Source organism: Hemiscyllium ocellatum (genome assembly GCF_020745735.1).
Source record: "Hemiscyllium ocellatum isolate sHemOce1 chromosome 27 unlocalized genomic scaffold, sHemOce1.pat.X.cur. SUPER_27_unloc_18, whole genome shotgun sequence".
Classification (NCBI taxonomy): Eukaryota; Metazoa; Chordata; class Chondrichthyes; order Orectolobiformes; family Hemiscylliidae; genus Hemiscyllium; species Hemiscyllium ocellatum.
The window spans coordinates 596,451-668,254 of NW_026867485.1; the positions used below are offsets into that span (position 1 = coordinate 596,451).

At 45.8% G+C, this 71,804-nt stretch overlaps 3 protein-coding genes across 4 annotated transcripts; 2 read left to right on the forward strand and 1 right to left on the reverse strand.

Moving 5' to 3' along the window:
• Nucleotides 1-10,919: 10,919 nt before the first annotated feature.
• LOC132807524 (gastrula zinc finger protein XlCGF8.2DB-like) lies at nt 10,920-21,752 on the forward strand. Its single transcript, XM_060821629.1, has 2 exons — nt 10,920-11,020; nt 20,111-21,752. The coding sequence occupies exon 2, from the start codon at nt 20,510-20,512 to the stop codon at nt 21,431-21,433; it is 924 nt and encodes a 307-aa protein (XP_060677612.1). The 5' UTR covers nt 10,920-11,020; nt 20,111-20,509; the 3' UTR covers nt 21,434-21,752.
• An 18,214-nt stretch (nt 21,753-39,966) lies between these two features.
• Nucleotides 39,967-51,050, forward strand: LOC132807523 (zinc finger protein 239-like). 2 transcript variants are annotated; one of them, XM_060821628.1, is made up of 2 exons: nt 39,967-40,010; nt 45,128-51,050. In XM_060821628.1, exon 2 carries the CDS (start codon nt 45,573-45,575, stop codon nt 46,548-46,550), a length of 978 nt encoding a protein of 325 aa, XP_060677611.1. In that variant the 5' UTR covers nt 39,967-40,010; nt 45,128-45,572; the 3' UTR covers nt 46,551-51,050. The 2 variants fall into 2 exon arrangements, with proteins under 2 accessions (XP_060677611.1, XP_060677610.1); XM_060821627.1 differs by having other exon boundaries at nt 40,005-40,090.
• Nucleotides 51,051-62,481: 11,431 nt separating this feature from the next.
• On the reverse strand, nt 62,482-71,657 carry LOC132807525 (zinc finger protein 239-like). The gene is made up of 3 exons (XM_060821631.1): nt 71,565-71,657; nt 65,969-66,126; nt 62,482-63,772 (listed from the first exon to the last, which is right to left on the reverse strand). Exon 3 carries the CDS (start codon nt 63,428-63,430, stop codon nt 62,534-62,536), a length of 897 nt encoding a protein of 298 aa, XP_060677614.1. The 5' UTR covers nt 63,431-63,772; nt 65,969-66,126; nt 71,565-71,657; the 3' UTR covers nt 62,482-62,533.
• Nucleotides 71,658-71,804: the final 147 nt, after the last annotated feature.

Genomic DNA, 71,804 nt, shown 5'->3' on the forward strand with positions numbered 1-71,804 from the left:
GGTTAATGCGATGGACTTGAAATCCATTGCGCTTTCCCACGCAGGTGTGAACCCCGCCGACTACAAAATGTGAAATGTCGCGAAAAGAAAGGGAGCTTGCTTCCCGGCTTCTTCTTTAAGATTCAAATCAGTGGAGGGGGAAAATATTTCACTCACATTGGGAGTGGTGGGAAACTGTAACCCACTGCCTGTTCGGGTGGAACAAGCAGATACACGCAGAGCTTCTTTTGAGGCTATGAGCCAAGTGTTTGGAAATGAGACTAGAACAGTGAGGGGCTGGAAATCGTGATCGAAATGAAGCAGGCACCTGAGGACAAGGGTGTTTCCTTTGCCAGTGAAAGATACTGCTTCACAAAGTTGTGACTGTGGAAGGGAAGCAGTGACGCTGATTATCTTTGGTTGTTGACCTTGTGACTGTTCCCATTGCTGCGCATGTCCGTGTTAACGTCAGAACTCTGCAGCATGGTGGCGTAAGATACGCAAAGGGCCGGGGCGCAATGGATGACGCATCTGAGTCCACCTAACTGTTTGAAATGCAGCTCACAGCTTCTTCACACACCCAATTAATCTTTTCATTGTCCTGAAGCCGGCAAACGGTTTGAATTCCGATCTGCGGGAATGAGAATCTTCTCATTGTCTCGCGTCAATAAATATCTCTGAGAACATCGGAGTCAAGTCACAGCGTTGTCAGATGAGAGGAAGCTGAAATAACCCCACACGCTGCTGACGGGCACGTTTTACTTTTCCCACCCACCGCCCCAACCACTGCGGCTCTGGGAGTGGAAAGGAAACAATCACCAAAACCCAGTCTTGGCTTTGTGAGTCTTCAGAAAATAAGCAAACGTTCATCCCTTCGGATTTTCTATCCTGGGCTGACAGGGATGGGTTTTGTCACTCTTTTGTAGGACATTACAAGTGGAAGTTTTGCAGAAAAGTACCACAATGCAATCTGATTAATCAGGACCTGGATGTTTTCGGTCTTTGAATGTAAGTATTGTGCTCCAGAACATTGGTGTTCACAGTTTATATACTTATCTTCCCAGTCCCCTGTATCACTTGTCGAAAATGTTTAATTTGCGTCTTGTAATCCTTTCACTGTCTGCTAAAGAGGCAAGTGTTTGCGTGTTTTACCTAAGTTATGTTGACCTTGCATACCTCGAGCCTCAAGCTAATTTCACGAGAAACCTCTCCAGTTCAAAAGCAAACTGTTAGTGATGGCTCTGTTTTTGTCAGATGTGCAGATTTTACGCTGGGAAGGCGAGAGATTGAAACGAATAGAGACACACGTTGACTTAAGTGTAGAACCAGCAGAGCGAAGGTGGGCCGCATGGCCTCGTCTGCGCTGCGACACATGCTGTGATTCAGTGTGAAATCACAGTTCGACCAAGAATGTGGGAATTTAGTAAAAACGTTTCTATTTACACAGCTCCATACGTCTGCGAAACAGCATTTACACGACAGCAGCGGAGGTCTTTGACATCAGTCTCGACGTGCAGGCGCGTGCCAGATGAAAACCTGAAGTGCTCTGTGGCAGCGGTTCACACAAGCAGAGTGGCGCAGCGGGAGCTGGTGTGGATCGAAACCGTCCTTACTATTGTTCAATGCTACTCGAGCTGCTTTCCTTTGGATCGGCGCTCTCTTCTGAATGGCATGTAGCATATCCGTGCACTCGCCAACTCCACTCATTCAAGGGGCATGGTTTTAGAAGTCTCAGTGGCATTCTGTTCTTCAGCAGTTTTCTCTGAACTGATCGCAAAACCCAGTTCTCTGCGATGCCAATCAGCTGGTCAAGTTGAAACAAATGCCTTGCGTTTTCGTCCATTTCCTGCAGTGATTCGCCACCCTGGTTCAGACGTGAATGACAAGCATGTCAAATACCTCATCACGACTCAGACACAGTTCCCCACGATTCGGACGGATCCCACCGATTGTGAGTAACCTCAGAGAGAGAGAGACAGGCAGTCGCGTGGACTCGATGGGCTGAACGGCTTGTGTCTACTCGAGAATGGTGCTACGTGTTTATGCCGTCCCACTGCCTGTCTCTGGGACAGAGAGGCTGAGGGAGCAAAACTGGTTCATTTTTAACTGTCCCTTCCGTGTTGGACTGCCTGCAGTCCCTCAGCTCAGGGCCGTGGGGAGGACTCTCAGTGAGTGAAGGTTTCACTCGATTCTCTTCATCTGGGACACTTGGGGCTCAGATGTTAACTGCTGCGCGGTAGCAACAAAGAAAGCGATGCCCACTTTTGCAATAGACTTTCCGTAAGATTGCTGCGTGAAGACGATTTCTGAAAACACAACAAGGATGCCAACAATGTGATTTACCTGGGCGAAGAGTCCTCGGTGTCCATTTCTTTCTGTCCTGCCAGCACAGCATCTTTCTATCTCTCCGATAACAGACCTTTGGAGAAAGTTCACAATCAAAGTTGTTCATGTTCCCCGCGTTAGTATAACTGACACCTCTCACCCAAGGGTTTCAGGGAGAGAGGGAGAAAGAGAGAGAGAGAGAGCAGAAGAGCGAATGGACTCTACCCTCCACCAACCCTAAATCCGCCCCCCCCCTCCTCCCAGAACAACGTGCAAGTAGAAATAAACTGGTTTAATTATCTACCAGTGGAGATAGTCCAGTTCCTGGGGATGAGACAAACATCAGCGCCTCGGGGACAGAATGGCAAGCAGATTTTCTGGAAACGCTTTGCTGCTTGCAATTCTTGGAGCAATGTGGAATGTACTTCACACTGAGCAAGTTTCAGCTGGCTCAGAGTCTCCAATGTACATTGCTGTGTTTGCCGCCAGCACAGGGAGAGAACAATAGGAAGGACGTAGGAGTGAATAACGATCCGCGTGAGAGGGCGAATAACTGTTCATGGAGACTGTTAGTGGCTAACAATACGTAGTGTGTCATAGCAGACGAGGTGATAACAAGGAGTCGTTTGTGTGGTAGGGGTCAAGGACATGGGGGAGTTCAAGCCCTAAAGTTCTGGAACTCGATATTGAAGACCGGAGGGCTGGAAGGTCTCCAAGTGGAAAATGAGGTGTTGTTCTTTCATCTGGAGCTAGAACACTGCTGCAAGCCTGAGACAGAGATGTTGGCCAGGGAACAGGGTGATGTGTTAAAGTGGCAGACAACCGCCAGGTCAGGGCCTTTTTCCTCCGGGCAGAACCGGGATGTTCTGCGAAGCAGTCACCCTAGTTTATGCTTCATGCTACATTGGGGAAACGACACTGCGAGCAGTGAATGCAGTGGACTAGGTTGTGGCAAAAGTGCTGCTTCACCTGGCAGGTATGTTTGAGCCCTTGGATATTCTGGAGGGGCAGGTAAATGGGCAGGTGTTACACATTCGGCGGTTGCAGGCGAAAGTGACTTGGCACATGGGAGGTGGGTGTGGGGTGTTGCGATTGAAGGAAGAGTGGACCCGAAGTGTACCCCTGGCACAACGGGTGTGTGTTGGGACCATAACCCATTCTCTCCTATTCACTCAATGTCGTCTTTAGCAGCTTTTCCGTATAAAAGCGCTCTGTTCTGCACCTCGCCTTCTCATCTGCTTCCGAAAAAAGCTTGGGCATAAATATTTCACAGTGATATACTGATCCAATGTGCACAGTCGAGTTGATACACTTGTGGAGATCTGCGTGGTCTTCTCCTGTTCTCTGTATCCTATGGTGAGGAGGGTAATGCTTGTCACTGGCCGCTCGGGTGTCAGAGACGAGTTTTAACCTTCCCTTCCGTGTTGGATTGCCTGCAGGCCCTCAGCTCAGGGTCGTGGGGATGACTCTCAGTGAGTGAAGGTTTCACTCGGATTCTCTTCATCTGGGACACTTGGGGCTCTCAAAAAGCACCTTGATGAAACGAGGTTGGGCTGTCTGGAGTACGAACGAGGCTGAAAACACGGAAGTGAAATGGTTGGAGATAGTGTTGAACAGGTTGACGTGAGCTGTGCGGTGTTTGAGGAATGTCAGCAATGAAGGTAGTTTGCAAAATTGGGTCAGCTTTCCTCAGAGAACCGAAGTTTTCCAAGTCATGTGGGACCGAGAAAAAGGAAGATAAAATGACATTATAAAGGACGTTTTCGTGCAGAGAGTGGTTCGGGTCAGATTTCCACTGTTGCGCTGGCTCCCTTGTGGAGCTCTGAGTTGTTTCGTGCTCTTCTGTCGGTGTGTTCTGACCTCATGTGAAACCTCTTCTCTCAGGATGGTAATGAACTGGTGAAGTTGAAACACATGACTTGCTGTTTTTGTCCATTTCCTGCGGTAAAGTAACAGACGCCCGTGTAACAAAATACTTTCTGCAGGATTGCTGTGTCAAGGCAAATTCTGAACACCAAACAGGCTGCGCAAGAAGGCACTCGTATCAATTTACCTGAGGGAAGACTCTCCGGTGTCCATTTCTGTCTGTCCCGATAGCACATCACCTTTCCATTTCTCCCATAACAGACCTTTGGAACAAGTTCAAAGTTGTCATTTGATGCATTCGTGTCAATGACGTCTCCTACCCCATGTGATAGTGAGAGGGAGCAGAAGAGCGAATGGGCTCTGCCTTCCACCAGCACAGCTTGCAAGTAGAAACAAAATGGATCAATTATCCGCTAGTGGAGAGAGCCCGGTCCTGGGGACGGGACAAACAGCAGTGTCTGGGAACAGGGAGACAGATTGAAAAGCAGATGTTCTTGAAACTCGTTGCTGCTTGAAATTCTGGGAGCAATGTACAATGTATTTCATACTGAGCAAGTCTCAGCTGCTTCTGGAGCTGGCTGCGCCATGGCATGTAGCTCGTTGGTCTCAGGGTATGAACAGGTTGACGTGAATGGTGCCGTGCCTGAGGAGTGTCAACAATGAAGGTAGATTGGAAAGTTGGGACAGATCTCCTTGGACCTGTGGTTCTGTGGAGGAGGATCATAAGACACAGAATATAGAATAAAAGATTATAGTGTTATGCAACATAAATGATATATTGAAGAAACCTAGATTGCTGTTGAGTCTTTCATCTTTTAAAACGGGTTGTAGATTTCGATTCATTCATCTGTAAACCCCAGAACTTTTTAAAAGTCACATTCTCCAGGTAACCTAAGGTTCAATAAAAGGTGGTGACACCTCAGGTCAGACAATGCATGAAAGCTGTGAGGGTAGGGTCTGTCTGCATTCTTATCTTGAGTGAGACTGGTTCTATTTCCAAATATGTAATCCTGCAAACGCAGATTCACCCCAAAGACTTCTATATGTGAGTGCATGCATGAGAGAGAGTGGGTGAGTTTGCGTGTGCATGCTGGATATGTGTGTGTGTGTGTGTGTGTGTGTGTGTGTGATGGAATATAAGCATGTGAGATGGTGTGTGCGTGAGTTTGAGTGTGGGGATGTATTACTGTGTATCTGAGAGAGAGCAGGTCTATCAGAGAGGGTCTGCATGAGCGTGTGAGTATGTAAGAGAGTGTGCTTGTGTGTGTGAGTGTATTGTGTAGGTGGGTCTCCTGTAGTGTGACATGAACCCAGGGTCTCGGCTGAGGCCATCCTCATGTGTTCTAAACTTGGCTATCAGCCTCTGCTCGGCCACTAGATCAAAGAGGGCTGAGGCACGAGAAAGGATGGGCGGGGGCACTGGTGGTGGTGGAGAAGGGAGAGAAATGGAGAGGGGCAGAGGTTGGGGAGTAGAGAATGACCGGGGTTCAGAGGGTTGGGGAGAGAATCGGGGTGCAGTGTGAAAAGGGGAGAAAGGGCAGGGGGCAGTGGTTGGGGAGAAAATGGACAAGGGGCAGAATGTGAAGCGAGAGACAGCACAAATCCCACCTTTCCCAGGACTGGTGTCAGTGTCCCACGAACTGGAACCCACTCGTCCCATAGCAGATTTAAGGCAATCCTTTTTCAATATAAGCATGGCTAAGGCATATCATCCCTGCAGGCCATCACATCGACCTTCCCAACAGCATCCCACCCAGACCCACTCGATTAAGCCAGTTCCCCATGGCTATTTTCTGATGAAGGGTTTTGCCCAAAACATCGAATATCCTGCTCCTCAGATGCTGCCTGACCTGCTGTGCTTTTCCAGCACACAGTCTCGACCCTAATCTCCAGCATCTGCAGTCCTCACCTTCGCACTGTAAGGGATGTATGTTATATTCTTAGTCTTTTAAATCTTTTAAAATCTTTTCCCCTCACCCTAAACCTATACCCTGTAGTTTTGGAATACCTCTACCCTGGGGAATGGACAGAAACATTGAGCAGCCAGACAAAATGCAAAAGGAATAACATGTCAAGGCACAGGGGAAAAACATTTCGACAAAAAATTGCTTTGGTATTTTTCTCTCGTATTCGCAGTTGGACACTTAAAATTTGTCATGATGTGGAGGTGCCCGTGATGGACTGGGGTGTACCAAGTTAAAAATCACACAACAGCAGGTTACAGTCCAATCGGCTTGTTTGGAAGCACTAGCTTTCGGAGCGCCGCTCCTTCATCAGGCGGTGGTGGAGTATAAGATCATAAATTCTGTGTCTTACGATCTTACACTCCACAATCACCCGGTGAAGGAGCAGCGCTCTGAAAGCTAGTGCTTCCAAATCAGTCTGTTGGACTCTAACCAGGTGTTTTGTGATTTTTAACTTTAAAATCTGTAACAACTTCCTGCATACTGAGCATGCTCCGCGGTGTCAGCAAAGCACTGCGCACATTCCTTGGTGCCCGCAGAAACTGTGCGTCAGCTCCTTTCCATTCACCAATGAAGAACCTTGGAGGACCGGAAAGAGACTGGTCCTCCTGCCAATCAGAGCCGGCCATTGTCGAAATGTGGAGATTGGACCGTGAGCTCTGAAGCTGCTGCTCCTCCTTCCTCTGTGAACTTTACCCCAGACTGTAACTTCCTTCCTCTGTCTAACTTTTGTAAGTACAACAGTCTGTTTATGACCAATTTTTCCATTTTTTGTTTCATTCTGGGGTTCAATTGTTTACATGCAGCAACTGAAAGGAAAGAGTGAATTGAGGCGTGGGGGAGGGGACAGACTCTGGAAAAGTTGATCCAGGTCTGTGTCTCAATTTGCAAACACATGGCAAATGAATTGACACAATCTAAAGCTTTTGATATTAAAAAACGCAGAGAAGAGGCGCATTGTTTAAATGGTGATTTGTTGAGATGTGGCGAAAGTGAGATGATGGAGATCAGAGTTGAAAAGTGTGGCGCTGGAAAAGCACAGGAGGTCAGTCAGCAACTGAGGAGGAGGAGAGTCAATGTTTTGGGCACGAGCCCTTCATCAGGAATGATGTGTGGATGGACAGAGGGGCCTCAGCGTCCTTCTACACCAGTCACTGTCTGTTGTCAGACAGGAGCAGCAAGCAATCAGCAAGGCCAGTGATATATTAGCAAGAGAAGTTGGGTTCACAAGTGGCGATGTCTTCCTGCAGTTAGATCAGTCATTGAATGTATTCAACGCTGAGTTCATTTGACTTTGAAGAACAAAGTGGATGGGTATTGGGGAAGGTGAGAAACTGGTTTTAAGACCAGTATAGAACAGTTACAGGGTCATACAGGACAGAAACAGACCATTAAGTCCAACTAGTCCATGCTGACTGTGTTCTGAAACTAAACTAGTCCCACCTGCCAGTGTTTGGTCCAGACTCTCTGAACCTTTCCTATTACAATTGCAACATTTAAGAGGCATTTGGATGGGTATATGAATAGGAAGGGTTTGGAGGGATATTGGCCGGGTGCTGGCAGGTGGGACTAGATTGGGTTGGGATATCTGGTCAGCAGGCACGGGTTGGACCGAAGGGTCTGTTTCCATACTGTACATCTCTATGACTCTATGTACTTATCCAAATGTCTTTTAAACACTGTAACTGTACCTGCATCCACCACCTCCTCTGGACATTGATACCACATGAGAACTATTCTCTGTCTTAAAATAAAAAGGTGCCCCTCATGTCTTTTTAAAAACGCCATCCCATACTCCTAATTTCTTCGTCTCCGCCGCATCTGCTCCCAGGAGGACCAGTTCCAATACAGTAAAACCCAAATGGCCACCTTCTTCAAAGACCGCAATTTCCCCCCAGACGTGATCGATGATGCCCTCCACTGCATCTCCTCCACTTCCCGCTCCTCCGCCCTTGAGCCCCGCCCCTCCAATCGCCACCAGGGCAGAACCCCACTGGTCCTCACCTACCACCCACCAACCTACACCCGGACTAACCCAACCCAACCACCCGTGGCTCAACACTTCCACTCCTCCTCCCACTCCACCAAGGACATGCAGGTCCTGGGGCTCCATCGTCAGACCATAGCAACACGACGGCTGGAAGAAGAGCACCTCATCTTTCGCCTAGGAACCCTCCAACCACAACGGATGAACCTAGATTTCTCCAGTTTCCTCATTTCCCCTCCCCTCACCTTGTCTCAGTCAAATCCCTCAAATTCGGCACCGCCTTCCTAACCTGCAATCTTCTTCCTGACATCTCCGTCCCCACCCCCTCTCCGGCCTATCACCCTCACCTTGACCTCCTCCACCTATCGCATTTCCAATGCCCCTCCCGCAAGTCCCTCCTCCCTACCTTTTATCTTAACCTGCTGGACACACTTTCCTCATTCCTGAAGAAGGGCTCATGCCAGAAATGTCGATTCCCCTGCTCTTTGGATGCTGCCTGACCTGCTGCGCTTTTCCAGCAACACATTTTCAGTTCTGCAAGGAAGTGTACAAACAACTGAACAGGAACACGACAGGCAACTACCAGAAGATCTGACCAAAGAGCACAACCGTGAACTGACAGCATTCATCAAGACTTCTGATCCAATCCTTCCAGAAGCTCAGCATCCACAGACGAGTTGAATCCGTGAACATGTCAGTATTCTACACCAGCATTCCTCACGATCATGGCATCACGGTAACAGCCTCAGTACTCAATACCAACAACTGCCAATCTCTGAGCACTGTCCTACAACTCATCCGCTTCATTCTCAACCACAACATTTTCACCTTTAACAACCAGTTCTTCATCCAGACACATGGAACAGCCATGGGGACCAAATTTGCACCCCAGTATGCCAACGCTTCATGCACAGTTTCGAACAAGGCTTTTTTTCTGCACAGGACCTCCAACCAACAATATACACTAGATATATGAATGACATTTCTTCCTCTGGACCCAAGGTGAGGAGTCACTGAAACAACGATCCTGTGGTATTAACAAGTTTCATCCCACCATCACACTCGTCACACTATTTAGTATCTGTCTCATTTTTGAACACATGCAGCTCTATCAAGGATGGATATCTCAGCACTTCTCTACACCGCAAACCCACGGATAACCTGACAGTGCTACACTTCTCTAGTGAAACATATTAAAACAGCCATTCCCTCTGGACAAGCCCTTCACATAAACAGGATCTGTTCAGGTGAGGAGGAACATGACAGACACTTTGAAGTACACAAACGTGCTCTCATTAGAACGGGGTACAATGCTCAACTCATCAACTGCCAGTTCCATGTGTCACAGCAAGAAACTGTAATGACTTCCTTTAGGAGACAGACATGAGCTGCAACCAAAATGGTACCCTTTGTTGTCCAGTACTTCTCAGGAGCCGAAACACTACGCCACATTCTTCGCAGCCTGCAACACATTATTGATGAGGATGAGCACCTCGCCAAGACCTTCCCCATGACTCCACTTCTCGCCTTCAAACAACCACTAAACTTTACACAGATAATTGTTCGCAGAAAATCACCTAGCCTTCAGGACAATACGATACAACTCTGTCACGGCAGATGATGAAAGACGTATCAGAGTGTTGACACGCTTACCACCATTACACATGGGGACACCACCCACCATGAGTGCAGCAGGTACTCATGTGACTCAGCCAGCATTGTTTACCTCATACGTTGCAGGCAACAATGCCCTGAGTCTTGGTATATTGGTGAGACCGAGCAGAGGCTACAGCAACAAATGAACGGACACTGCACAACAATCACCAGCTAGGAGTGTTCCCTCCCAGTTGAACCTTGGACCTTCGGGTGACCATCCTTCAAGGTAGACTTCAGGATAGGCAAAAAAGGAAAGTGGCTGAGCAGAGACTGATAGCCAAGTTCAAAATCCATGGAGGTGGCCTCAACCAGGACTGTAGGTTCATGTCACACTACAGGTGACACCACTACACTCTCTCTCTCTCTCACTCTCACTCACTCACTCACATACACCCTCACACAGACTTATACCCCATTATACTCTCTCACACACACATGATCACTCGGTTTCTCCTGCGCGCACACACACACAAATTTGTGGGTTGAATTTGTACTTGCAGAATCGCATTTTATTTTGCAGAAAAACGCATAAACGTAAGATTCTGTAATACCACGATAGAAATAGAATCCGTCTGACCTAACATTGGGACACAGACAGACTTTAACTTAACACCTTCAATGCATTATCTGATTGAGATGACACCTATTGTTAAAAGCTATCTTGAGAACGTAACTTTTGAAAAGTTCTGGGATTTACAGATGTAGGAATCAAAACTAACATGGTCATTCTAAAAGATGGTAGAGGTCAGCTGAAGTTGTTTAATATTACATCTCATGACACTGCAATCCTGTTGCTATAAAGTCTGTGTGTTATGATTCTGCTCCACAACCAACCGATGAAGAAGCAGCGCTTCGAAAACTAGTGATTCCAAATTAACCTGTTGGACTAAAACCTGGCATTGTGTGAATTTTAACTTTGAAAATCTGTCAGTAATGCCAACATCTCCGTACTGCGCATGCTACTCGGTGTCAGCAACCCAGTGCGCATGTTCCACGGTGTCAGCAAAACATTACGCATACTCACGCAAAAGGCGGAAACACTCCGTGATCTTGTTTTGATGGACCAATGAGAAGCTCTGGAGGACCGGATGGAGACTGGTCCTCCTGCCGATCACAGCAAACCCATTGTCTGGATGCGGAAGTAGGACCATGAACTTCTGAAGTTGCTGCTGCTGTTCCTCTCTCTCTGAATGAAGATTGAGCTTCACCCCAGACTGCAACTTCCTTCCTCTCTCCAACATCTGTGAGTACAGCACGCTCTTTTCTCAACCCCTTTTCCATTCAGGAACTGAAGGGAAACGGAGTGAATCCAGGGAGGGGAGAGACTCTGGGAAAGTTAGTCCAGGTCTTTTTTCAATGGAAAATACAGGAGAATTGACATTTCAGGCTCGAGCCTTGCATCAGAAATGATGTGTGGATGTACAAAGGAGTCTCTGCGTCCTTCTAATCCAGTCAGTGCAAGTTGTCAGACAAGTGCAGCAATAGTGAGCAAGGCAAGTGGGATATTAGCAAGAAGAATTGAGTTGAGAAGTGGGGACGCCTTCCTGCAGTTTGGGAGTAACTGAATATATCCAAGGCTGAGTTCATCTGATTTTCGAACAACAAAGAAGTGATGGTTATGGGGGAGGCAAGACCAGTACAAATCAGTTATAGAAACAGACCCTTCAGTCCAACTAATCCACGCTGACTATGTTCTCAAACTAAACTGGACCCACCTGCCTGTGTTAAACCTATATCCCTCTGAATCTTTTATATTGGAGTCATAGAGATGTACAGCACAGAAACAGACCCTTCGGTTCAATTTGTCCATGCCTACCAGTTATCCTAATGTAGTCTATTTGCCAGCCCCGGGCCCATATCCCTTCTATTATAGACCAATCCAAATGCCTTTTTAAATTCTGTAATTATACCAGTCTCCACCACTTCCTCTGGCTGGTCATTTCATATATGCACTATTGTGTGAAAAGGCTCCCCTTAGAGGTTCACCTACCTCCCAACTCCTTTACTCAGTGCTGTAATCGATGAAGGAAAGCATACCTTCAAGGAACTATGAACCTGCACTCCAAGGTCTCTGTTCAGCAACACACCCCAGGACTTTACCATAAAGTGTATAAGTCCTGCTCTGATTTGCTTTTCCAAAATCCAGTGCTTCACATTTATTTAAAATCAACTTCATCATTCATGTACTAATCCAAATGTCTTTTAAATGTTCTAACTGTATCTGCATCCACCCCTTTGTCTGGAAATTCATTCCACACACAAACCACTCTCTTGGGGACGGAATAAATGGAGACCGTCATGTCCTTTTATAATCTTTCTCCTCTCTTTCTTTCAAAATTTGCTCCGTAGTCTTGAATTCCCAGCCTAGAGAAAGGATTTTGGCCATTCACCTCATCTATACCCCTCACGATTTTATAATCCTCCTCTGCTCCAGTGGAAAAAATTCCAGCCTATTAACCTGAATGTAGGTATATTCATGGCAGGTCAGGCAGCATCCGAGGAGCTGCCTGACCTGCTGTGCTTTTCCAGCACCACTCTAATCTAGACTCTGGTTTCCAGCATCTGCAGTCCTTGTTTATACCCTTTAGATCATATCTACTTATGATCTGTTCAATGCTGGTGCAAACCTGACAGGCTAAATGGCCTATTCCTGCTCCCAATTTGCACACTCCTAGTCCAGGACAGCAAGAGACCATAAAACACAGGAGCAGAAATTAGGCCTCTCAGCCCATCAGGGCTGCTCCACTATTAGGTTCTGGCTGATCAGTTTCTCAATCCCATTCTCCCACTTTCTCTCTGTAACCCTCGATCCCCTTGATACTCAAGAACCATCTATCTACATCTGAAATCTACTCCGTGACCTGGCCTCCACAGCCTTCTGTAGCAATGAATTCCACATATTCACCACTCACCGGCTGAAAATGTTTCACCTTATCTTTGTTCTAAAAGATATTCCTTTTACTCTGATGCTGTGCCCTCAGGTCCTAGACTCTCCTACCAATAGGAACATCTTCCCCTGAACTCTGTCCAGGCCAGTCAGAATTCTGTCTGTTTCAATTTGATCTCCACCTCCCCGAGTGAGAGTCTGTTAATCAGGATGAACCACACCCTTCAGGATGAGTTACAGCAGGAATTAGGTTCAGCAAAGTCAGAATGGAGGAAGTGATTGTAGGATGGAGATTCTCAGCTTTTAGGGGATGAGAGAGGAAACAAAGTTCAATATAAATTAGAATTGATCGGATGGGCTGATGGGCCAAGGAGTGGCAGAATGAGTTTAATTTAGATAAATGTGAGGAGTTTCATTTTGTAAGGCAAATCAGGGCACGACCTACATAGTTAAAGGGGAGTGTTGCTAAACAAAGTGTCCTTGCAGGTTCATAATTCCTTGAAAGTGGAATTGCAGGGAGACAGGATAATGAAGAAGGCATTTGGTACACTTTCCTTTATTGGTCAGAGCATTGAGTACAGGGGTTGGGAGGTCATGTTAGGCCACTTTTAGAAAACTGTGTGCAATTCCAGTTGCCGCCCTCTGGAAGAATGTTGTGAAACTTAAAAGGGTTCAGAAAAGCTTTACAAAGATGTAGGCAGAGTTGGAGGGTTTGAGCGATAGGAAGATGCTGAATACGCCAGGGATAATTTCCCTGGAGCATTGGAGGCTGATGGGTGGCCTTAAAGAAGTTTATAAGGGGTATGGATAGGTTGGACAACCAAACTCTTTTCCCCATGGTAGGCGACTCCAAACCTAGAGGGCATAGGTTTCACGTGAAAGGGGAAAGATCTAAAACTGACCTGAGGGACAACTTTTTCACACGGGGTAGTGCATGTTTGGAATGAGCTGCCAGAGGAAGTGGGGAGGCTGCTACAATTACCCATCCAGATGCCTTTTAAACGTTGTATGTGAATAAGAAGGATTTAGAGGGATACAGGCCAAATGCTGGCAAATGGGATTAGATGAGTTTCGGATATCTGGTCAGCAAGGATGAGTTGGACCGAAGGCTGTGTTTCTGTGCTGTATGACTTTAATCATCTTGCGTGAAAGCAGAAGTGTTGTTGTGAAGAGTGGACTTTCAGAGCAGCTTTCAAAGATGTTTTGCCTTTACTGGAAGCAGAAGAAGTTACAATGAAATATTTAATTGGTGAGACAGCAACTGAGTACATGAGTACTTCTAGGATTTTGGTGGAATGTGGGAATTCATTGCACTGTGGGGGTGAAGTGCTTTAAGGCTTACCAGCAGTAAGGACAGTGTGCTGATTGGGGTGCCCAGTGAAGGGCTAGGTGGAATTTTGAGTTAAACTGCTCATTTCTGTTAGCCTTCGATGTTTTGTTTCCAATGCTATCCATCAGGAGCGGTGAATGAGTAACTGGTATTGTTAGAAGCCTTACAGTTTTCAGTACTGCAGGAATTGCATTATTTCATCAGCATTGTAAAGGTTACTGGCAGCAGCAGGAGGTGTGGGCTGTATTCACTAGAAATGATTAAGCATTTAGATAACATACATACAAGAGGGCTGGGGCGGGGGGGACTTGTCTTTTGATTTGCAGAAGGTGGGAGATTCTGGGAGCTGTGATCTGAGGCAAACACAACTGCGGTAAATCATAGAAGTCCTACAGCGTGGAAGCAGGCCAATCAGCCCATCAAGTCCATTCTGACCCCTCCAGAGAGCATCCTGCTCCCGCCCCCACCCCTCAGGGAATCAAGGGTAGTCGGGATAATGCAAGTAAGAAGAGGTGAGATGATGGATAGATCAGTCACGATCTTAATAAATGGTGAAGCAGCTTAACAGGCCAAATGGCCTCCTCCTGCTTCTATTGTGTCGAAACTATAACCCAGCATTTCCCATTGGCTAAGCCACCTAACCTGTACATCCCTGGGCACTATGGGCAATTTAGTAAGGCCAATCCAAATCAAGGTAGATAAGCAATGTAGTGATGTGGAAAATGGACATCAGAGAACAATAGAAAGGAACAAGGAGAATAAACGTACCAGCAATTAAAACTGGATTCAAAAGATTACAAACAATAAAACTAAAAGGTCAGTGTCTGACTGTGTGCTTGTTATGAAGGTGTAGAGGTACTGTACCTTGAAGAGAGTTTAAAAATCGAGCAGAACAAAGTGTTCTAAACAAGATGAGAATGTAATATTTGGTCAACACAAATAGAGCAACTGGGTTGCCATGAGGCACAAACAAATTTAAATTTGGCCAATCAGTTTAAATTTTGCCCCAAAATACCAAAGTCCAATCAAGTTTGAATTAAGTATTTTGATAATATTAACACCAATAAAATGATCCGATGTTTGGACTATAAAACTGGGCATTTCTGTGAGTTTTAAAATTCTCTGTTGGACGTAAAGAGTAAAGTTGTTAAATGTTTACTTTTAAATATTTACCTTTGGGATAGTTCTTTGCCTCTCGAACTTTTACAGATTACTGCATGGGGTGAATCATCTCTATATTGCTGGTTTAATTGAGCAGAGGGGGTTACCCGTGTCGTAATAGCGCTGCAACGTAACAAAAGTGAATGAATTGACTGCTCACATTGAAGAGAATAATTATGATCTGAGACTCCTTACAGAGACATAGCTTCAGGGTGACAAGGATTGGATCCTAAATATTGAGGGCAGATGTGGCATTCAAGTCGAATGCGAAGCTAGGTAAAGGTAGAGGGTTGACACTGCTAATCAAAGCAACTGACCACAGGGTAGTCTGGTGTCAGCTCGGATTTCTGGTTTCTTTGTCCTTGGTTGATCTTCCTGTTCCCACACAGTTGTTGTCTGTTCTCAGCTGTGCTTCATTTCTGCTGAAGCTTTAACCTCCTTTGACACCTTCTGGAACAATAAAACATTCACTCAATCAAAGTCCAACCTACAGTCTCCCAGCCTGTAAACCATCCAGACACAGAATCATATTACCAGAAAATATAACAGAAAAGCGAAAAATTAGAATTAAATAGGTGTTTGTGTTTGTTCATTGGCAAGTAAACTAGAAATAGGGGTCTGCTAGGATTCTTATAGTGCCCTAATTGAAGAATTCTCTCTCCCTTACATCTAAGTATTAGCACCCAGCTATGATTTATAACAATATTTACATCAACAGAAATAAAGCATCTGTTATGCAATACAGTATGGAACTAGACTTTTTCTCTCTCTCATGTACGCGACACACACACACCCACACACGTCTATGGGGTGTATTTGTATTTGCAGATACATTGTGCATTTTGCTCAAAAAATGCACAATCTGCAGGCAGACAATACATGAAATATTTTATAAATTCCACTTTGGAAATAGAACCAGTCTGACTCAAAAACTGGGATACAGACAGACTCTGGCCTCACACCTTTAATGCATTGCCTGAGTTGAGTTGTCATCTTTTCTAATAAAACCTTAAGTTATCTCGAGTAGGTGTCTTATTAGAAGTTCTGGGATTTACATATTAATGACACCAGCAACTCATTCTAAAAGATGAAAGACTTTACAATCCAGGGTTCTTCAATGTATCATTTCAGTGGCATGACTCTGTAATGTTTTGCTGTAAACTCCGTGTATTATGATCTTATACTCCACAACCACCTGAAGAAGGAGCAGCGCTCCAAAAGCTAGTGCTTCCAAATAAACCTGTTGGACAGGTGTCATGTGATTTTTATCTTTGCCCAGGTTAGGGTGGATTGGCCCTGCTAAATTACCCACAGTGTTCAGGGTTTTGCGGGTGTGGGAGAATTGTTAGAAGCGATTTGATGCCACCTTCTCGTGACTGTCTGTGTGAACTTTGGTATGTTCTCCCCCTTCTGTCTGCGCAGGTTACCTCTGGGTGCTCCGGTTTCCTCCCACAGTCCAAACATCAGCAGTTTCAGATGGATCGGATTCTTATGGTACCAAACTGGAGGAATTCTCTCTCCCTTACATCTAACTATTAGTACCCAACTCTGATTTATAACAACATTTACAGAAATAAAGCATTTGTTATCAAAATAGACATAGAGACAAACAGCATAGACATCAACATTTGCTTTCTCTCATGCATGCATATAAGTGTAAAGGGTGAATTTGTATTTGCAGAATTATATTTTTACACACATAGAACATTACAGCGCAGTGCAGACCCTTCAGCCCTCAATATTGCATCGACCTGTGGAACCAATCTGAAGCTCATCTAACCAACACTATTCCATTCTCGTTCAGATGCCTATCCAATGACCATTTAAATGCCCTTAAAGTTGGCGAGTCTACTACTATTGGAGGCAGTATGTTCCACACCTCTACTACTGAGTAAAGAAACTACCTCTGACCATCTGTCCTATATCTATCACCCCTCAATTTAAAGTTATATCCCCTCGTGCTAGCCGTTGCCATCCAAGGAAAAAGGCTTTCACTGTCCAGCCTAACTCTCTGATTATCTTCTGTCTCACTTAAGTCATCTTTCAACCTTCTCCCTAAAGAAAACAGCCGCACGCCCGTCAGCCTTTCCTCCTAAGACCTTCCCTCCATACCAGGTAACATCCTAGTAAATCTCCTCTGAACCTTTCCCAAAGCTTCCACATCCTTTCTATAATGCGGTGACCAGAACTGTACGCAATACTCCAAATCTGGCCGCACCAGAGTTTTGTACAGCTGCAGCATGATTTCATGGTTCTGAAACTCAATCCCTCTACCAACAAAAGCTAACACACTGTATGCCTTCTTAACAGCCCTATCAACCTGGGTAACTTTCAAGGATCTACGTACTTGGAAACAGAGGTCTCTCTGCTCATCTACACGACCAAGAATCTGACCATGAGCCCAGTACACTCATTCCTGTTGCTCTTTCCAAAGTGAATCACCTCACACTTTTCCACATTAAACTCCATTTTGAACCTCTCAGTCCAGCTCTGCAGCTTATCTATGTCCCTCTGTAACTGCCAACATCCTTAGTCAGTATGCACAACTCTACCGCCTTTAGTGTCATCTGCGAATTTACGAACCCACCTTCTATGCCCTCATCCAGGTCATTTATAAAATGATGAAGAGCAGTGGACCCAAAACAGATCCTTGTGGTACCTCACTAGTAACTGAACTCCAGGATGAATATTTCCCATTAACCACCACCCTCTGTCGTCTTTCAGCTAGCCAATTTCTAATGCAAAACTTTGATTTGTTCAAAAAATGCGCAAAATGCTGGCAGTCAATGCAGGCAGTGAATGCATATAATAGTTTGTAAATTTCACTTTGGAAACCGAACCTGTCAGATTCAAAATTGGGATACAGACTGACTGTGACCTCGTACCTTTAATGCATTGTCTGAGCTGAGGTGTCACCTTTTGTTACAAACCTTAAGTTATCTCGAGAAGGTGATTTGTTAGAAGTTCTGAGATTTACATATTAATGATTCCTACAACCCATTCTGAAAGATTAAAGACTGATGGTTTGCCACGTCTGTATGTTGAGTTTCTCTCTGGTGTTGGTGTCAATGCCTTGACCCCGTGCCTGGTCGTTTCTAAAGACGCTGTATTGCAGGTTTATCCTGAATTTAGACAGTTTTTCTTTGCTTTCCAAAATCAGATCTGCTCACACTGAGCAGTATCCCAATGTTGTGAAAGATGTGAACTTTCAGGTAGAGTTATTCAAAAGAGATGTTTTTACTTTTTTGGCCCTGTAAGATCCTGAATTAGCACCCTTCAGGAGAATTAGAGTGGAGTGAGAATGGATGGGGGGGGGAGAGGGTGGGATGGTGCTTTCAATTTTGTAGAATAACAAACGAAAAGATTGTTCTGCAGAAAAAGAATTGCTTGTTGTGAATTTCTACCCTGGACTGATGTGAAAGTGAAGATTTGAGACCGCCCAAGGAATCCCTTGTGGACTCAGACCTGTAAAGCCTCTCTCTTGGTTCGTCCCGGAAATCGTACTGTTTGGAAGTCTGGAATAAAAACTTGTTAGTTATGGACAGTTTAGTATAATTTTAGTTATCCCCTTTATTCACTAATAGCATCACTGTGACAACATAACATTGATACCTATAAGCTAAACTAACTAGGTTCTAATAATCTAGGAGAGTAGGTTACCAGCTGTCCAGATGCCCAGCAGGCGACTCCAATGTATTGATACAAAGTGGCTTCCTTTCTACAAAAGTTTGAAAAAGGAATTGCATGTTCTTAATTAGACAGATAACAGTGAAAGACAATAATTCATAAGGAAGAAAAGCTCATTGACAGATCTGTGAAGCTTGACTAATCACTCCTACAGGCCCGAAGCCATTCGTCAGGTGGGAAAAACAGCTGAGTTAGGCGCCTGCGAGCGAGATAAACTCCTCTCATAAAGAGGTATCAGTCTCAGCTAATTGGAGAGTTCACAAGATAACCTCGCACAGCTCACATGTCAGATACAGTTGTTTTATAAAACAGCTTCTTAGTAAGGAGGGCAAACGTTCAATCATAAAATGGTTTCCCGACACATTGTGCAAGAATCTCTTCAATATCCGACCGAGAATAATTTCTAAGCTGGGAGCAGACTCCTGCTTTTTAAGCCCTAAATCATTCTGTCCCTGAGGCTGAGATGTTACCGTGAGGTTTCATTTCAACTGATTCATTCGTCTTCGAATGGAACATGCCTTCTTTTCAAGTTTGTGATTGAAATTCGAATAAGACATAAGATCTGATTAGTTAGAATTGATAGTGGGGCAGTCTGTAAAGTCTGTAAAAACAGCAAGTAAGTTAAAGCTTTATCAATATTTCCTTTCACAGAGTTTGCATTTCATAACCAGAATTGGCTACTCAAAAGCACCAAAAAGTCTCGAAGCGCAATTAAAGTCAATCCATAGCAGCTAAGCACTAAGAGTTAATTTTCTACTGGATTCAACAGGCTCAGCACTAAAATGGTGTCCTTTTGAACTCTCAGGTCAGGGTTTTGTAACAGCAAAGATTTATTTTCTCTGGGACTGCCCTGCTTGCAAGGGGTATAAGAATCCATTATAACTGACAGCAACTGACCGTTAATTACAAAGCTTTTGATAGTACCGAGTTTCGTTTCAGGGTCAGAATCAAACACGGTCATTAATTTCACAAGGGAATGGCTGTGAATGTTATCACTTGGTGTCCTGTTCATACAGATTCACTGATGCTAAGGCAAACGTTCTTAATTGTCTTACAGCATCCTGTTATCACTTGGTAAGCCCAGGTGTCCCTATCTTTTGCATTCTTTCGGATCCCCCCTTTTCTGAGCCTTGCTGTCTGTCTATTTTCTAGTGCAATAAATGTGTTCTATAATTCAGCATTACATTGAGTCTAAATGTTTAAAGACAAGTTTTAAGGCTATAGACCTTCTCAGTGACAATGATGACTTTTGTAATCTCTTTTTACAGAGTATTTGATATGAAAACTGAAGTTTAAAAAACAACAGATGAAGGGCTTATGCCCAAAACACCGACTCTCCTGCTCCTCAGATGCTGCCTGACCTGCTGTGCTTTTCCACACTTTTCGACTCGGACTCCCAAGCGTCTGCTGTCCTCAATTTCAAGTCAATGTCTGACAGTCGTTCAGTCCATTGGGCCTGTAACGAGTTTTGACTAAGATTCTGTGAGAAGGAGCAAAGTTTTTTGGTCCCTGTTTCAGTACGTTTTCAGCATCAGTGGGACGGAATGAGAGATCCTACTGTTACAGTGCACTGAGTGTGGAACCTAAAACAGTTATTCAGCCTGGAAAGAGGAATTCACGGTGGGGAGGGACTGTACACGTGTTTGTGTACCGCTGAAGCTTCAGCCATGGAGAAACCCGAGGAATCCCTCCCCGTGGAGAAATCTTGGAAGTGTGGCGACTGTGGGAAAGGCTTCCATGTCCCGTCTGTCCTGGAGGCTCATCGGCGCAGTCACACTGGGGTCAGGCCATTCTCCTGCCCTGAGTGTGGGAAGGGGTTCAGCAGTTCCTCCACCCTGCTGAGGCACAGACGGGTCCACACAGGGGAGAGGCCCTTCAGCTGCTCCGAGTGCGGGAAGGCCTTCAGCAATTCCTCTGACCTACTGAAGCACCAGCGTGTCCACACCGGGGAGAGACCATTTGCCTGCCCAGAGTGCGGGAAGGGGTTCAGCAGTTCCTCCGCCTTGCTGACCCACCAGTGGGTCCACACAGGGGAGAAGCCCTTCAGCTGCCCCAAGTGTGGGAAGGCCTTCACCCAGGCCTTTTCCCTGCTGAGGCACCAGAGTGTCCACACCAGGGAGAGACCATTCGCCTGCCCAGAGTGCGGGAAGGGGTTCAGCGATTCCTCTGCCCTGCTGACCCACCGGCGGGTCCACACAGGGGAGAGGCCTTTCAGCTGTCCTGAGTGTGGGAAGGCCTTCACACATGCCTCCAACCTGCTGACCCACCGGTGGGTCCATACCAGGGAGAGGCCCTTCAGTTGCCCCGAGTGTGGGAAGGCCTTCAGCAATTTCTCCCACGTGGTGATCCACCGGCGGGTCCACTCCGGGGAGAGGCCATTCACTTGTCCTGAGTGCGGGAAGGCCTTCAGCAATTCCTCTGACCTACTGAAGCACCAGCGGGTTCACACCGGCGAGCGGCCCTTCAGCTGCCCTGTGTGTGGGAAGGCCTTCACCCAGTCCTGCAACTTGCAGAGGCACCAGCGGGGGCACCAGCGCTCCCAACAATCGGATTCTGCCGGTGAGGCTGCTGTGGGTCACCCCCAGGACTGAACCTCCTGCCCAGTCTGACAGTGGGAGAGTTGGTGGGCTTGTTTTGTTTTCTGCTGGACAGCACCCACTCCCACGGTGGCTCAGTGGTGAGTAGCATTGCCTCCCAGTGCCAGGGACCTGGCTTTGATTCCACTATTGGGGCAACTATCTGTGTGGAGTTTGCACATTCTCCTCCTGTGCCTGTGTGGGTTTCCTCTGGGTGTTCCGGTTTCCTCCCACAGTCCAAAGGTGTGCAGGCAGGGTGGATTGGCGAAGCTAAATTGTCCCAGTGTTCAGGGATGTGTAGGTGTGGTGTATTAGTCAGGGGAAATGTCGAGTAATAGGGTAGGGAAATGGGTCTGGGTGGGTTACTCTTCAGAGGGTCAGTTTGAACTTGTTGGGCTGAAGGACTTGTGTCCCCACTGTAGGGATTCTGTGATTCTATGAACGCTGCTGCTCGTTGAGCCCGGGACTGCGCATTCCCACTGAAACAATCTGCACAAACCTAAGCCTGCAAGGCCATTGGAGCAGAAGTTAGGCCATTCAGCCCATCGAGTCTGCTCTGCCATTCGTTAGAGACAAAAATAAACTGCAGATGCTGGAATCCAGAGTAGGCAAGCAGGAGGCTGGGAGAACACAGCAAGCCAGGCAGCAGCAGCAGTGAAGTCAGTGTTTCAGGTATTAACCCAAATCATTGACTTCTCTACCAGAAATGATTTACCAGGATGTTGCCGAGAGGTTGAATAGACTGGGGCTGTTTTCGCTGGAGTGTCAGAGGTTGTGGGGTGACCTTATATGGGCTTATAAAATCATGAGGGGTATGGATAGGGTAAATAATCTCCCTGGAGGTTGCACAGTCCAGAACCAGAGGGTTTATGGTGAGAGGGGAAAGATTTAAATGGGACCTAAAGGGCAACCTTTTCATCCAGAGGGTGATGCATGTATGGAATGAGCTGCCAGAAGAAGTGGTGGAGGCTGGTACAATGACAGCTTTTAACTGGCATCTGGATGGGGACATGAATAGGAATGGTTGAGAGGGATGTAGGCCAAGTGCTGGAAACCGATCCTTTGGTCCAACTCATTCATGCTGACCAGATATCCGAAATTACTCTAGTCCCGTTTGCCAGCACTTGGCTTGTATCCCTCTAAACTCTTCCTGTACATACACCCATCCAGGTGCTTTTCGATTAGATTCCCTGCAGCTTGGAAACAGGCCCTTCGGCCCAACACGTTCTCACCGACCCTCCGAAGAGTAACCCACCCTAACACTACAGGCAACTTAGCATGGCCAATTCACCGAACCTGCACATCTTTGTGACTGTCGGAGGAAACCCGCGCAGACATGGGGAGAGTGTGCAAACTCCACACGCAGTTGCCAGAGGCTGGAATCGAACCTGGGAACCCTAGTGCTGTGAGGCAGCAATGCTAACCACTGAGCCACCGTGTCACCCAAGGCTTGTGCATGTTGACATTGTCCCAGCATCCACTACTTCCTTTGGCAGCTCACTGCATCCATGCACCACCCTCTGTATGAAAAAGTTGCCCCTCGCGTCCCTTTTAAAATGTTTCTCCTTTCACTTTAAACCTATTCCCGCTAGTCCTGGACTCGCAGGGAAAAGACCTTGACTATTTACCCTATCCGTGCCCCTCATGGCTTTTTAGACCTCGATAAGGCAACCCCTCAGCCTCTGAGACCCCAGGGTAAACAACCCCAGCTTATTCAGCCTCTCCCTGTCCCTCCAAACCTTTCCTACTCATGCACTTATCCAAATGTCTTTTAAATGTTGTAATTGTGCCCATGTCCACCACTTCCTCTGGAGGTTCATTCCACACGTGAACCACACTCCCCACATGTCTTTTTGTCAATCTCTCTTCTCTCACTAAGTTTGTGCCCCCTGGACTTGAATCTCCCATTCTAGCGAAGAGACAATTACCATTAACCCTATCTATGCCCCTCATGATTTTACAAAACTCACCTCTCAACTTCCTCTGCTGCAGCGGAAAAAAAAATCCAGCCTTAATTCCAATTCGCTAATAATAGTGCAGCAATGATTTCAGGTCTTTGTGTGTGTCAAGGATCTCTCCTTTCTAAGCCAATGCAGTCCCTCTTATGTTCACCTGATCTTAAAATGAATGGTGCCCTATTCATTTAAAATGTGTGTTTTCTGGGCAAAGTCAGTCCTGGTGGGGAAATAGCCGGTGACGTCTTATTCTGGGAGGCTGCTTCTGACCAGGTTTAGATTAGATTAGACTAGATTACTTACATTGTGGAAACAGGCCCTTCAGCCCAACAAGTCCACACCGACCCTCCGAAGAGCAACCCACCCAGACTCATTCCCTCTGCACCTAACACTACAGACAATTTAGCACGGCCAATTCACCTGACACACTTTTGGCCTGTGGGAGGAAACCCACACAGCCATGGGGAGAATGTGCAAACTCCACACAGACGGTTTGTATGCTCTGTTTTGAGATGTAGGAGTAGAATTTCACAATAAAAGATGAATGCAGCCTTTATTCATGACTCATTATTAAAGACACTTTCTGCATTTACAAATGTGATTCAGAAGCTTCTACAAATGAATCTTTAATGTCAGTCAGGATTTTGAGAGTCACTGTGGCTCTGTCACAGCACAGGGGAGGACTCTTTTTCAGACAGAAAAGAATCCTGCAGAAAACTCTCCCACATCAGATGACCAAAACCAACATGTTTGTAACAAGCTGTGAAACTTGAAAGGGCTCTGAAAAGATTGACAAGTATGTTGGTAGGGTTGGAAGGTTTGAGCCACAGGAAGGGATTGAATAGGCAGGGGCTATTTTCACTGCAACATCGGAGGCTGAGGGGTGACCTCAGATTTATAAAATCCATGAGGATCTTTTAGGCAGAGGTATCCCAGGAGTGATAAATTTGGCCAAACCACAAGGTCTTTTCCCCTGGGTGGGGGGAATCCAGAACTAGAGAACAGAGGTTTGGGTGAGAGGGGGAAAATTTAGAAGGGACCTCAAAGGGACAAGTTTTCTCACACAGGGTGGTGCATGTACAGAATGAGCTGCCAGAGGAAGTGGTGGAGGTTGGTACAATTACAACATTTAAAAGGCATCTGGATGGGTACATGAGCTAAATGCTGACAAATGGGAGTAGATTAAATTTTGGATGTCTGGTCAGCATGGACGAGTTGTACCGAAGGATCTGTTTCAGTGCTGTACATCCCTACGACTAGGCCCCTCGGGTTCACACACAAAGAAACTGTCAGCAACGTTGGGTTTCAGAGTTCGGTTGAAGTAATGTGGTATCTTTTAGAGACTTCGACTCAAAAGAGATGCACAGCAGGGAAACAGACCCTTCAGTCCAACTTGTCCATGCTGGCTGTATATCCTAAATTAATCTCATCCCATTTGCCAGCACTTGTCCATATCCCTCTAAACTCTTCCTATTCATGTTCCAATCCAGGTGCCTTTTAGATGTTGAAATTGTACCAGCCTCCACCACTTCCTCTGGCAGCTCATTCCATACACACACCACACTCTCCGTGAAAAGGTCTCCCCTCAGGTCCCTGTTAAATCTTTTCCCCCTCATCATAAACCTCTCGTTTTGGATTCCCCACCCCAGGGAAAAGATTTTGACTATTTACCCTATCTGTGCCCCTCAATTTTATAAATATCTACCAGGTCACTCCTCAGCCTCTGATGTTCCAGGGAAAATACCTGCAATTTATTCACTCTCTCCCTCTAACTCAAACCCTCCTACCTCAGAATCATCCAATCATTTCAAGTTTCACTACATCCTTTCTGGAGACACAATTTGCAGGTGTACAGTGTTATGGACCAGGCCAGATCCCCTCAAAACATTCTAGGAAGGTAGCCCAGGCCCTAACTTTTTTTAGTTGTTTCAGGCAGAGGTACCTCAGGAGTGATGTAGCTGGTCAAATCACTTGGCTTCGAGGAAAACAATTTACTTACACACCGCCGAATGAAACAAAAGCAAAAGGAATCAGAATTTAGAATAGCAGCCATTTATAAACCCGACCGTCACGACCTCCCCACAACTTAAGAAAGCAGCTGTTCAGATTTCCTGAAACATTCTCATAAACACACCCCCACGGCAAAAAAGAATGGTCAGTTCAAACACAGATTCTTAGAGGAGAGATTTTAGTGAGAGAGAGTCAGCCAGAAACATTTGTTGGAATCAGGGAACCTTTCTCCCCCCAGTAGCTTCAGACAGACTGCTTGCTCAAACTCAAACCAAATCAGGGTTAACAAAAAGGAGAACCGTCCTTTCATCGTACAAGCGTTTTAGAAAAAAAAAGTCTCAAACCCTTTTTCCCGATTGTTGCCTTAGCCAGTATCTGTTAGCCATTAGCAAAGTCCCTAACCCCAGATGAATCAGAACCTCTGCCTTTTACAACCTCTCTTCAAAAAAAAACCAAGAACAACATCATCTTAAAGGAGCAGCATTGTCACAACAGAGAGCACCTGAACTGAAACATTTGTATTGAAAGGCCAGACAGTTAGCAGGCTAAGACAACAGTTCTTCAATTTAGCCAATCAATTTAAACCAGGCCCTTTGGCTTCCAAAAACCTGTTAAATTTCAATCTGATGGTTTTGAAAACAGAGAAACAATCCTATCATAAAAAAGAAAGATATGTCATCAAGGGTACAAAAGGGGGCAGTTGGACAGAAGCCTGAGCTAAACAAGGAACAAAGAAAGCTACGGCACGGGAACAGGTTCTTTGGCCCTCCAAGCCTGTGCCAACCCAGATCCTCTATCTAAACCTGTTGCCTGTCTTCTAAGGATTTGTATCTCTCTGCTCCCTGCCCTTTCATGTATCTGTCTAGATACATCTTAAATGACACTATCATGTCCGCCTCTAAGACCTCCTGTGGCTACGCGTTCCAGGCACCCACCACCCTCTGCATCAGGAACTTGACACGCATATCCTCCTTAAACTTTTCCCCATTCACCTTGAACTTGTGACCCCCACCTAGTAATTGTGTCTCCCACTCTGGGAATAAAAGCTTCTTGTTCTCTACTTCGATTAGATACACTATTGTATGGAAACAGGCCCTTCAACCCTTCAAGTTCACACCAACCACCTGAAGAGTAACCCACCCAGAGACATTCTCCTACCCTTTACTTACCCCTGACCTGGCAACTTAGCATCACCAATTCACTTGACCCACACATCTTTGGATTGTGGGAAGAAACTAAAGCACCTGGAGGACAAACAATCAGAGACGGGGAGAATGTGCAAACTCCACACACATGCCCAAGGCGGGATTAAATCCAGAGGCCTGGTGCTGAGGCAGAGGTGCTAACCACTGAGCCACCATGCCACCCCATGGTTTGTAGATCTCATTCAGGTTCCCCCCCTCAATCCCCATCTTTCTAATGAAATAATCCTAATCTACTCAACCTCTCCTCATAGCTAGCGCCCTGTTTACCAGGCAACATCCTGGTGAAACTCCTCTGCACCCTCTCCAAAGCATCCACATCCTTTTGGTAATGTGGCAACCAGAACTGTGTGAAGTATTCCAAATGTGGCCGAACCAAAGTCCTATACAACTGTGACATAACCTGCCAACCCTTGTACTCAATCTCAGGGAAGGAAAGCATTCCATATGCCTTCGTGACCACTCCATTGACCTGTGTTGCCACCTTCAGGGTACAATCGACTGAACACCCAGATCTCTAACTCCCCCTCACGAGAGCTAAGAGTCCTCAGTTCTATTGAGGGGGGGAAATTGGCTGTCAGTCATCTCTGTATTAGAGAATGCATCATTTTAAAAAAACTGAGAAGGACATTCCTGAGAGAAGATTCAACAGAAGGCGGCACAGAGTATTCCAAACGACACGGAACCTGGCTGTAATCTGAGAGACTAAATTCTATTTTTTGTTACGAGAGGGAATCATATTTATTGGATCAGCATATCACAAGAAACTTGTTTTATTCCGGAACAGTCAGTAGTTAGAAGGGATTTATTCGGTTTGTTAATAGTTTAGTTCATCTGTTCACCGTTACTGTTGGATAAATAAATGGATTTTTGTTGATTTTAAAAAGTGCCAGGGATTTATTTTTAAACTTTAGAGCAGGTTACACCACTTTTCACATTAATTTTACAGATTATAGGGCGATGCACTTCTCTTTGGATCGCTGGTGGGGTGGGAGTTGGTGTCAGCTTTCGCTTTCTAACAGTATTGACGTGATGTCATGCTGAATGCAGTGGAGTCAATATTAATCCCAGCGTCCTGCTCTGGTTGTGGGTGAATCGCCTTAATTTGGCCACTGACTCAGAAACAACACACAGAACCAACTGCTGAAACAATGATTCACACTTCATTGCATATAGCAACCAAAGCTAAAAACCCTCAAGTAAGCAAGTTCAGCCTCACCGCTGCCACCCTCCCCCAACCCCGGCTATCACCTGATTGCTGGCAGAATTTAACCGAGTTTCCATCGACAGTGCCCATCTCTGGAAGTGTCAAGGGGTTTGAAGCAATTTTGTTCTTCCAATACTGCTGCTGCATCGTTCTGGAACGAGCACATGGAACAATACAGCACAGTTCAGACCCTTCAGCCCTCGGTGTTGTACCAGCCTTTTATCCAACTTGAAGATGAGACTAGCCTGCACATCCCTCAATTTACTGCCGTGGATGCTCTGGGAGAGGATGCAGAGAAGGTTCACAAGGACGTTGCCTCTCATGAAAGCAAAAATCCTCTTTGGATTTCTTTTGATTAGCGTAAACAGGTACTAATGTGGGTCTTCTGTAAAAGCAAAGTTGCATAAAGCAAACGTGCGATAAGTGGGGGATATCAGTTTGCTGATGAGGGATGGGAAGGGACGATGAAGAAGGGTGGGTGGAGGCTCAGGCAGAGCGAAAACACTGAGCTGACCAGCCGGGCCCTGTGCTGGAGACTCAATGGGACAGAGACAAATGTATCTATTTCAGATCCACCTGCAGGGGTTGGACAAACATTACGTTTCACCCAGGATAAAAATGTCCTCCATCTGCTCCTGCAATTCAATTCTGTCAGACAGCACTGGTAGTAAAGTGGGTGTGAGAGCAGCAAGTCCGGCAAAAAGGATCCTCTTGCCCTTCCCACTTCACCCACTAAATAGGGTTCAAGGGGTGACTCAGCGGCAGTAACAGCAGAATATACTGGCACTAGAGTGTGTCCAGCAGAGATTCTCACGATCGATCCCTGGAATGGTACGATTAACATACGATGAATGGCTGATGGTCCTGGGATTGTACTCATTAGCGTTCAGAATGTTGAGGAGAGATCTAATAGAAACTTACAAGATTATGCTTGGCTTAGAAAGGGTGGATAGTGGGAAGTTGTTTCCATTAGGCGGAGGAGACTAGGATCCAGGGACACAGGCTGATAATTAGAGGGGGTCAATTTAGAACAGAAATTAGGAGACATTTCTTCAGCCAGAGAGTGTGGGCCTGTGGAATTTATTGCCAGCGAGCCCAGTGGAGGCCAGGACATTAAATATCTTCAAGGCAGAGATTGATAAATTCTTGATTAAGGAATTAAGGGCTACGGGGAGAGTGTGGGTAAATGGAGCTGAAATGCCCATCAGCCATGAGTAAATGGCAGAATGGACTCAATGGGCTGAATGGCCTTACTTCCACTCCTATGTCTTATGGTCTTAATTCATTGATGTTGACTAGATATTCTAAATTAATCTAGTCCCATATGCCAGCACATGGCCCATACCCCTCTGAACCCTTCCTATTCAGAAACCATCCAGATGCCATTCACATATTGTAATTGTACCAGACTCTACCATTTCCTCTGGCAGCTCTTTCTTTACGCTCACTACTCTCTGAGTTAAAAAGTTGCCCTTAGGTTTCTCTTAAATCTTTGCTCATCCACGTCATCCTAAAACTATTACACTTTAGTTCTGGACACCCCCAGACCCAGGGGATAATACCTTGTCTATTTATCCAATCCATGCCTTTCATGATTTTATAAATGTATACAAACGCCTCTGCCACACTCGGGAAAACAGCCCAAAACAATTCAGCTCAAACCCTCCAACACTGGCAGCATCCTTGTAAATCTTTTCTGAACCCTTTCAAGTTTCACAACGTCCCTTTGATAGGAGAGAGACCAGAATTGCACACAATATTCCAAAAGTGGCCTAACCAATGTCCTGTACAGCCACAACATCACCTCCCAACTCCGATACACAGAGGATTGGGAAAGTTGTATTTTGTGGGTTTTGAAATCTGGGAAAGAATGGAGGTATAACCTGAACTTTTGAGGGTCAGCTTGGAAGCATCAACACTTTGGGGGGTGGGGGGGGTGGTGCAGGAAGAAAAGATGAGGGAAGGAAGCCAAATGTGCTGCAGCCAACACAGAGGAAGAACAGAGGATGTAAAACTGTTGCAGCCAGCTTGAAACTGCAATGTGGATCATTGCATGTGCTCTACTTGAACCTGATGCATTTATTTGTGAGAATCAGATGCATTTTAAAAATAAAAATAAGGTATCGCCCCTTCCCCATTTGCTATTATCCGTCCCTCCTCACCCGGGTAATTAAGACATACCTGAGTTGGCAGAGTAGATTCCCGCCTTGGATTCACTCCAGTTGCTACAAGTGAACAGATTCCCCCCTCCCTCTCTCCCTCCCAGGATGAGGAGTTGCCCAGAGGAGGGTGTTTCACATTGAAACTGATACAGCCACTTCAGCGTTGTGATGTCAAAAATGGGGCAGGGAGCGGGGACAGGCCAACAGCGGAACTCTGCAGCAGATGGAAGGAGAGCAGTTTGCAAAAATCCCTTCCCTTCAAAAGAATCCTCACAGTGTGGAAGCAGGCCACTCGAGCCAACAAGTCCAAACCAATGTTCTGAATGGTAATTCACCCATACTCCTTCCCTTATTGCCCTACATTTATCCCAGAGTAATACACCGAACTTACACATCTTTGGACACGATGAGGGAATTTAGCATGGCTAATCCACCCTTGAAGATCTGGATCCCAGGCGGGACCCCTCCGTTTTGAGATTGGTCAAAGAATGAATGGAATGCAGACTGTACAAAGCAAAGTTATCAGTTTCATAAAGCAAGGCAGTCTGACGCAATTCTGTCCAGCAACACAGAAGTTAAAGCTTCTGTGCTCCGTGGTGAAATTACAGAATTACTTTCGAAAATTACACATCATTTACATGTTTTCTAAGAGACAGCACAGCCTTAAAATACCAATCAAATGTAATAAGATGACATGATTGACAGCAGCTTAGTCCAATATTTCCTAGGAAACAGACTGTTTTACTCTCAAAATCATCCCGTGCTTGCTAGTTCAAGGTTAGTTCGAATACCAAATTCATATGATTCATATTATTCAACTCCATTGTTTTCTTTTCCCCAAAGCTAACCAACTCAGCAAAGCAGCAATTCAAGTTCACAGTGTCAAATCATAACCTGAAGCCATTTTAAAGTGAAAAGCCATTTTGTGGTTAATAAAAACCTACATACACCTGTTGCTCCTAACAAGAGCCTAAATTCAAATTTTAAATTCTCATCTCCCCCTGGATTCATCTCCATCATTGCAAGCTCATCAGACGAGCCCCTTGTAAGGTGGGGGGTGGGGGGGGTGGGTTGTGGGGGTGTTGGGGGGTGTGGGGGGGGGGGGGGGGGGGGGTGGGGGGGGGGGGGGAGTGGATGATAATAAAGATCGAACTTGCCCTGCTGTATGGATTTGCCATTGCCAGCATTGGTGCACAAGGAGGAACAGTTTACCTGTGAATCCTGAGCAACCAGAGACTGTGCACCAACTATACCAGGAAGATGTCCTCGTTTGCTGAGGGACTGAACATTACCAAGAATGACTATTGCAGTGGTCAGAGACTGAACAGTTCATTTACAAAGCAAGTCTAAACGGTCTTTACCCTGTAAAGGTGTTGTGTGCCAGTTTGATACCAGTTGTGCTGTGGGCTACCCTGGTAAGCCTTGCCCCATCCAAATAAGTCACACCGCAAAAGAGAAGATAGGGAAATGTTATCTTTCGGATACAATTTGTTTCTTCAAAGTCACAATAGAATATTTGGCAGGGACGAATGTACTGACCTCAGCAAAAGACTTTTTGACCCCAAATGGCACCAATGTCTTCCCAATTATGGGATGGGTGGTACTTTTCTGGGACAATAACCGCATCTCTTACCAAAAGACTCATTTATTGAACAGCCTCAAGGAAGTCACAAAGGTAGGCATGCCTCTTATTTGCAAGGTCCCTCCCTTACCTACATGAAACCTGGTTATTATTTTGAATAAAGTAAGTACTCCTCGTGCTGTAACTGTAGGAACATAGTCTCCCCTGAGTTTTGCACAGAATGGAAGAATCCAAAAGCTCTACAAAACAGGAATATCACACTTTGGGATATGCAGCTCTCAGTGACTTTTTTTTGTAGAAGGATTTTCAGGAGTTATTAGCCATCAAAACCGTATTTATATCGTTTGTGGTCTCACCCTTTTGGGTAATGAGACAACTGCTGCTTTATTGAGATCAGGATTTAAAATTTGAATTTAGGAGCAACAGGTGTATGTAGGTTTTTATTAACCACAAAATGGCATTTCAATTTTAAATAATATTTTAAAATAATATAACAAAATGGCTTCAGGTTATGATTTGACATTGAACTTGAATTGCTGCTTTGCTGAGTTGGTTGGATTTAGAAATAAAAGAGAACAATGGAGTTTGCATAATATGAATCATAAGTAATTTGGTATTCGAACTAATCTTGAACTAGCAAGCATGGGATGATTTTGCACGTAAAACAATCTGTTTCCCAGGAAATATCATTGGACTAACCTGCTGTCAATCATGTCACCTTATTACATTTTATTGGTCTTTTCTTGTCATTAAGGCTGTGCTGTCTCAAAAATAAATAATGTGTAATTTTCAAATGTAATTGTGTAATTTTGCCACGTAACATAGAAGCTTTTAACCTGAGTTGCTGGACAAATCTGTGCTAGGCTGCCTTATTTCATTAAGCTGATAACCTTGCTTTAAACAGATCGTACTCCTCGTGATTCTTTTGACCGATCTCGGGGGTCCAGACCTTCACCCTAACCTGCAGAACCCCGAACACTATGGATACACTTACCTCGGCCAGTCCACTCTAACCTGCACATCTCTGGACACTGCGGGTAAATTAGCATGGTCAACATACACTAACCAGACCATCCTTGGGCATTATCAGTAATTTAGCATGGCTGAGCCCCCCTAACCTGCACATCACTACACTGTGTGGGGAATGAAGCTCGGCCAAGGCCGGGGTTACCACGAGGTTGGAATTCTCTCCCAGAAATGACAGTTGATGGTGCCCTCACCAAGATGGCCGCCCGCGCTCCCCGCCCCAAGACAACATGCGCCTTGCCCTCACAAAGATGGCGCCCGGTTGCCAGGCAACTCGCCGGTGAAGTAAACACTGGGCCTGTGGGGCTTTTATTTGCGGCCTGCGGCCTCCCCCTAGGAGTTTATAAACTCCCCAGTCTCCCTCCTCCCGCGGTTCCCAATCCTACCCTGTCTCACTGTCTCCTCTCCCTGGGGGCAGGAGCCAGGTCTTGGCGCTCGGACCTGGCGACCTCCCCGGGATGTTTCTGAAACCTGGTCCTGTTCTGAAGAAGGATCACCGGACCCGAAACACGTCCTCACATTTCTCTCAACACGAGCTGCCGGACCTGCTCAGCTTTTCCAGCGGTTTCTGTTCTTGTTCCTTCAGCCGCCGGCGCCATTCCTCTCCCACACTCAGTAACATTGTCTTTGTCCGGCCGCGGGACCTACACTGCACATGCGCCAGTAAACAAGGGGCGGGTCCCGCCGTGACGTCATGGCGCGCTGAGGGGGCGTGGTTGGGGAGACCACCAAACAATCGGAGACAATGGGGGCGGGGCGATCGTTTTGCCGGCCCCCAGCCGCCAGAAAGGTGTTATTTAAAAAGTTTCAAAGTAGCTTTTTAAAAACTTTTCAGCCAGTTGTGAAATGTTATTCTAGACCTCTGGAAGGGTCAAACATTAGGAAAGTTTCAAACATAAACAAAGGGATAGTAAAAACGATAAATAAAAATAGGTAAGTTAACTTACAAAAGAAACCTCGCACTAAATATCAAAAAGGACAGCAAAAGCTTCTGTTGGTATGTTAATGGGAACAGAGTCGCTGAGCTAAGTGTGGTACCTTGGAAGATGAGAACTGTGAGTTCATGGGGGAACAATGAAGTGGCAGAGATGATCTCAGTTTTTATGTTGGCAGACAACAGAACTATTCCTATTAGAATTGGCAAGTCTGGGGCTATAGAAAGAGTAGAACTTAAACAATCAACATTGAGAGGGTAAAGGTACACAGCAAGCTATTTGGATTGAGGACAGACAAGTCGACTGGTGCTGATGGCCTATATCCTGGTTCCTGAAGGAAGTGGCAGTGGAGATAGTGAATTCATTACTTACAAAATTCCAAAGATCTCTGAACATGGGAAAGATTCATTGTGTTTATTTAAGACTGATATATATATATATATATATATCTTGATTGTCAAGGGGATCAAAGGTTACGGGAAGAAAGCTGGAGAATGGAGTTGAGAAACATCTCAGCCATGATTGAATGGTGGAGCAGACTCGATGGGCTGAATGGCCTAATTTCTGCTCCTGTGTCGTATGATCTGATGGTTCGATTGGATTGGAAAAATGCTAATGTAACACTTGTATTCAAAATGGGAGGGAGGCCATATGTGGGAAATTGCAGACCAGTTTGTTGAACATTTGTTATAGAGTCATAGAGATGTACAGCACGGAAACAGACCCTTCAGTCCAACTTGACCATGCCAAAAGATATCCTAACCTAATCTAGTCCCATTTGCCAGCACTTGACTCATATCCCTCTAAACCCTTCCTATTCATCTACCCAGATGCCCGTTAAATGCTGTAATTGTACCAGCCTCTACTTCCTCTGGCAGCTCATTCCATACAAGCACACCCTCTGCATGAAAGAGTTGCCCCTTATGTCCCTTTTACATCTTTTCCCTCTCACCCTAAATCTATGCTGATTAGTTCTGGACTCCCCCATCCCATTGAAAAGACCTTGTATGTTTATCCTATCCATGCCCCTCATTGTTTCATAAATCTCCATAAGGTCACCCCTCACCCTCCGAACCTCCAGGGAAAACAACCCCTGCCTATTAAGCCTCTCCCAAATGCTTCATCTCTGGAAACATCTGTGTAAATCTTTTCTGAAACCTTTCAAGGGAGAAGGCAGGAAAATGGGGGTGATGAGCAGTCTTGATCGAAAGACATAGCAGACTTGATGAGTTGAATGGCCTAATTCTGCTCCTATATTTGTGAACTTTTGAACTCTGGAGCAGGCAGGACCTGAACCCGATTCAGGGTTAGGGTCACTACCTCTGTGCAACAAGACATCCATAAAAATATCAAATCCTCCCCATCGGGAAATTGCATCCCCAGTCTCCTGAGTCACAGATGGGGATACTAACCACTACACTACCGAGGATGCAGGACAGTTGCAAGATGATGGGGATAGGGGTGGAGAAGGGGTGGGTGTTTCAGGAACTATTATAGACATGAAAGTGTGAATGGACTCCTTAAGTACTGGGTAAAAACAAGGACTGCAGATGCTGGAAACCAGAGTCTACATTAGGGTGGTGCTGGAAAAGCACAGCAGGCCAGCAGCATCTGAGGAGCAGAACGAAGCCAGTCAATGATCTGACCTGTGCCACACAAACACAGTCCCCCTGGAGTATTACCAAAGGTATGTTCAGGCTGTAGGAAGAGATCCAATTCCCAGTTTGATCTGGAATGTAATCCCCACAGGTACACTGGGAGCGGTGATCCATTTGCTCCACATGTGGGAAGGGATTCACTGAGTCATTCAAACTCAAACACATTATTGACTTCCGACTGGACAGAAAGAATTAAACTTCTCAGCAAAAACCACTTTAAAAAAAGTTCAATTTTTATAGTCATAGCGAGAATCACAGTTTTCCAAACTGTGGGCCAGTACTCGTGATGTTGAGAGACCAGGTTTTGAATGCATGGCCGCCCAGGTAACAGTGGGTGCTGTGGGGCTCACAGCGATGACTGATTGGCCGACTCTTTAGATGCTCGGTTGTTTCTGTGTTGTTGATGAGGCTTGGCCTCATGGACTGCTCTCTGAAGTTGGATTTAAAAGAAGTTTTGGAAATTATGAGAAAAATCATACCCCGAAAAGACAGTGAAAAACTGTTCACCATGGTAAAAGCATTGAGAATAAGAATGCAGATTTCAAATCCACTACAAGGAAGAAAATGTGAAGTGAGAACGAAAGTTCACACAGTGAGTAAATAGATCTGGAAGACATCGCATGGAGCAGTGTTTCATGCAGGTTCAGTCAAGAGCATTGGAAAATTATTTGATGACAAGCAATGTACCAGTTTCCAAGGAAATGTCAGGAAAATGGCACAACGTCAGAAAGCTCATTTAGAGAGCTGCATGGACACAATGGGCTGAATGGCCTGCTTCTGTGATTTAGTAATTCAGTGGTTCATAATTGCTTATCAGGTCTTCGTCAGTTGTGAACGTCAAGCTAACATCTGCTATTTTGTATGGTCAGTCAGGGAGATCAGTCAGATCGATGTTTTATAACTGCAGGGATTGGGACTAGGACCCAGGTATTCACAGTACGTGTCAATGATTTAGATGAGGGAACTAATTGGAATATGTTACAAATTGCAGATGACACAAAGCTGGGTGGAAGGGTGAGCTGTGAGGAGAATGCAATGTTATTTGGACAGTCTGAGTGAGTGGGTAAATGTATGTCAGAGGCAGTTAGTGTGGATAAACGTGAGGTTATCCACTTTTCTAGCAAAACTAGAAAAGCAAATTATTTGAATAACTGTAACCTGGGAGATGGGAAGGTTCACCAAGAACTAATCCAAGACAGAGGACCGGAAAATTTGTGGCTGTAAGAGCTGCTCCTTTTTTGAGATATTTTCAGTGTTGGAGGGATTTCCTTGAATTCCAGGAGCAGCAATTAATGTTTTATATGCTGATGCATTGTTTTGGTAAAAAAAAATCAAGACAACAGCAATTTCAAAATGGAGAACGACAGCCAAAGGCAGTGAGCACAGGTCTGTAAGGGAGAGAGAGAGAGAAAAAGAAACGTATACTCCTAACGGACACAGCAGTGAATCAGCATAGTTACTGCCTCTGCTGTTTGAAATCATGTACCTCTGAACATCTTGGAAAAATTAACAAACAGCAAAATTGACAGCTGATCTTGGAGGAACATGTGTTGGAGAGCTCACAGCACAGGAACAGATTAGTGCACACTTTTTAACGTGTAACCTTGCTGTATGTCTGCAGTAGTGAATAGAGTGGGTTTTTTCTTGATTATATGGTTTGAGATTTTAGAAGTTCACCAGCGAGTCCACAACAGGGGAATGGCCAATCACCTGCTCCAAGCACAGGAAGGGATTCATCAATTCCTCCAGCCTGCAGACGCACTAGCGGGTCCACACCAGGCACAGCATGCTCACCTACTCTCAGTGCGGGAAGGGCGTCACCCCTCCTCCCACCTACGGAGGCACCAGTGAGTTCATGTGCCAGCAAAGGGTGATTGAAGGAACAAGTGCTGAGTGCCATTATCGACTGGACTATCAACCCAGTTCTGGGGACTCCTGGGTTTGAATCCCGCCACAGCAGATGGCGGAATTGTAATTCAGTCAGAAATCTGGAGTTCACAATCTCACGATGAAATCATTTTCTGGGGAAAGAAAACCATCTCATTCACTCATGTGAGAGTCCGTCTGCAGCCCAATCCTGAGTCAGACTGGTTCTGTTTCCAAAGTAGGGATTTCAAAGTTTGTGAGAAGATTTGTAGCTCGGGTGCTCGTTGTTGTGGTTCTGTTCACCGAGCTGGGAATTAGTGTTGCAGACGTTTCGTCCCCTGTCTAGGTGACATCCTCAGTGGGAGCCTCCTGTGAAGCGCTTCTGTGATGTTTCCTCCGGCATTTATAGTGACAACCGGAAGCGGCAGATACAAATCACTATAAATGCCGGAGGAAACATCACAGAAGCGCTTCACAGGAGGCTCCCAAGCACTGAGGATGTCACCTAGACAGGGGACGAAACGTCTGCAACACAAATTCCCAGTTCGGCAAACAGAACCACAACAAGTAGGGATTTATAACATGTCACATGGATTGACTGCCTGAAGATTGTGTGCTTTTTGAGCAAAATATAATGTATCTGCAAATAAAATTCTGCAATTGCAATTTCACCCCATAAACTGATGTGTGCATGTTAGTGTGTGTGTGTGTGTATGTGCATAAGAGCATGTGTTTGCATACGACCATGCTTGGTAACGTGTGTGAGTAATGGGATACAAGCCTGTGTGAGTGGGGTCACTTGTAGTGTGACATGAAACCAAGGTCCCTGTTGAGGCCATCCTCACGGGTTCCGAACTTGGCTATCAGTTATACAACACACATTGGATAGGGCAGGGTGGGGCTTGTCTTACAATTTGCAGAAGGTGGGAGGCTCTGGATGCTGTGATCCAGGGCAAACACACCCTAGAGGACATTCGTTCAGAGAGATGGAGCTGGAAGGCAGGCTGCAGACATGTTGAGGATAAAGTGGGAAAGTTAACCAGGCACTTTATTCTGGGAAACGGTCATTCCCCTCTGGAGAGAGCCTTTTGTTTGCATCAGTGGATAGGGTCAGGAGGGTGTAAGTGCAGGACTGGCAGGTAAAAGGGATCTGATACGACCATCTGCAGGTGGGAGGAGCTAACCGGTTGGGCAGTGGGAGTAAAAACAACATTGGGGAGGGGGAGGTGGTGGTAAGGGACAGAACAGTGACAGGGATGGTCTCCGTTCTCTGCAGTTATCAGCAGGAGCACAGATGGCATTGGTGTCTGTTTGGTGCCAGGTTTCAGGAACCGATGTGCTCAGGGCTGGAGAAGTGGAAAGGGAGGTTGCAGTGGGTGTGGTCCAACAATGTCAGGAGGAGAGAGCCTCTGCTGAGGGCACATGAGAAGTTAGAAACTATGAGGACAAAGCAGAACATCAAAGCTCTGGGCGGCACGGTGGCTCAGTGGTTCGTACGACTGCCTCACAACGTCAGGGACCTGGATTCGGTCCCACTCTTGAACAGCTGTCTGTGTGGACTTTAACACGTTCGCACTCTTCTGTCTGCATGAGTTAACTCTGGGTGCTCCAGTTTCATCTCAGTCTAAATATCTGCAGTTCAGGGTGGATCGGCCGTGCTAAAGTGTCCACATATGTGCAACTGAGGATCGGTTAACCATGGGGAACTGCAGGAAAAACGGGTGGGTCTGGAAGGGATACTGTTTGGAAGGTCAGTCTGAATTTTATGGGCCAGATGGCATGTCGGGATTATATGATTCTACTGCATTAGCCAAGCATCTATTGAGAAACGATTGCCATAGGTCTGCTATGGGTGGAGTGGGTTCCAATTTATGAGACACTGACACCAGTCCTGAGGAAGGTGGAATTTGTGCTGTCAGTCCCCCAACCATTTGGTCCCCGTCTACTCTCTCTCCTCACACTCTGCACCCACCAACTCTCTGTGCTCAGCCTTCTTCTCTCTCTTCCCCTCATTTTCTGCACCTCACCCTCTGTCCCATGTAATTCTCTCTCTATATATATATACTCCGCTCTCTGTCCATTCTCTCCTCCATCTACCATTCTTCCATGCTTTCTCGTGCCCTCTTTGATTGCTGTATCTCTTTCTCAGGAAAAAGAGAATTGATAGTGATGACTCTACCTGGAAGACAGGGGTGCGCAAGAAATGGCTGATCTTTAAAATTAAGAACAGCTAAAATGATATATTCAAAAACATCGTTAAAGTCTAAAAGCATATTAATTTATTTTTTAAAAGCTGCAGTCATGTTTCTGAAACTTGCATTGAAATGTACAAATAGAATCATACAGCACAGAAACAGATCCTTCAGTCCAACTCGCCCATGCCCTCCAGATATCCTAAATTAATCTAGGCATCCATTTGACAGCATTTCGCCCATATCTCTCTCACACCTTCCTATTCAGATACCCATCCTGACCCCGATGCCTTTCAAATGTAATTGTACCAGCTCCACCACTTCCTCTGGGCAGCTCATTCCATACAGACACCACACTCCACATGAAAGTTACCCCTTAGGTCCGTTTTAAATCTTTCCCCTCTCACCCTAAACCTATGCCGTCTAGTTTTGGACTTCCTCTACCCTGGGGAAAGACATACAAAGCTGGACGAAATTCAAAAGGAATAAAATGTCGAGCCACAGGGAAAAATAAAATTGTGGCTGCAGCTTTTTTTCTCCTATTGACATTTGGACGCTGAAAATCTGTCGGTAACGCCAGCAGCTCCACAGAGCATACTGCGCATGCTTCTCGGTGTCAGCTAGCACTGCGCATGTACTGCGGTGTCAGCAAAAGCACTGAGCATGTTCGTCGCTGTCCGCGGAAACGGCGCATAACTTTCTTCTGAAAGACCAATGGTGAGACCCGGAGGACCGGAAGGAACCTGGTCCTCCTGCCAATCAGAACAGCGTCTTTGTCTGAATGCGGAAGTTGGGCAGTGAGTTTCTGAAGTTGCTGTTGTTCCTCTCTCTCTCTTTGAATGAACTTCACCCCAGACTGCAACTCTGCCCAACATCTGTGGGTACCGCACTCTCTTTTCTCACCCAGTTTTTCTATTCTTTTTCGTTCTGGGATTCAGTTGCTGATTTGCACGAACTGAAGGGAAAGGGAGTGAATCCAGGGAGGGGACAGACTCTGGAAAAGTTGGTCCAGGTCTGTGTCTCCGTTGGCAAACGCACAGCAAATGCAGTAGGACCACAATGTAAAGTTAAAGCCTATTGCTTTTTTAAAAAGGCAGAAAGGAGGTGCATGGTTTAAATGATAATATATTGGTTTGTGGAGAAAGTGATGACTGGAGATCAGAGTCAAGTGTCGCTGGAAAACACAGCAGGTCAGGCAGCATCCGAGGAGCAGGAGTCGACGTTTTGAGCACGAGTCTTTCATCAGGAATGATGTGTGGATGTACAAAGGGGTCTCAGCGTCCTTCTGCACCAGTCACTGCCAGTTGTCAGACAGGTGCAACAAGCAATCAGCAAGGCAAGTAGTATATTAGCAAGAGGAATTGAGTTCAAAAATGGGGATGACTTCCTGCAATTAGTGGGGGGGGTGGTAATTGAATATATTCAAGGCTGAGGTCATCTGGCTTCAGATGAACAACAAAGTGGATGGTTATAGGAGAAGGCAAGAAAATGGTTTTGAGAACATTACAGAATCATACAGCACAGAAATAGACCCTTCAGTCCAACTAGTCCTTGCTATGTTTGCATACTAAACTAATCCCATCTGCCAGTGTTTGGCCCATATCCCTCTGTCACAAAGCTGGTCCTTATTCTAAAAGCTGGTCCTTCTTCTCAAGGATACTGTGTCCTTGGTTTTTTTCAGAGTGGTAGTAAAATGGGCCTGGGCTCCAAAACGGATGTTTTAGTACAGAAATGAAAGGGTATTGGTCGGCTTTTTTGTTTATACGTCAACAGATGAGACGTTAGGCCCAAGCTTTTATGTTTTCGAAGTGACTTGCGTAATGAAAGACGAGTGATCTGTTGTGAAAGCTGAGGCCTTGTTTGAGTGAGTTCAGCAGTGGACTGTGTGGAGAAAGGTTGTTAAACTCTCTCTCCTTCAGCCCTTCTAACTTTGACCTGTCAGCCTCTGTTTCAGTTTTACTGTATGTTTAAGGGGTTTGTTTATTGGGACTGTTATGTATATTTGGAACAGTATAATTAAGTCTAGTTTAGACAGACTGAGTTCTGTGGATATTCTATATTCTGTTCTTTGTGTTTCATTCTGTATTCTTGTGAATACATTTATCTGTTTTAAATCCTGGTAGTCAACCTAGCTAACTCTGGGTAATTTTCACTGTGCACTTACTGAAACAAATAGCAAAGTTACGGTCTGTGCTGCCTGCTTAAGAATGTTTTGAGTGGTCTGGCCTAGTCCATAACACGTCCAAACCTTTCCGTTCACGTCCTTATCCAAATGTCTTTTAAACGTTGTAACTGTACCTGCATCCCCACTTCCTCTGGACATTCATTCCACATACGAACCATTCTCAATGGGAAAACAAAGGTGACCCTCCTGTCTTTTTAAAATCTTTCTCCACTCACCTTCAAAATTTGCTCCCTAACTTAAAACCCCCACTCTAAGGAAAGGACACCCATCATTCACCTCATCTATACCCCTGATAAGATCACCTCTCAACCTCCTATGCTCCAGTGAAAAAGGTCCCAGCCTATCCACCAAGATGTAGGTATATTCATATCCAGTTCAATGTTGCTCCCAGTTCTCTCTCATTATGTCCAGGACAGCAAGAGACCATAAGACATAGGAGCAGAAATTAGGCCATTTAGCCAATCAGGTCTGCTCCACCATTCAATCATGGCTGACAAGTTTCTCAACCCCATTCTCTTGCTTTCTCCCCGCAATACTCAATATCCTTGATGCACAAGAACCTATTTATCTCTGTCTTGAATATACTCAGTGACTTGCCCAACACAGCCTCTGTGGCAATGAATTCCATAGGTTTCGCACTCTCTGGCTACAAAGGTTTCCCCTTTATCTGCGTTCTAAATGGTCTTCCCTTAACTCTAAGGCTGTGCCCTTGGGGCCTTGTCTCTCCTACCAATGGAAACATCTTCCCAACATCTACTCTGTCCAGGCCAATCAGTATTCTGTATGTTTCAATGAGATCCCCCAAGCGTGGGCTGTAAATCAGTGTAAACCAGACCCTTCAGGATACAGCATGGATTAGGTTCAGCAAAGCGAGAATGGAGGGAGAATGTGTGGGGTGGAGATTTTCAGCGTTTAGGAAATAAGAGAGGAAAGAAAGTTCAATCTAAATTAGAATTAGGATGGGCTGATGGGCCGAGGAGTGGCAGATAAAGTTTCATTTAGATAAATGTGAGGTGTTGCATTTTGGAAAGGCACATCAGGCAGAATTTACACACTTAGTGGTAAGGCCATGGGGAGTGTTCCTGCATCAAGAGACCATGGATGCAGATTTGTAATTCAGTGAAAGTGGAGTCACAGGTAGACACAGTAGTGAAGGCGGCGTTTGGTGGCGCTTGCCTTTATTGATCAGAGCACTGAGTACAGGAGTTGGGAGTCATGTTAAGGCTGTACATAACATTAGTTAGGCCACTTTTGAAATACTGCATTCAATTCTGGTCTCCTATGTTAGAAAAATGTTGTGAAACTTTAAAAGAGTTTGGAAATGATTTATAAGGCTGTGGCCAGAGTTGGAGGGTTTGAGTTATAGGGAGAGGCTGAAAAGACTGCGGCTGTTTTCCCTGGAGCGTAGGAGGCTGAGAGATGACCTTATAGATGTTTATAAGGGGCTTCGATAGGAGTCCAAAATGAGGGAGAGAGAAAAAGGAGTTTACACTGCAGTGAATCTGCACAGTTACTGGACATTGCAGTGCATCTGGGAAAGGTTAATGAACAGCAAAATTCACAGCTGACCATGGAGGAACCTGTGTGGGGGAACTCACAGAACAGGACCAGAGAAGTGTATAGTCTTTAACATGTAACCGAGCTGTAAGTCTGCAGTCGGGAATGGAGTGGATTCTTTCTTGATCATATGTTTTACTGACATCTGTCTCTTGATTAAATTTTAAAATATAAACCACAAGTACTGTGTTAGCCCAGAGCACTTTTTTAGAACAAAAAGACGGTGCTTTTTTTTGGGTCTGTAGATTGTGAAGGAGCAAAGGTGGCCATTATGAGAGTGATATGCTCTTCCTGTCAGATGTGGGAGATTAGGGAGAGTATCCATGTTACTGGTGAATATGTCTGCAGTAAGTGTGTTTGCTTGTAAATCCTATTGGATCGCATGGATAAGTTGCAGCGACAGTTCGAAGTAATGAGGAATCTACAAGACCTGGGACTATGATGGTTTGGCAGTTATAGGAAGGGAGAAAAACCGCAGCTACAGGCATGGAGATGGGGAAGGAGGGGTAGGCAGGTAGTGCAGGAGTCTTCTGTGGCTGTCCCCATTTCAAACAAATCTGCTGATTTGGAAAATGTAGAGGGTGATGGTCTCTCAGGGAATGCAGGACGAACAGCCAAGTTTCTGGTCTCGAGACATGCTCTCATGCAATGAGGGGTACATCGGGTTCCAAGTGATCAATTGTGATAAGGGGCTCTCTAGTCAGAGGCACAGACTGATGTTTCTGTGGTTAGCAGCGAAAAATCAGAATGGTGTGTCACCTCCCTGGTGCCAGGATCAAGGCTGTCTCAGAGAGGGTGCAGAATGTTCTCAAAAGGGAGAGGGACTGGTAAGAGGTCATTGTACACATTGGAACCAATGACATAGGAAGGGAAAAGGATGTGATTCTGAAGGGACAGTGGAGAAAGTCAGGCACAAATTTAAAAAAAGAGGTCCTCGAGTCTAGGAAAATCTGGATTACTGCCAGTGCTATGAGCTAGTGAGGGTTGGAATAGAGAGGATAGAGCAGATGAATGCATGGCTGAGGAGGTGGTGCATGGGAGAAGGGTTCACATTTTTGGATCACTGGAATCTCTTCTGGGGTAGATGTGACCTGTACAAGAAGGATAGATTGCACCTGAATATTGGAAGAGGGCTAATATACTGGCAGGGGAATTTGCAAGAGCTGCTCGGGAGAATTTTAAACTAGCAAGGTGGGTGTGTGGGGAGGTACCCAGGGATATAGTGAGGAAAGAGATCAATCTGAGACTGGTACAGTTGGGAAAGGGAATGAATCAAACAGTCAGGTAGGAAGGGACAAAACAGAGAGCAAGGTAGGACTGACAAATTAAACTGCATTTACTTCATTGCAAGAGGCCGAACAGGGAAGGCAGATGAACTCAGGGCACAATTAGGAAGATGGGATGTGATGTCATAGCAATTACAGAAAGGTGGCTCAGGGATGGGCAGGACAGGCAGCTTAATGTTCCAGGATACAAATGCTACAGGAAGGATAGAAAGGGAGGCAAGAGATGAGGGGGAGTGGTGTTTTTGATAAGGGATAGTATTCCTGCTGGCCTTAAGGAGGACATTCCTAGGAATACATCCAGGAAGGCTATTTGGTTGGAACTGAGAAATAAGGAAGGGATGATCACCTTATTGGGATTGTGTTGTGGGAAATTGAGAAACAAATTTGTATGGAAATTTCAGATACCTGTAAGAGTAATAGGATGGTTATTGTTAGGGATTTTTAACTTTTCAAACATAAACTGGGATTGCCATCGTGCTACGCGTTTAGATGGAGAGCAATTTGTTAGAAACGGATCTAAGGGGCAAGTTTTTCATGCAGAAGGTGATGTGTGTACAAAGCTGCCAGAGGAAGTGGTGGGTGCTGTTACAATTATGACATTTAAAAGGCATCTGGATAGGTATATGAATAGGAGGGGTTTAGAGGGTTATTGGCCAAATGCTGGCTAATGGAGCGAGATTAATTTTGGATATCTGGTCGTCATGGATGAGTGGACCAAAGGGTCTGTTTCTGTGCTGTGTCTCTCTCTGACTCTGGCTTGTCACTAACGTTTGCCACGTCTCTATGGTCAGTTTCTTTCTGATGTCGGTGTCAATACCTTGTTGTCTCATTCCGACCCCACCTCCCCTGGATTGACAGTGATGACTTTTGTAATCTTTTTTTACAGACTATCTGAAGAGGGAAGTTTCAAAATCAACAACTTATGCTTGACTCTCCTGCTCCTTGGATGCTGCCTGACCTGCTGTGTTTTTCCAGCACGACACTTTTCGACTCTGATCTCCAGCATCTGCAGTCATCATTTTCACATCAATGTCTGACAGTCACTCAATCCATCGGGACAGCAACGATTTTTGACTATGATTCTGTGAGAAGGAGCAATGCCTTTTGGTTCCTGTTTCATAACGTTTTCTGCTTCAGTGGGAATGGATGAGAGACCCTACTGTTGCAGTGCACCGAGTGTGGAGCCAGAAACAGTTATACGGCCTGGAAAGAGGAATTCACACCGGGGAGGGGCTGTACACACGTTTGTGTGTGGCTGAAGCTTCAGCCATGGAGAAACCCGAGGAATCCTGCCCCATGGAGAAACCGTGGAAGTGTGGTGACTGTGGGAAATGCTTCAGTTTCCTGTCTGCCCTGGAGACTCATCGGCGCAGCCACACCGGGGAGAGGCCATTCCCCTGCCCAGAGTGCGGGAAGGGTTTTACCCGCTCCTCCAACCTGATGGCCCATTGCGGATCCACACAGCGGAGAGTCCGTTCTCCTGCCCCGAGTGTGAGAAGAGCTTTGCCCAGGCCTCTACCCTCATGGCCCACCAGCGGGTCCACACTGCGGTGAGAGCCTTCCCCTGCCCTGAGTGCGGGAAGGCCTTCAGCAAATCCTCCAACCTGCTGACCCACCGGCGGCTCCGCACTGGGGAGAGGCCCTTCAGCTATCCTGAGTGTGGGAAGGCCTTCAGCAATTCACCCGCCCTGCTGAGGCACCAGTGGATCCACACCGGGGAGAGGCCATTCTCCTGCCCTGAGTGTGGGAAGAACTTTACCCGCTCCTCCCACCTGCTGACCCACCGGCGGGTCCACACGGGGGAGAGGCCCTTCAGCTGCCCTGAGTGTGGGAAGTCCTTCGATAATTCCTCTGCCCTGCTGAGGCACCAGCACGTCCACACCGGGGAGAGGCCATTCCTCTGCCCTGAGTGTGGGAAGGGCTTTAAACGCTCCTCTGACATGCTGGACCACCAGTGGGTCCACACGGGGGAGAGACCGTTCAGCTGCCCTGAGTGCGGGAAGGGCTTTACCCAGGCCTCCAACCTGCTGAGGCACCAGCGGGTCCACACTGGGGAGAGGCCGTTTGCCTGCCCCAAGTGCGGGCAGAGGTTCACATCGTCCAGTAACTTACAGAAACACCAGAGGGGGCACCAGCAGATTCCGTCGGCGACGCTGATGTGGGTCACCCCCAGGACTGAACCTCCTGCCCGCTCTGACAGTGGGTGCAGTGGGAGCGTCAGTGAGCTCTCTTTGTTTTCTGCTAGACAGCACCCACACACCCCTCCCATCTTCCCCCAACCCCAGGTTGGCTCATGGGCGGCACAGTAGCTCAGTGATTAGTGCCACTGCATCATATCGCCAGGGACTGGGGTTCGATTCCACCCTCAGGGTGACTGTCTTTGTGGTGTTTGCACATTCTCCCCCCATGTCTGCAAGGGTTTCCCCTTGATGCTCCCACAATCCAAACATGAGCAAGTGAATTAGCCAAGCTAAATTGTCCCAGAGTGTTCAGGGATGTGTAGGTGCAGTGTATTGTTTAGGGAGTAATGTAGATTAATGGGGTAGGGGAATGGGTCTGGGTGGGTTACTCTTCAGAGGGTCAGTGTGGACTTCTTGGGTTGAAGGGCCTGTTTCCCTGTAGGATTCTGAGAGCTTTGCTTGCAGTGCTGCTCACTGAGCCCGGGACTGCACGTTCCCATTGAATTGATCCGCACAAACCTCAGATGGCATCCAAACCAATGTACCAAACTGAAGGGGTAGCCATGGGCACCCGCATGGGTCCAAGCTATGCCTGCCTCTTTGTCGGGTACGTGGAACAGTCCATTTTCCTCAGCTACACCTGTTCCTCCAGTACATCGACGACCATATTGGTGCCACTTCATGGTCTCACAAGGAGTTTGAACAGTTCGTCATCTTTATCAACACCTTTCACCCCGACCTCAAATTCACCTGGACCATCTCCCTTTCCAGGACCTCATAGAACATAGAACAATACAGCAAGAACAGGCCCTTCGGCCCACGATGTTGTGCCGAACATCTATCCTAGATTAAGCACCCATCCATGTACCTATCCAATTGCCACTTAAAGGTCGCCAATGATTCTGACTCTGCCACTCCCACGGGCAGCGCATTCCATGCCCCCACCACTCTCTGGGTAAAGAACCCACCCCTGACATCTCCCCTATACCTTCCACCCTTCACCTTAAATTTATGTCCCCTTGTAATACTCTGTTGTACCCGGGGAAAAAGTTTCTGACTGTCTACTCTATCTATTCCTCTGATCATCTTATAAACCTCTATCAAGTCACCCCTCATCCTTCGCCGTTCCAACGAGAAAAGGCCGAGAACTCTCAACCTATCCTCGTACGATCTATTCTCCATTCCAGGCAACATCCTGGTAAATCTTCTCTGCACCCTCTCCAAAGTTTCCACATCTTTCCTAAAGTGAGGCGACTAGAACTGCACACAGTACTTCAAGTGTGGCCTAACCAAAGTCCTGTACAGCTGCAACATCACTTCACGACTCTTGAATTCAATCCCTCTGCTAATGAACGCTAATACACCATAAGCCTTCTTACAAGCTCTATCCACCTGAGTGGCAACTTTCAAAGATCTATGTACATAGACCCCAAGATCCCTCTGTTCCTCCACCTGACTAAGAACCCTACCGTTAACCCTGTATTCCGCATTCTTATTTGTTCTTCCATAATGGACAACCACATATTTGACAGGGTTGAACTCCATCTGCCACTCCTCAGCCCAGCTCTGCATCATATCTAAGTCCCTTTGCAAACTACAACAGCCCTCCTCACTGTCCACAACTCCACCAATCTTCGTATCATCTGCAAATTTACTGACCCACCCTTTGACTCCCTCATCCAAGTCATTAATAAAAATTACAAACAGCAGAGGACCCAGAACTGATCCCTGTGGAACTCCACTTGTAACTGGGCTCTCCATCTCTGTCTACCAACTAACCATGGACATCTTCTACAAGCCCACCAATTCCCACAGCTACCTTGATTACGCCTCCTCCTACCCCACCTCCTGTAAAAATTCAATCCCTTATTCCCAATTCCTCTGCCGCATCTGTTCCCAGGATGACCAATTCCACTGTAGAAAATCCCAGAGGGCCTCCTCCTTCCAAGTTCGCTATTTCTCTTCCCACGTGGTCGACAATGCCCTCCAGCACATCTCCTGCACATCCTACAACACTGCCCTTGAACCCCACCCCTCCCAACGCAACAAGGACAGAACCCACCACCCACCGTCCTCACCTTCCACCCCACCCGCCTCCGGATACATCACATCAGCCTCTGCTATCTACAAACAGAACCCACCACCAGGTATATTTTTCTCTCCCCACCCCTACCTGCGTTCCAGAGAGGCCATTTCCTCATCAGGTCCATGCACCCACACCAGCCCTACTCCCACCACACCCTACTCCCGGCCCCTTCCCCACCACCACAGGAAGTGTAAAACCTGCACCCATACCACTCCTCTCACCTCCATCCAAGGCCCCAAAGGATCCTTCCACATCTGACAGAAATTTACCTGGACCTCCACCAGTGTCATCCACTGTATCCATTGCATCCAATGTGGTCTTCTCTACATCGGAGAGACGGGACGCCAACTTGTGGATTGTTCCAGAGAACCACTCTGGGACACCCACAAACCCCACCGCCCTGTGGCTGAACACCTCAACTCCCCTCCCATTGCATCAAGATCATTGAGGTCCTGGGCTGTCTCCATCGCCAAACCCTTACCACCTGACGCCTGAAGGAAGAACACCTCTTATTCTACCTTGAGACCCTGCAACCACATGGGATCAATGTGGAATTCAAAAGTTTCCTCATGTATCCTGCTACTCTTCCCCCACACCCTTATCACAGCCCCAAGCCTCCACTCGGCAGCGCCCTCCTGACCTATCCATCACCTTTCCCATCTATCCGCCCCACCTTCCTCTCCGACCAATCATCTTCATCTGCTTATCGCATTTTCAGCTCCCTTCTCCCCAACACCACCCCCCGCCTCCATTTATCTCTCAGGCCTTCCAGCCCACAAGCCTCATTGCTGATGAAGGGTTTATGCCCTAAACATCAATTCTCCTGCTCCTTGGATGCTGCCTAACCTGCTGTGCTTTTCCAGCACCACACTCTCGACTCTGTCCACCTATTTTGTCAGAGATATAGGACCTGCTCCAAACTGATCCACAGTCCAGTTGATGGGACAGGAAACCACTTCCTTTCTCGAGACAAGTCTCGCAAAGAGAATTTGCTGGCTAACTGATGTACTGAACTTCATAGTGCCCCCCTGCTCTCAGTTACCTGGAAGGGGTCCACACATGTGCCTAAGGTGGTGCTCGAGACCTTTAATATCTCTTTGGGATTGATCCCCGTTCATTTGAGGCTGTGCAGTCATACAGCCTGGAAACAGACCGTTCAGTCCATGATCCCCAACTAAACTAGTCCCACCTGCCTGCTCCTGGCCCCTATTCGATAGTCATAGTCATAAGAGATGCACAGGACGGAAACAAACCATTTAATCCAACTCATCCATGCTGACCAGATATCCTAATCTAATCTTACTGAAGGATGCAGGATTAAGAGTTCTCTTTGGCAAGAGACCTTAACAAGCTGTAGTAATGGACTCAAAGTATGCGATCCTATTTCATCTCATATTTTAGAGACATGGTAACTAGATTTAGCCTGTCTACAATAATATATAAAGAGGAGGGGATCGTAACACAAGGTAATGTAAAAATGGATAAGGAATGGAAGGGGTGGGGAGAATGCTGGATAAAATACAGTGAAATGGGGGATTTCATTCTAACCTAATTTAAAGCTATGTATGAAAATATAGAGACTGCAATACTGAACATGACAGTAAAATGTCCCTTTCATAAAGAAGCATGTGCAAGAAATGAGACAGAGATACATAAAATCCCTACAGTGCAGAAAGAGGCCATTTGTCCCATTGAGCCTGCACTGACACACCAAAGAGCATCCCATCCAGGATCATCCCATTCTCCTGCATTTACCATGACTAACCTACACATCACAGAGCAATTTCACATGGTCAATCCACCTAACCTGCACATCCTTGGACTGTGGAAGGAAACCCATGCAGACAGGGAGAACATGCAAACTCCACACAGACACTCACCTGAGGCTGGAATTGAACCTGGGTCCCTCGTGCTGTGAGGTAGCAATTGCAAGCACTGTATAACCCCAATGTGATAGAAAATTTGAACAAATGCTCTAAACTGCAAATTTGTCCATGTGAAGAACTTACTGCAAATGATTTGAAGCAAGAATCCATATGAATTGTGTTTTGGGAGAGATCCAGAATGTATTTCGTTAATGATTTAAAATCTTCGACCTTTGGAATAGTCTGCAAGAGAGTGTTGGAGTCAGATTCAATTATGGCATTCAGAAGAGAGTTAGATCATTAAACTGAAATGGAAAGTAATCAGTGTTTGGTGAAGAGTAGTACTGGATACTGTGGTGATTATAATTAGGTCAGTCAGGTGAGTTCCTTTATTGGGGGTGTTCACCTGCTCTTCTTAACATTTCACTTCAATAACCTTTAGATTCCCAATATCTGTAGGGCGCTTTCTCTGTTCAAGTGTCGACTCGAGTGATTTAGTGTCAAATTTTGTTTATGAATTGTTCCTCTGATATCTCATGAGAGGGGTTATGATATTAACAGTGGTATCGAAATAGTTGTGGGTTATAATGTGCCGAAGTAAGAGAGAATAGACTGACCAACCTTAAATATTCATTTTTAAACCATGGAAATAAAATTAATGTTTGGAAGATATCCAACTTGTCATGTATTAAGAAGATCAGAAATAGGAATGGGAATAGGTAATTAACTGTTGAGATGCTCTGTCTTTCGTTACCATCCATGGCTGATCATTTATCTGAATTCTCTTTCTTACACATTTTGTTTTCCATGTCTTCACCTGATGAAGAGGCTGCGCTCCAAGCGCGTGCGATTTCAAATAAACGTGTTGGACTGTAGTTGTGTGACTAATGATTGAAAAAAACTGTGGATATTATTACACAAACTGGAGCAGTGGGATTTGAACCTGAGCCTCAGGGCTCTATGGGAGACTACAGCTGCACCACAAAAAAAACCTCTGTAGTAACTAGGTCCTCTTCTGTTGAATGAGAGGAAACATCTTCCTCCTCAGCATGAGACATGACCACTGTACCCTCCGAGCCCATTACAGTCAATGGAGTCCTCTCCTGTTGAATGAATGAGGGGGAACACCTTCCTCCTGTCCCTCGCGAGACCATTGTAGTAAAGGGGCGGGGACGGTGAAGGGCCTGCGACCCTCTCCACCAATCCCAAAGCCTGCGTTCGGTGCGGACTAATCGGAGAGCGACATTCCGAGTTGTGGCTTCCTTTTTGACTGCAGAGCCGGCCGCTATTGGTCAGGTGGAGTAAGGTGCGCTCTGATTGGAGGGGACGTGGATGACGCGCGTCACAGCAGGAGGAGACGGAAAGGAGAAGAAAAACAAAGATGGCGGCGCGAGGCTGCGGTTTCTGACGGAGGGAGGGGGGCAGACAGGCATCGTTTACCTCAGAAAATACCTTTAAAATACATTTCACATTAAAGCCGGAACTTTTCAAACAAAAGTTGTGAAGAAAAGGAGGCAGTCCCCGGTGGTGTTTACTGTTTATTTGTGTATAATTCCCGGGGCCCGGGAAGGGGGAGGTGACGGTTACCGGGTGAACGGGAAAACAAATTAAAACTGTCGGCGGTGGAGGAGAGAGAGCCGGCGCCCGCGGCTTCTTCGGCGGCGGCCGGAGCCCAGGAGCTCAACAACCCCCCGGAGCTGGAGGAAGGTCCGAGCTCCAAGAAGCGGGGGGTCCGGCTGGAGGCTGGATTTACTCAAGGCTTGTATCTATTAACTTATTTAAATGGTACCTACTGTATGGGGGTATGGTTTACATTAAAACCGGAGGATCATGTCAGAGTGTTTGTTTATATTGAGCAGTTGTAGTTGGTAAAATACACTCCCTGGAGGAACACCTTCTATGATGCTGCATTTCTTACCTTCTGCCCTTCCCCCATTTGTTATCTCTCATCTCAATTTTACATTTTATTTGGTCAAATCTAATTTCACATTAATTAGCCTTGGTATTCACTGTGTATTATTAATTAATCTGTTGGATTGTTGTAAAACAAATTAATGGTGTAATTTCGTTTATGATGTCTGAGTTTGACATTGAATGTGCAGGTGTGAATACCAGTACGGTGTAAAAATAAATCAAGAGCTTGTCCTTTTTTAACAAAAGAAGGAGTTTAATGATATTATTGGCACTGTCTCCTTGAGCATGAAGATTCAAGTCTGACCAACAAACCATTTCATGCAGTCACCCAGTTTAATTCAAGCCTAAGAAAATAATTCTCGCAGGCTAAGATTTATACAACCCAAAATATGATTGATTATCTTGTGTATTCTTACCTTTAAGCCGTAACAGAAGGCATTGCGTGGCAGTTTCAGACTGAAACACGGCTGGAAAGAATGTAGATTGATGAAGAAAATCAAATGGCAGAGTCTGAGGCCACAATCTGTCAGTCTGGCTTGATTGCATGAGTGGTGGTTCTTCAAAAGCACCTTCCAAACCATGACCTCAACCACCAAGAGCAGGTAAGTACCAGCACAGGATTCCGACTGCAAGATATATCGCATTGTTTCTTTGTTATTGACCAAAATGCTGGAACTCATTCCTGAACATTGTTGCAGACCACACCATGTTTGTGAAACAATTTAAGAGGCAGTTCAGGACCACCTTTTCAAGGTCAGTTTGGAAAGAGTTGTTGGCACAGCCAATGATATTAACATCTCATGAAATGGTAAGCAAAGAGCCCAGGGTGTTGGAGGCTGAATGTTAGCATGGATAGAGGATTGACTAACTACCACAGTTATGGTAAGGGCCATGTTCAGGATGGCAACTTGTAACTTGTGGTGTACCACGGGGATCAGCGCTGGGGCCAACATTATTTACAATATGTATACGAATTACTTGGATAAGTAAAGTGAATATACTTTTGCAGAAGAGACAGTTGATGTGAAAGCAGGTGGTGAGGATGACATTAGATATCTGGAGAGGGATATAGACAGGTTAAGCAAATGAACGAAATGGGAAATGGGAAAATGAGGTCATGCAGATTGTCAGGAGGTGAAGAACTGAATATTAAATTGAGAAAACTTTAGAATCGAGGGATTTGGAATCACATCCACGAATCTCTTCATCCAATTTCAGTCAGTAATAGGGAGGCAAATGGGAGTTTGGCGTTTTCAGTAGAGTATAAATGTAGAAAGGTTATAGTGAACCTATGTAAGGCCCTAGTCAGGCCACAAGTGAATATTATGAACACTTTAGGGCCCTTTACTTGACGAAAGATATATTGGCATTGGAGGCAGTCCAGAGAAGGTTGACCATGATGATATCAGGGATGGAAAGAATGTCTTATGAGGAGAACTGAATAGGTTGGGCCTGTGCTTATTAGAAGTTAGAAGAATTAGAGGTAACCTTATTGTCACGTACAAGGTTCTGAGGAGACTTGACAGGCTAGACGTGGAAAAGTGGGTGAGTCTGGGACCAGAGGAAGTAACCTCCAAATAAGAGATTGCATGTTTAGGACAGATAGGAATTACTCCTGAGGGCAGTAAATCTGTGGAACTTGATACTACAGGGGGCTGTTAAGCCTGGGTTGTTATGTGCATTCTAGGCTGAGATAGTTTTTTTTAAAATCTGTAAGCGAATTGAGGATTATGGGACAATGCCAGAAAAGTGGAGTGAATGTTTACCAGAATAATTGTGATCTGAATAAGTGGCAGCGTCAACTCAATGGGCTGAATTGAATAGTAAATACTAATGAGGAAAAGAATACAACTGCAAATTACAAACCAGTCAGTGTTGGGAAGCCTAGAGATTGTAGGGAGTGGGTGGCATTTGGGCATTGTTACTGGATTTAACATCTGGAGATTCAAAGTGATGCTGCTATGGCCCCGATGCAATTTGAAATCAATTTATGTATCTGGAATATAAAGCTGCTTTGGTGATCTTATCAATTATCATAAGTACCTATCTTGTTCACTAATAACCTTTTTTTAAGGAAGGAAATCATCTGTCCTTTCCCAGTTTGGTGAATGTCTCACTCTTGATCCAAAGTTATGTGATTGACTCTTAACTGCCCTCTGAATTGGCACTTGGTTCTTTTGGGAGACAAAGTGTCACATTCCATGAATGAATAAAGAAAAATATTCAGGACAAGATTGTCAATGTCACTGTCAGTGAAGGGAAGATTGTGATCTGGTGATACTGGTTAAGTAGCCCAGAGATCTCGGTCTTCTGAGAACAAAAATTAAAATCCCATTATGGATGCTAGTGGACTTTTTTTTCAATGAATAAAAAGATCTGGAAGTGAGAGTTTGTCTCAGTACTGGCAACAAGGAAACCATTATTGGCTAAGAAATGAATTGCAGATGTTGGAGATCAGCAACAATTGCTGGGAAAATGCAGCAGGTCTGGCAGCATCTGTGGAAAGAAAACAGTTCATGTTTTGAATCCAGCCTAATTTTGAAGGACCACCGAACTCAAAACAGTAACACTGTTGTCTCCTCATAGATACTGCCAGAACTGTTGCTTTTGTCCAATCATTACTGATTGTTGTGAAAGTGATCTTTTAGGGAGGGAAATCTACCATTCACAACCCTACACGTGCGTGTGCACGCTCACATCATGTGACTCCAGACCTACTACAATGTGGTTGACTCTCAACTGCCTTCAAGCATGTAGCCAATTGCTCGGTCCAAAGGCCATGAAGGATGGTGAGCAAATGTTGGACATGCGAGCAACAATCCCATCCCTCAAAATATTTTCTTATATATTATAAAGCATAGGTTAATGAAGGACAGCCAAAACAAACTGCTATGGGAAAGTCATGCCCAACTAACTTGATTTGCTTGTAGTTATAAATGTTTTTTTTAAAATCTTCTTCAGCAAGAACATTGGTTCCATCATTGTTGCAATACTGCATGCAATTCTGTGCTTTCTGATACAGGAAGGGTGTTATGAAATTTGAAAGGGTTCAGAAAACATTTACAAGGATGCTGCCAGGGCTGGAGGGTTTGAGCTACAGGAAGAGGCTGAATAGATTGGGGCTATTTTCCCTGGAGCTTTGGAGGCTGAGGGGTGACTTTAAAGACATTTATAAAATCATGAGAGGCATTGGTAGGGTAAGTAGGCAAGGTCTTTTCCCTTGGGTGGGGGAGTCCAAAATTAGAGGGCAAAGGTTTAAGGTTAATGGCAAATGGAGTTTAATATAGATAAGTGTGAGGTCTTATATTTTGTATAGTCAAATCAAGGCAGGAATTTCATGGTGAATGGTAGGACTTTAAGGAGTGTAGTGGAACAGAAGGATCTTGGAGTACAGGTTCACAGTTCTCTGAAAGTGGAGTCACAGGTAGAAAGTTTTTGGCACTCTGGCCTTCATAAGTCATGGCATTCAGTATAAAATAGTAAATTAGAGTCGAGATAAGCACCAAATAATAACCCATACCAACAAGCACTGTTTCATATGCAGTATTTCAAACCAAGAGATGTAGGGATGCAGGTTCATAGCTCCTGGAAGGTGGAGTCATGGGTAGACAGGCGGTGAGGAAGTCTTTTGGCATGTTTACTTTCATCAGTCAGAGCACTGAGTACAGGAGTTGGGATGAACTGTTGCAGCTGTCACAGATTTCACATAACAACACAAGATGCGAGCCCCACCCCGACTGACTGTCCCTTTGCATATCGGGGGAAGAGATTGTGATGATCAGGAAACGTGCCATCCTTCAAAAACAGGGCTGTGTTCACAAATATTTGGACAGAGGAAGGAAGTTGCAGTTTGGGTGAAGATCAATCTTCAATCAGAGAGCGAGAAGAAGAATTGCGGCAGCTTCAGAAATTCATGGTCCAACTTCTGAAAAGACCTTGTCTGATTTGCAGTTGTTTCTGGGCTTGTAATATCGTGCTGCAGCATATTGCAGATCTTCAGTAAGTGTGTCAATGCTGTACTGCAGAGGTCCATTCAGCAACTTGAGTCCATGTGAACTCTTTGTTGAGGTATGCAGTCTGCTCCATAACCCTGTTGGTTTACAGTTACATATAGATCTCCACAAAGATCTTTGGGATTAAGAGAGGAAAGAATGTTCCACAGTAACTAGAATTACTTTCAGATTTTCTGTCTTGGACTGACTATGATAACCTTTGCAATCACTTCACAGAAGTATTACAAGAGAAGAATTTGGCAGCAGAAATCTCAGACCAAACATCACATCAAAGTCTGACAGTCACTTGATTCACGAGGACGTGGATATTGATGGCCTTGAAAAAAAAGAGTTGAAGGTCTGTCTGCTTAGTTAGGTTTTAAACGTCAGTGTGACTGGAAACTGACTCTCACATATCCACACACCATAGTAGTGACTGGAACAAGCTTTACAGAGTGCATGAGAGTATTCCAATTATCAGAGGGTTCACCAGTAACACCACACACATACTGTAAGCGTGAGCGAGTTTTCAACTGATTGTTAAGGTCAGAGACAGACGAGGGCACCTGTACCATGGAGAAACCGTGGAAATGTGGGGAGTATGGGAATGGCTTCCCTTCGCCATCTACGCTGGAGATTCATTGGCGTTTACACATCGGGCAGCGGCTATTCACCTGTACTCATGCAGGAAAGGCTTCCCTCAGTTACACCACCTCCTGGCCCCCAGCGGGTCCACACCAGCAAGAACCCGTTCATCTGCCCCGTGTGTGGGCAGGGTTTCACTCAGTCACACCACCTGCTGCCGCACCAGCGGATGCACACCGGGGAGAAACCATTTTCCTGCTCCGTGTGCGGGAAGGGCTACACCCGGTCGTATCACCTGCTGCTCGGCTTCCACGTCCACACTGGGGAGAAGCCATTCACCTGTCCCGTGTGGAGCAATGACTTCTGCGATTCCTCCACCCTGCGCAAACACCAGCACATCCACACCAAGGAGTGGCCGTTCACCTGTCCAGTGTGTGGGAAGGGCTTCACCCAGTCGTGCAACTTGTGGAGACACCAGCAACTTCACAAGTGAGATTGCGCAGCGATTCGGGTTGGATTCTGCTGTTACCGCTGCTGAGAGTCACATCTTGAACCCTGTTTAGTGGGTGAAGTAGGAGGGATAAGGGGTTCCTTTATGCTGACTGGTTGCTCTCTCACCCGCTTTACTTCCAATGGGAGCTGATGCTCTCTGAGCCTGGGATTGCACCTTCCCTACGGAACAGTCCACAGAAGCGGCTGAAGTGCAGTTAGATCTGAAATAGATACATTTGTCTCTGTCCCATTGTGTCTCCAGCACAGTCCATCCAATTGGCCTCTGTCAGTGTTTATGCTACACCTGAGCCTCCATTGCCGATGTGTGGTTCCTTTCCCTGTACTCACCTCCCATTCATGTGTCTATCCAGATACACCTTAAGTGTTGCTAAGGTGCCTCTTTCCACTACATCCAATGGCAATGCATTCCAGGCATCCAGCATCGAACTGTGTGAAAAATCTTCCCTTTCAATTCTCCCCCAGACTGTCCCCCTCTCGCCTTGAACCTGTACCCTCTTGTAGTTGACTTTTCCACCCTGGGGAGGGGGAAAGCCTCTGACTATCTCACAGACTATCTGGCCCAACACCAAACATCCAAAGAATAATCCACACAGACCCATTTCCCTATCCCTATTACTCGACATTTACCCCTGACTAATGTACCTAACTTTCAATTCCTGAATATGTGGGGCAATTTAAGCATGGACAATCCAACTTAACCTGCAATCCCTGGGCAGTGGGTAATTTAGCCTGGCCAATTTCTCGTACAATTCTTGTATTTCCTATGTATCTGTATCCAGCTTCACCTTAATTGTATTCCCCTCTTTATCTCTTTTCCCCCATCCTCACCCCTCCACACATCTGCTCCTATAGTCTTATGATATGCTGAAATTATGCCATTCAGCCCATGGAGTCTGCTCCACCATTCAATCACGGCTGATAAGTTTCTCAACCCCATTCTCCCCGTAACCTTTGATCCTCTTGATACTCAAGAACCTAGTTATTCCCATCTTAAATGTATTCAGTGATCTGGCCTCCACAGCCTTCTGGGACAGTGAATTCTATAGATACACCACTCTCTGTCTGAAGAAGTTCTCCTTATCTCGTTCTAAAAGGTCTTCCCTTTACTTGAAGGCTGATCCCTCGGGTCCTAGTTTCTCCTACCAATGGAAATATTTTCCCAACATCCACTCTGTCTAAACTGTTCAGTATTCTGTAGGTTTCAATTAGTTCCCTTGTCATCTTCTAAACTCCATTGAGTATAGACCCAGAGTCCTCAGATGTTCTTCATATGTTAAGCTTTTTAATCCTGGGACCTTTCTCATCAACCTCCTCTGAACATGTTCCAGGGCCTGTACATCCTTTCTGAGATATGGGGCCCAAAACTGCGTACAGTACTCCAATTGTGGCCTGACCGGAACCTTTTAGACCCTCAGAAGTACATCCCTGCTTTTATATTCAAGTCCTGTCAAAATAAATGCCATTGTTGCATTTGCTTTCCTCACTACTGACTCAACCTGTAAGTTTACCTTGAGAGAATCCTGGGCTAGAAGTCCCAAGTCTCTTTGCTCTTCGGATTTCTGAATTTTCTCCTCATAATCCTTCTGTTCCAGGGAAGCAGCAGAGACTTCCAGACACATCGATTTGTATTCAGCGATATCCAGGGATCTCAAGAACTGCCAGTATCTCAGGAAGAATCGTTATTCCGGGAGGAGCGTGGTGTGCACCTGTAAACTCCAGAACTTCCCCCAACTTCATGAGTCAACACTAACTTTTTCTGGACCAAGAAATGAAAGGGCCAACGAAAAACTGTGACACCACAGGAGCTGAAATTAGGCCATTCAGCCCATTGAGTCTGCTCCACCATTCACTTATTCTTGAGTATCAAGGGGTTCAAAGGTTACAGGGCGAATGGGGTTAAGAAATATATCAGCCATGATTGAATGGCAGAGCAGATTCAATACGATAAATGGACTAATTTCTGCTAGTTATCCATCCCTGGGAAGAAGGCGGCAACACAATAAGTTGTTTCTTGGGACAGGCAAGATAATGTTGTTTAATAATGGTGTGACAAAAGAACAATTAATTCTGCCTGTGGAAGGAAAGCCCTGACATCGAGGGGTTAATTGCAGAGCAGGTTGTTTCAAACAGACAGCTAACCCTCAAGGATAAGAAGGTAAGCTACAGAGCTGAGGTCTCCAGCAATGGGAGGTGATGTTAGAGTCTTAAAAAAAAGTCACACCACAGATTTCAAAATAAGGATATGCCACCAAAATTCAACTCTAGAACGATGCTGCAGCAGCAGTACTTAGACGAATAATACTGCATCAAACCTCTGGATACTTCCAGAGATGGGCACTGTCGGTGGAAACTCAGTTAAATTCAGCCATCAACTGGGTGATGGCCAAGTTTGGGGGGTGAAGCTGAATGAACTTGAGGGGTTTTATTTGTGGTTGCTACGTGCAGTAAAGTGCAAATCATTGTTTCAGCAGTTGATTCTCTGTCGGTCTCTGAGTCAGGAGCCAAATTAAGGTGATTCACCCACAACCACACCAAGAGGCTGGGATTAATATTGACTCCATTGCATTCAAGAGAATGTCATCAATACTGTTATAAAGCTAAAACCTTGGAGCCCTGGCAACGTCCTTCCAAACCTTTTCTGAATCCTTTCAAGTTTCACAATGTCTTAAAAAGACGTCAACTTTACTCGACTGATGTGGGAGAATTTTCTGCATGATGCGTTGTGTCTGAAATAGCCCTCCCATGTGCTGTGACAGAGCTACAGTGACTTTCAAAAGCCTGACAAATGCTATTATCAGTCAAAGATTCATTGGGAGAAGCTTCTCAATCACATCTGTAAATGGAGAAAGTGTTTTTAATAATGAGACATGAATAAAGGCTGCACTAATCTTTTGTTCTGAAGATTTACTCATACATCTCAAAACAGAGCAGTCTACGGGAATAAAAGACACTGCTGCCTATTTCCTGACCAGGACTCACTTTGCACAGAAAACATGGACATTTTAAATGAATGGGATGCCATTCGTTTTAAGATGACGTGAACTTAAGAGGCACGGCATTGGCTTAGAAATGAGAGATCCTTGACACACACACAGCCAAAATCATCACTGCCATTATTATCAAATTAGAATTTAGGCTGGATAGGCTGGGATGTTTTTCCAGTGGAGCCAAGGAAGTTGAGAGGCAATATTTTGAAACCATGAGGGGTAGAGTTGGGTTAATGGTAGCTGTCTCTTCCCTAGGGGGAGGATTTCTAGACCAAGGACGCGTTTTTATGGTGAGAGGAGAAAGATGGAAGAAAAGATGTGGGGCAAAATATTTACAGAATCTAGTTCGCCTGGGGAAACAGCTGCCAGTGGAAGTGGTTGAAGCAGGTACATCAACAACTTTGAAAAGGTGTTTCAACGAATACATGGATAGGAAAGCTTGAGAAGGATATGGGCCAAGTGCAGGGAAATGAGGTTAGTGTTGACAAACATTTTGGTCAGCATGGACCGGTTTGGGCTGAAGGGCCTGTCTCTGTGCTATAGTACTCTATGACTGGCGTCTCTTTGTCACTCTGACAGTGTTGAGTTTCCACATGAACCAGGAAAAAGTGAGGACTGCAAATGCTGGAGATCAGAGTTGAGAGTATGGCGCTGGAAAAGCACAGCAGGTCAGGCAGCACCCGAGGAGCAGGAGAATGGATGTTTCAGGCATAAGGACATCCAGATGAATATCTCTCTAAATCAGGCTGAATAAAATCTGATCTCATTTGTCAACTCTGATGCAGAGGTGCAGGGGGTGGACAGGTCAGAAGTCACACAACACCAGGTGAGAATCCCAGTAGATTGATTTGAATTCAGGAGCTTTCGGAGCACTGTTCCTTCATCAGGTAAAGTGATGAAGGAGCAGCACCGATGAAGGAGCAATGCTCCTAAAGCTTGGGATTTCAAATAAACCTGTTGGACTGTAACCTGGTGTTGTGTGACTTCTGACTTCTTCAACTGCGCATTCATGTTGAACTTGATGGGATACTTTATCCAACTTGGTGTAGTTAAATCATATCACTTGGAGGGGTTCATTTGAAACCTTTCAGGAGGTGAATTCAACAAGATTGAATTATGCAAAGTTACTCAGTTCTAAACTTACATCAGGACCGGTAGTCGTAGAGAGGTACAGCGCAGAAACAGATCCTTCAGTCCAACTCGTCCACGCTGACCAGATATTCTAAATTAATCTAGTCCCATTTGCTAGCACTTGGCCCAAATCCCTCTAACCCTTTCTATTCACGTCTCCAACTAAATGTCTTTTAAATTCTGTAATTCTACCAGCCTCCTCCACTTCCTCTGGCAGCTTATTCCATACACGCACCACACTCTGCATGAAACGTTTTCCCTTTCGGTCCCTTTTAAATCTTTCCCCTCTCACTCTAAACCTATGTCCTCTAGTTCTGACAATATCCTGGTAAATCATTTCTGATGGAGATGTCAATGCTTCGGGTAGAACCCTTCTTCAGTCCTGAGGGATAATCCCTGAAATGCTGACTTCTCCACCTCCTGGTGCTGCCTGCCTTGTTGTGCCCAGCCTCCTGCTTGTCTGTTTTTTATTTTGTCTCTAACAAATGGTGGAGCAGATTCGATGGGTCAAAATATCCTAACTTCTGCTCCAATGGTCTTAGGTTCGTGCTGGTCCTGGGCTCAATGAGCAGCAGTGCCCACTGGAAGAAATGTTCATGGAATCATACAATCACTACAGTGTGGAAACAGGCCCTTCTGCCCAACAAGTTCAGACCGACCCTATGAAGAGTAACTCATCCAGACACATTCTCCTACCCTATCACTCTGCACTTACCCTGAACTAATGCAGCACATCTACACGTTCCTGATCACTGTGGGACTATTTAGCTTGGCCAATTCTCCCAAACATGTGCACGTTTGGACTTTGGGAAGACACTGGAACACGCAAAGGAAACCCACGCAGACACTGAGGGGAATTACATGCAAACTCCACACAGACAGTTACCCTGAGGATAGAATCAAATCTGGGTCCCTGGCGCTATGAGGCAGCAGTGCGAACCACTGAGCCACCACCCCCCCTTCCCCCTCCACTCCCCCAGTAGAAAACAAAAAAGCCTACCAACTCTTATTACCCCCACTGTCAGAAAGGGCAGGAGGTTCAGACCTGGGGGTGACCCTCAGCAGTGTTACCGGCAGAATCTGATTGTTGGGAGCATTGGTGCCTCCGCTGGTGCTTGTTCAAACTGCAGGACATTGTGAACCTCTGCCCACACTCAGGGCAGGCAAACGGCCTCTCCCCAGTGTGGACCCGCTGGTGCGTCAGTAGACTGGAGGAGACAGCAAAGCCCTTCCCGCACTCGAGGCAGGTGAACGGCCTCTCCCCAGTGTGGACCCACCGGTGTGTCAGCAGGTGGGATGCCTGAGTAAAGCCCTTCCCGCACTCAGAGCAGCTGAAGGGCCTTTCCCCAGTGTGGACACGCTGGTGCTTCAGCAGGTCGGAAGAGCGTGTGAAGCACTTCGCGCAGACAGAGCAGGTGAATGGCCTCTCGCCAGTGTGGACCCGCCGGTGGGCCAGCAGGTCAGAGGAATCGCTGAAGGCCTTCCCACATTTGGGGCAGGGGAAGGGCTTCTCACCGGTGTGGACCCGCCAGTGAATCACGAGGTGGGAGGAGCGAGTGAACACCTTCCCACAATCGGGGCAGCGGAAGGGCCTCTCCCCTGTGTGCAGCCGCTGGTGCCTGATCAGGGCGGAGGAATCATTGAAGGTCTTCCCACACTTGAGGCAGCTGAAGGGCCTCTCCCCTGTGTGCACCCGCAAGTGCCTCAGCCGGGCGGAGGAATCGCTGAAGCTCTTCCTGCACTCAGGGCAGCTGAAGGGCCTCTTCCCTGTGTGCACTCGCCGGTGCCTCAGCAGGGCAGAGGAATCACTGAAGGCCTTCCCGCACTCAGGACAGGAGAATGGCTTCTCCCTGGTGTGACTGCGCCGATGTGTCTCCAGGGCAGACGGGACACGGAAACCTTTCCCGCAGTCGCCACACTTCCATGGTTTCTCCATGGCCAAAGCTACAGTTGCACACAAACGCGTGTATGTCCTCTCCCAGCCTTGAATTCCTCTTTTCAGGCCAGTTAACTGTTTCAGGCTCCACACTCCGTGCGTTGCTGCAACAGTAGGGTCTCTCTTCCAGTCCCACTGATGCTGAAAACGGACTGAAACAGGAACCAATTGGATCACAGTCGAAAATTGTTGCAGTCCCGATGGATTGAGTGACTCACAAATGCTGGAGAATCAGAGTCGAAAACTGCGGGTCAGGCAGCATCCGAGGAGCAGGAGAGTCAATGGTTCAGGCATAAGCCCTTCATCTGTTGATTTTGAAACTTCATCTTCAGATCAAATACTCTGAAAAGAGATTACAAAAGTCATCACTGTCAGTCCAGGGTAGAAATTCAGAACAAGCAATTCTACTTTCTGCAGAACATTCTTTTCTTTTGTTATTCCATAAAACTGAAAGCACCATCCCACTTTCTCACTCACTCTCTCTCCCTCTGTTCTCACTCCATTCTAATTCTCCTGAAAGTGCTGGTTCAGGATCTGACAGGGACAGAAGAGCAAAACAGTCACAACTGACACCTCTCTGAATTTTGGATACCTCCACCTGAAAATTAATATCTTCCACGACATTGGGATACTGTTGAGAGTGAGCAGGTCTGAGTTGTGGAAGCAAAAATATAGTGTGTAAATTCAGGATGAACCTGCAAAGCAGCTTCTTGACAACCAATCAGACACAAAATGGTTAACGTGCCCCCACGGGGGTGGGGAGTTTTGGAATGAGACACCAAGGCTATGACACCAGAGAGAAATTGAACAGACTGGTGTGGCAAATCAGAGTCATCTAGATATACAGCACAGAAACAGGTCCTTTGGTCCAACTGGTCTATGCTGACCAGATATCCTCACCGAATCTGGTCTAATTTGACTGCATTTGGCCCATATCCCTCTAAACCCTTCCTATTCATAAACCTATCCAGATGCCTTTTAAATGTGTCATAATTATACCAGCATCTACTACTTCCTCTGGCAGCTCTTTCCTTACACGGGCCATCTTCTGCATGAATTGCCCCTTAGGTTCCTTTTAAATCCCTCGCCTCCTCCCCGGGCCACCTCACCCTAAACCTATTACTGTATAGTTCTACACTCCCAGAGAAAAGACCTTGTCTATCCCTCTCTTTATTTGATAGAATGTAAGCATCAACAGCTCAGGGCGGGGATTGGGTGGGTGGGGGGGTGGATGGGGGGGGGGGGGGGAGGAGGAAGCCGAATGTGCTGGAGCCAACACGGAAGAAGATGACACAAAACCTTGAAGCTGCTATGAGGAATACTGCATGTGCTGTACTTGTACCTGTTGCTTTTATTTGTGGAATCAAGTGCATTTTAAAAATAAAAACAAACAAGATATCTATCCCTCCCCTTTCCCAATCTCCCAATGCTGTGCTGGACACACAGTGAGAGAATTGGGAGCAGGAGTAGGCCATTTGAGCCTGCACCAACACCGAACACATCATAACTGAACATGAATATACCTGCAGGCAGTGGAGACTGGGATTTCTTTCACTGGAGCAGAGGAGATTGAGAGGTGACCTTATAGAGGATTATAATATCATGAGGGGTACAGATGAGGTGAAAGGCAGGTGTCCTTTTCCTAGGGTGGGGCTTTCAAGATTAGGGAGCAAAGTTTGAAGGGGAGAGGAGAAAGATTTTAAAAAGACACGAAGAGCTCCATTTTTTTCACACAGTGAGTGGTTTGTGTGTGGGATGGGTGTCTAGAGGAAGTAGTGGATGTATGTACAGTGACAATGTTTAAAAGACATTTGGAAAAGTACATGAATAGGAAAGGTTTGGAGGGATATGGGCCAATCACTGGCAGATGGGACTAGTTGGGTTTGAGAACATAGTCAGCATAGACTAGTTGGACCGAAGGATCTGTTTCTGTGCTGGAAAACTCTGTAGCTGTTCTGTACTGGTCTTAAAACCATTTTCTTGGAAATCCGAGATGGCGGTGGTTTGAGTGGTCTGCTGTGCTGGGCTCTGTGCCACACCCCCGGCAAGGTGGACTTTTACCCCTCCCCCCACCTCATTAACCATCCGTAGAAGAAAAAAATTGCGAATATAAACTTACTGAATGTCTGGAGCTGCTATAATTGTGGTTTGACAGCTTTAGGAACAAAATGAAAGCAAATGAAGGAAAGGGGCCGAAAGGGGTGCAGCAGGTAGGGCACTCCCCAACTGCATTGGGGGTGCTTGGAGCCATTGCTCAAACTTCCAGGGCAATCCCTGTGGATTTAATGGGACAGCAACAGTTACTCTCGGAGTTTGCCAATCTCCGAGAAAAGATTGAAGCAGCGGTGGAACCACTATCTGCCACGCTGCAAAAGCATGGACAGGAAATTCACGTGTTGGCCCGAAGAGAATAGGCAGCGGAGGAGAGGACCGTGGCGGAGGTCTCAGGAGGAAGGATCCAAACGCTGGAAGACCAGGTTCGGGCCCTTCAGGAGCAAGTGGACAACCTGGAAAACTAAAGTAGAAGAAAAATCTTACAGCTCGTGGGTCTTCCGGAACGCGAGGAAGGTGAAGACCTTATTGGATTCCTGGGGCTGGAGTTGGAGTCGGGCCTGTTGAGTGTGGAGCGGGCACACTGGATCGAAATGTGCAGGTCCGGGTCGGACCCGCAGCCCCGCGTGGTCCTAGTGTGGCTCCTGCATTATAAAGAAAACCAGTGATTGAAACAGCAAGAAGACTGGGAAGAGATCCACAGGCTCTAATGTACAAAGGATCAGAATAATATATTTTCAGGACTTCTCAGGAGCCTGGATTAAGAAAAGGGCATTTAATTAAGTTAAGAGAAAATTAAGGGATCTGAACGTACAATATTCCTTGAGGTCCCTGACTGTATTGCGTTTTACTCATGGAGGGACGGTATATAATTTGATTCAGCAGAAAAGGCGAAGGACTTTGCGAATTCTCTGAATTAAAGAAATTGAGTTGGGGTGAAGGCGGGAGGGACGTCATTCCAGACAATGCTACTTTTTTGCCCCTTATTTTGTGGTTATCGGCTTTATACGTACTGCCTTGGCGTAAAACTGGAATTATTTAGTATATCGGTCAGTTAGGTATTGTCTGGGGCCTTTTTTTCACTGCTGTCCTTTTGTTTTTGGATTGGGGGTGGCTATCCCTGTGTTTAAGATGTATGGAGAAGGGGTGTGGGGAGATGGGCAACCATTGTTAACTCTCAGAATGTAAATAACATGTTTTTTTTCAATCTGTGAATTGCCTGGCGTTTGGGGCACAGCTTCAGTGGGAAGGAGCCAGGCTGATGGCAATGGTGGGGGTTGGGGTGGGGGGGAAAGAGATCTCTACATAATTGGGGGTTATTTGAGCATTTGCTTAAGTTATATGTGGTGGTTAGATTTTTATTTATAGTAGTTTTAATAGGAGCAGTTTTTAGACTTTATCGAGTTAATGTCTTTGTTGCTCACCGCACCTCAGATAAGCTTCCTCCTCTTGGGAAACCACAGGCTTCCCTGGATGGCCATGTCTACTGATTCGTTCAGATGGTGCGCCTGGAATGTAAAAGGGAGCCATTCCCCCATTAAAAAGAAAGAAGGTGCTGTCAAGCCTCGGGAAGGAAAGGGTGGACACATTTAACTGATAAGGAACATCTGAAACTGCAGCAAGGAGGTTGTGATAAGGTATTCTTCTCCTCCTTTAGCTCCAAGTGTAGAGGAGTTGCTATACTGGTAAGAAGGAACCTCCCTTTCCAGGTAATTGAGCAAATTAAGGACGAACATGGACTGTCCGTCATTCTTAAAGCTCTAATACATAGTGAAGAGTATGGCGTCCTGAATGTGTATTGTCCCCCGGTGCACCCTCTTAAATTTCTAATTGATGCAGCTGCTAAATTAATGAGTCTTGGGGTACACTGCATGGTCATTGGAGAGGATTTTAATCGTCTAATAGATCCCGAAGTAGACAGGGTGCCAAGGGCCCAGGCAGGTCACCAGCGCAACCTAAGCAGTTGGTGGACATGTGCAAGGAGTTGGGATTAATGGATGTGTGGAGGCATCTCCACCCTAATGGAAGAGACTTTACTTTCTCTTCTAACCCACACAAGTACCACATGGGAACTGACACTTTTTAATGCCATTGGATTGCTTGGACAGAACATTGGCTTGTGAAATTGGCAATATAGCTGTGTCGGACCATGTGCCAGTGTATTTTGATGGTAAAATCAAGAGTGGTGGAATGGATGCACAGCACTGGTCATGGACCCATTCCTGTTAAGGGATAGCAAATTTGTTGAGTACATCACAAGAGTTCAGAGCCTTCTGGGTACCAACTTGGGTACGGCCAGTAATCCGGAAATACTGTAGGAGGCCAATAAGGCATATTTATGAGGCTTGATTATTTTTTATTCAATGACTAGAAGGACGCAGAGGAAGGAGCAACAACAGATGCTGGAGACCCGTCTGCAGATAGCTGAGGAAGTATACTATAATAGGCCTTCACTGGTCAAGCTGCAGCTCTCCGGCTGCTCCCAACTCATTGCACACACTGGGGAAATAAAGGTCTGCGTTGCTCAACAAAGATTGTTGGAAGTTGGAGATAAGTCAGATAGATATCTGGCCAGAAAGTAAAATGCTTCCCAATCTATTATGTCTGTTCGAGAGAAGGCTGGCAAAGTTACCCGTGAGTTAAAGAAGATTAATGTTAGATTTAGGGAATAATTTGCAGAGTTATATCGGTCAGAGGGAGATGAACATGGAGCAGTAAGAATGCAGGCCTTTTTTGAGATCCTGCACCTCCCTAGTATAAACGTGGAACAGGTTTCCTGTTGAATATGCCTATGACAATACAGGAGGTGCAGGATGCAATGAAGCACCACGGTCAGATGGATTCCCAAGTGAATTCTATAGGAATTCATAAGTGTGTTGGTGGAGCCACTTCTGGGGATGTATAGCTATTCATATGCATGGGTTGTCTTCCGCCCTCTCTTAGGGAGGCTAATATCTCCCTCATTATAAAAGATGGGGAAAGAGCCCGAAGAATGTGCTTCATACAGACCCATTTCACTGTTGAATGTAGATTTTAAAATTCTACCCAAGACGCTGGCCCTGAAGTTGGAAAAGGTGTTGTCCTGTATTGTGAAAGAAGATCAGATGGGTTTTGTTAAGGGCGTAGCTCCTCCAACAATATCAGGAGGGTACTGAACATGGTGCAGGTATGCCAGCAAAGGTTGATCCTGGGTTCGGTGGCCTCCCTAGATGCAGAAAAGGCGTTTGACCAGATAGAATGGCTGTACCTGTTTGGGATCCTCAAGCGCTTTGATCTGGGGACAACCTTTGCTAGATGGGTGGTGGTGTTGTATAATGATCCTAAGGCAGCAATCATCACAAACGGCACTAAGTCAGATAACTTTAATGCTGGGAGAGGTAGTCGAAAGGGATGTCCTCTTTCACTGCTGCTATCTACCTTGGCAATTGAGCCATTAGCTGAGGCTATCAGGAGGAATCCTGAAATAATAGCGCCAGGAATGGGAATGGGGGAGCATAAGATGACCCTATATGCTGATGATGTCCTTCTGTTCTTGGCCAATCTGGAGGAGTCTGTTCCTCGATTGATTCAAACAATTAATTTATTTGGAAGTTTTTCAGGCTGCAGGATCAACTTTACAAAATCAGACGCCATGCTGGAGGATGGAATGCAGTTCCTGTTTAGATGGTCGTCAAAAGGGCTTTTGTATTTGGGAATTTTTATTACCCCTGCCTTCCACCAGCTGTATAAAGCTAACTATGTACAATTACTGGAGAGGATAAAGCAGGATTTACAGCAGTGGGACGGATTACCATTATCATGGTTAGGCCGAATAGCTCTGATTAAAATGAATGTTCTTCCTCGCCTGTTGTACCCCATGAGAATGCTCCTGTTGTTGCTACCCAGATGAGTATTACTAAGGCTCAATGGTTGGTTAGGTTATTTTATTTGGTGTCGCAGTCGCCCCCTAATTAAGTTTACCAAATTGCAGCTCTCACAGGGTGAGGAGGAGTGGATCTTTTGGACTTGGAGAGATATCAAATAAGCGCTTTCTTAGCATATGTGGGTGACTGGGCATGGGGGGACACGGGTTGATTTTGCTTGACGTTGAAGCATTGCAGTCGAGATGTTCCCGAGTTAATCTATTATTCATTGATAAGATGAAATCCGAGACTGAGCAGTGAAAGAGTACAATCATTTTAAATACAGTGAAAGCCTGGAGGACACTGAGGCAAGACAAGGGCAATTGGCTGAAGACCTCGCTGATTACCCCGCAGGTGGCAGCCTAAGGATTTAAACCTGGGGCAATAGACTCCGGCTTTAAGTCATGGGAGTATAAGGGAATCTCCTGGAGGGAAGATTTATTTGAGGGTTAGGTCTTGATGTCATTTAGCCAGCTAAGACAGAAATATGCATTGTCTAATAGGGGCCTTTTCCGGTACTTTCAGCTAAGGGATTATATACAGAGGAAGACCACACTCCTGGCTCAGCTTTACAGGTCAAATGTGGAGTAAAGAGTATTCTGTACAGGCGCTCTTTCAGTTAGTACGTTGTATCATTCACAGAAGGGACATACCTTAGGAGATGTGGAGGGACTCTCTACCATGTGGAATCGGGAGCTAGAATATTTCATTAGAAGTATGGCAAGATATATGGGAAAATGTAAGGAAAATTTCAACTTGTAACAAAGCACAGGGCATGCAATTGAAGATTTTACACAGGGCTTATGTGGTGCCAGAGAGGCTAGCTAGGTTCAAGAGTGGCGCATCACCAGGGTATCCCAAATGTAACATTAGTATAGGCACTCACACACTGCTATTGGTCATGTTGTAAGATCCAGAGATACTGGAGTGCTATAGTAAGGGAGCTGAAGGACATCCTGGGGGTTGACAAATTTGCCTTCTCTCGGAGAACACAGAAACAGACTGTGTAACATTCTTACGCACTGTGCAAGGAAGAACATTTTAATGAGTTGGACATTGGAAAAACACCCAGGGCTTATGGCCTGGCATATGCTGGTGATGGAGCATCCGCCCCCAAGATGACCTCACAAATATGGTGCACCACAAAACAGTAGTTTTACAAGACGTGGCAGCCCTTTCTAAATTATATTGATGCAGACTGATCAGCAGTATTAATTAGAGCCGTGGTATAGCTGTGGGAATCAGTCTGGGCGCTCATGGGGCCCTGGGAGGGCAAGGCTGGGTGAAAAGAATACGGGTGCAATAACTGGTGCTCCCATGGATGGAAGCCTTAATGGAGGTATGGTGAGTGAAATAGAATAAAGTAATGTGATAGAATTCAAATTAACTTAAATTATGTTTAATTTTATTTTTATTCAATTTGATTGTAGTTTAGTTTAAGCTAAGTTTGTCCTAGTAGAATAATAGGTAGCTCATTATTAATAGTATCATAATATGAAATTGTTGTACTACTATTTTTCTGTATTTTGGTATTGTTCTTTTTTGTATATAGAGGTGTTGCGAGAGATTTGAAAAAGTTTTGAATAAAAATATATATTTTTAATTTCTTGTCTTCCCCCATAACTATTTTTGAGATTCAAAAGTCAGATGAACTCAGCTTTGAATATATTTAATACCTCCCTAACTACAGGAAGGCACCCCCACTTTGAACTCAGTTCCTCTTGCTAATACACCACTTGCCTTGCTGATTGCTTGCTGCACCTATGTGACAACTGGCATTGACTGGAGTAGAAAGCCTGAGCAGAAGGTAGCTGAGGCACGTTTGTACATCCACACATCATTCCTGGATGAAAGGCTTTTGCCCAAAACGTTGACTGTTCTGCACCTTGGATGCTGTCTGACCAACTGTGCTTTTCCAGCGCCGCAATTTTCGACTCTGATTTTCGGTACCTGCAGTCCTCACTTACTCCATATTCCAGTATATCACCATTTAAACAATGTACCTGCTTTCTGTTTTTATTTCATAGGGAAGGTTATAACTTCATACTGCATAAATACATTTACCATGTGTTTGCCAATTAAGACACATACCTGAACCAACTTTGCTGCAAGTGAAGAACTGAACACCAGAGTGAAAAAATAAAATGAGAAAGGGGGTGAGAAGAGTAAGTTGTACTCACACATTTTGGACAGAAGAAAGAAGTTGCAGTCTGGGATGAAGTTCAATCTTCATTCATAGAGAGAGGAGCAGCAACACCTTCACAAGCGCCTGATCCAACTTCCGCATTCAGACAATAGGGGGGAGGCTCTCAATGGCAGGAAGACCGCACTCCTTCCGGTCCTTCAGGGCTTCCCATTGGTCGATCAGAAGAATGTTGCGTGCCGTTTCCGCTGACAGTAAGGGGCATGCGCAGTATTTT

Bases quoted from the DNA above. Each gene is read 5' to 3' on its own strand.
- LOC132807525 (XM_060821631.1), bottom strand. From the start codon at position 63,430: ATGGAGAAACCATGGAAGTGTGGCGACTGCGGGAAAGGTTTCCGTGTC.
- LOC132807523 (XM_060821628.1), top strand. From the start codon at position 45,573: ATGCTTCAGTTTCCTGTCTGCCCTGGAGACTCATCGGCGCAGCCACAC.
- LOC132807524 (XM_060821629.1), top strand. From the start codon at position 20,510: ATGGAGAAACCCGAGGAATCCCTCCCCGTGGAGAAATCTTGGAAGTGT.